The sequence below is a fragment of the Rhipicephalus microplus genome, chromosome 2 (genome assembly GCF_043290135.1).
Source record: "Rhipicephalus microplus isolate Deutch F79 chromosome 2, USDA_Rmic, whole genome shotgun sequence".
Taxonomy (NCBI): Eukaryota; Metazoa; Arthropoda; class Arachnida; order Ixodida; family Ixodidae; genus Rhipicephalus; species Rhipicephalus microplus.
Window position 1 is genome coordinate 281,003,828 of NC_134701.1, and position 72,089 is coordinate 281,075,916.

The 72,089-nt window shown below is 46.1% G+C and overlaps 1 protein-coding gene across 1 annotated transcript; it reads right to left on the reverse strand.

Moving 5' to 3' along the window:
- Positions 1-356: 356 nt before the first annotated feature.
- LOC119179780 (putative fatty acyl-CoA reductase CG5065) lies at positions 357-35,722 on the reverse strand. Its single transcript, XM_037430902.2, has 12 exons — positions 35,490-35,722; positions 17,926-18,042; positions 13,942-14,117; positions 8,268-8,340; positions 7,997-8,103; positions 5,560-5,737; positions 5,077-5,121; positions 4,866-4,984; positions 4,514-4,753; positions 4,169-4,298; positions 1,979-2,106; positions 357-930 (listed from the first exon to the last, which is right to left on the reverse strand). The coding sequence occupies exons 1-12, from the start codon at positions 35,568-35,570 to the stop codon at positions 792-794; spliced, it is 1,533 nt and encodes a 510-aa protein (XP_037286799.2). The 5' UTR covers positions 35,571-35,722; the 3' UTR covers positions 357-791.
- Between the last annotated feature and the right edge of the window lie 36,367 nt (positions 35,723-72,089).

The following is a 72,089-nucleotide window of genomic DNA, read 5'->3' on the forward strand; positions in this document are numbered from 1 at the left end:
TGCGAAGCCTGTTTTCTTTAGATTTCGACCAACCAAGACACGAGGCGGGGGGGGGGGGGGGGGGTGAGACCTTACGCTCTTTCTCTGACGGGGCATCCTACGCACGCCCATGACTACATTATTTTGACGCAACACGGGCAGTAAAGAGGCCATGACACGCAATGTTCGATTATTATCTGTGCTATGGCGGTTGATGCCGTGCGTTTGTAATATTTTGGTGCACTTGGTCAAGCACTCTAGCTTTCTTTTTTAGCTTGGCACCGAGATCGAACTATTTTCAGTGGCTGAAGTCATACATGGTAAAAGAAGATGACTGCTCTATGCAGCACATGACGTCACACAAGCCATGGCAAAATGGCGGGGATGTAGCAAGCGACTTCTATCGCTCGTTTTGCACTGAAATACCATTTTACTGTGCAATTCTGCTATGTATATATATAGGCATAACAGACCCCATACTTCTATTTTTTTGCTGAAAGCCGCAAATTGTCGGGTGACCGTGTCATGGCCCCTTTGCGAAATTTCCTTTTCAGAACTACAGCTGCAGAGCTAAAACAACACACGGGTCTGACGACGGAACAGCGCGACCACCGGAATCACAACGGCGGTTACCTTGATTGTCACACAATCGAGCAGCGCCCTTATTCTTGCTGCTTGTTCTCCGAACGCTAAAAGGCTGTTCTCCATAGAGTATAGCGTGTGTGTAAAATAGTGAATCTGATCTGATCTGTCTCACGCCAAGCAACAAGGAATAAAATCGAGTCATTGGAGAAGTATGTCGAGGCCGTGACTCAGAAGGCATCCACGAGCTCTTGTAAGTAGCCGCTGAAAGTGTAGACCATGTCGACGGGATCCAGGGAGATCATCTTGAGCACTCTCCAGGCGCCCAACATGATAAGCAGGTTGCTCACTTTGCTCACGACGTACAGCCTGCGGAAGGGAAAAGACGCAACGGAGTCACAATCTGAGAAACGTTAAAATGCAGTCAATCCCACAATCGTCAGCTAGGACACGTGCGAGGTTCCATGCGGGATCTAAGCTCCTCTAGTCTGAATGCTTTGCAGTAGCTGTCACTTGCGTAAATCTTGCGGGGAAGGGTATAGAAGGGGTTCTGAGACTTCTTGTGTTAAGGCTGGGGGGACACGTCTTGCAAGTGTCTGCCTTGAAATTTCTCGCTCAAACGAAATATAATAGCCTAGCTGAGAGTTAAGTATAGCACTATCGACATTTTTGTTAATGCCTGCTTATATAGTGGTGAATAGGTTTGTGTTATATTCCCTGCAGCTGTGCGAAACTATTGAAATCGCAAGTCCGCTCGACCGCTTTTGGAGAAGACTAAATAAATGCAATTACACGGGCTATAATCCCATCTCATTTTTCTTTCAGAGCATTAGTGTAATTTTTCTATAAGCAAATAAACAAACTGCATGGTTGCCATAGCAAGATGTGGGTTCCTCCCTTGTGATTGTTTTTTTTTATTTACGCTGCTCTTCGGCGCTTTGAGTATCACGACTGAATTTATTTTGGTTATATAGCAGCACGAAAAAAAATTCAGGGTCATTATATTTAGTCTACGCCGAGTTTTAACTCTGCGTGAACGTGTTACTTCTGGTTTTTCTTGCTTCAGTGTGGCTGGAGTGGCACATAACTTTTCTTCTAGTTGAATGGAAAAATGTTGAATAAAATAAAAGTAGAATAAAATAGATAAGAGTTGAATGGAAAAATGTTGGTGCAGCCACGACAGGCCCGTAACCAGAAATTCTTTTTGATTGGAGGGGGGGGGGGGGTCTTTGAAGCCTCACTCCTAAAGGCTTTGAAAAACGCCTATTTTTTTATTACAGTCCTCCGTAAAACGCACACCTCCGTCCAAATTTCGGTGCAAGGTGGGGGGGGGGGGGGGGGGCATATTCGTGGCTATGGGCCTGATCCACGAGCGGCTCTTGTAGGTGAATCAGCCTGACAAAAAAAAAAAGTGTACCTTGCCAGCTGTCGCTTTCCTTCCTTTATTGTGGAGATGTCCTCCTTGAGCACGTATTCCCGGATTCCAAAGCAGTAGGACAGAAGATAAGGCTTCCATTCGATCGTTTTCACATCAAAGTTGAAAACCTGCAACGGCAGATCGTTTTTGAGAGCTTCGTAAGCAGTTGAAACATAAATGTGGCTTGGTCTAAACGCCAATTCGGCGATGAAATATTTTGCGACAGGACGTGGCAAATAACGAAGGATGGAACTCCTCCCGAAAGAGCTTATCGTTATCGTTCAATAAGAATAGTTCTTTGAGCATGAGATGCGGAGCTCAACGGTGACACATCGATGAAAAACGGTGTCTTGCTTTTAGAAGTGTTGCTACTTATAGGGTGCAGGATAGCCCAGCGCACACCGTGGTCCCGCGTCGGCGTAGTAACCATTGCTAATACTGAGAGCGCTCACTAGATGGCAATGTGGCGCTCGCACCACTAGTACTTGAACTGCTCACTAGATAGTGCTGCAGCACTCGCACCTCTCCGATGTTTTGCTCTTGCGTTAAAGGGACATTGAAGGCAGCTAATAAGTCGACGTTGATTGTTGAAGTTGCGGTTCAGAAACATCGTAGTGTTACTTTTCGGCCAAGGAAGGGCCTATTTTGAAATAAAATCACATTTTAGTGGTCCGCATCAGGTTAGCGCACTTCATATTACCCGCTCTCAAACAGCACGTCTCACGTCACTGTTGCCGTGCACAACGTTGCCCGGCGTTACTGTGCGGCCCCTGACACTAGTAGCAGCAGAACGAAACCACTGGGAGCCACAGCAGCAACAATGGTCATTCAACTATTTTCTGCCGTTGGCTCCGAGATTGCAGACGTGCTTGGTTCAACTGAGCCCGCTAGATAGCACGACCTTTCCAGTTTGACTAGGCGAAAATTGAACTTCTGAAGCACTCGTGCCACTCCCCATAGTAACGTCAGGCGGTTCTTTTTTTCCATAAATTAAACAGAAACGAACAAGCAGCATGTTATTACGTCTTTTGATGCACGGAATGTTTTTTTATTTGGTGCAGCTAGTTCGACTAGTAGTTATCAATTGTAGGTGGTAATTGGGTGATTAATCTCATGTCATCGAGGTTACTTTGCGAATGTCCTACTGTGGCTCATGTGTTCTCGTGCATTTACCTTAGTTTATCGGTAAGTAGGGCCCTGCTGTTGATAATGTTGTCATTTTAGACGTTGTCATACATTGAGCCTTCACTCTCACGTAAATTTTTACTTGACTTTAGTGCCCACTTGAAATGCATTCGGTCTGTACATGCTTCCTCTTTCACTGGCAGTCTGTGTGTTTCGAGTAAGAACGACGAAGACAAGGCGGTGTACCGGAGGGTTTGGAAAACGGCTGCAGCAGGTGCTCGCCGTCTTTACAAGATGATAGACTGGGCCAGATTTACGGAGGACTGACAGTTTACTGATGTACCTCCGGAGCCCCGCCCACTCATCATCATTCACTCCGTGGATATGCTGTGAATTTTTTCATCCCTCCTGCTTTTTTCTATTGTGTACTTCTGCCACAATCGAGTGGCAAGTGACCAGGTCTCCTAGTCTGCCCTCCTGACGGGGAAAGGCTTGATAGATAGGTGGGATATAACGTCCCAAACAACCATATGATTATGAGAGACGCCGTAGTGGAGGGCTCCGGAAAGTCAGACTACTTGGAGACGTGCACCCAAATCTGAGTACACGGGCCTACAGCATTTTTGCCTCTGACGGGGAAAGGATGTCGCCACCTCACTAATACATAAGTACGTAATACATGTGAAGCACGATCCAAATCATGTCCAAAGTTATGTAGATTCATGCCACAAACGGGTGGTTCGTTTCGTAGCAACTGCTATACAGTCAAAGTTTCTTATAATCAAACTTCGACACGAATATAAGAAATTGATTAACACGAACTGAGTGAATAACGGTCATACCATGGGCACAGTGTTACGGATATGGGTTAATGACTAATTTCCGGATATAACGACACCACTTTCGTGTCAGATGCGCCTTCTTAATATTAAGGTTTGAGTGAATCAATGGGGGCGAAATGCATAAAAAAGGCGAAGTTTTGCGAGTAATATTCACGTCCTCAGATTAAATAACATATTGACTCTCTACGAAAATGAGAACGATACCGATAAGCATTGTACTTACGTCCTTGTCTGTTGCGTTGAGTTCACTGTAGAGGGACCTGACGTTATCGTTGTAGAAGTACCACTCTTTGGTGCTGAAGAACTCCAGCATGTCGAGGTGATTCTCAACCTTCTCGTATAGCCTCGATAACCTGCATGAAACAGTGCAATGACGTGAGCATTACGCATTAATATATGCGAGGTATGGAAGAGCGCCGCATGCCACTACGCACCCGATCAAGCTCACGCGAATATGTTTTTTTACAGAAGGTTTTAGTTTCGAAGACTACGATCTGATTACGGTTGGCTATATTGTGCCAACCAAAGGAACTCCACTGCCCAAGCAAGAAAACTAACGGACACTTACATGGGCTTCTTGCCGACGACCCACAGGGCCACGTCTCCGGCCTGGGCGAGGAGGTAGTGCTGGAAGAACATGCGAATCCTATGCAGCGTCTTGCTGTTAGTGTGGCGAGGCTGCGGATAGCGGAAGGTCACTTTGGATGGGATTTTGTAAGGCATCTTCTGCACGCACTCCAAGAAGTAATGCCACGTCAGCGGATTGTCGGCACCGGAGCTCATGTTGTACACTGTCATCTTTTGGCTCCTGCAACGCAGGGATGGCACACATGTTGTATGCACTGCCGAGTTCCTTTCCTCGTAACAAGGGCAAACTAGGCTGCGACATAGAACTTGATTTGCTAGACGAGGGTTCCTACCGTCCAGAGCCTCTGCGCCATGCAGCTGCGATGACGCAGTTGGCGACCATGTCCACGGGAATAAAGTCGGTGACCTTGTTGATGTCCCCGTACACAGATGTTAGCACACCCTTGGCCATCTGCACAAAACAACAGGCAATGTTAGCTTCACGTTGCCACTGCCAGAATGGTGATCAAGCAGGCGATGACTGCGTAGTCATCATGTACCTACAGCGATCAGAAGCCCCGTGGGACCATTGTAGTTGTCTATCCATCCCTGCAGGAAAAGAGAGAACACGTAGAGTAGAAAAATGTTTAGATTTTCGAACGTGAAATAGTTAAGCTAAGTCTTTGGATTGAGAACGAATGAAGACAGTGAATGAAGACTGCCAACATGAGCAATCATTTAGCCAACATTATACCACCTTAACGAGAGCTGGTAGCATGGAAGAAAACAGTTGTAGCAATCTTTGGCACACCATGTTACGGACGTCGGGATCAGCTAATGCTTTTCGCAGAAATCATACGCATGCGGTTGAAAGAGGCTAAGGAAGGGCATCATCTTCATTAATAACCACTATACACATCCAGGCAGGAAACATTTCATCATGAGTGAAGTGCCCACCGACTACCATTTCGAACGTAATGACCATTCAAACATTATGGCAACATTTGGTATCCAGACGCAAAGATGCCCACGGCTCGAAACACTCACCGCGAATGGTTCTTTGGCCGTGCCTGTGATGATGGAGGGCCTGACGATGACGGCCGGCAGCGCACCAGCGTGCTCTTGAACGAGCATCTCGGCCACCGCTTTGGTGAATGTGTACGAGTTTGGGCGACCCTCGTACAGCTTAGGCTCTAGCGCTTCCAGCATGGAGTCGTCCATCCACCTGCGGGAAATAAAAGACACCTATCGCAATGTCGCCTCTTGCTCGTGACAGTGACGATTTTCATGTTCACCGAATAATTCTTTTCGGCCTTGATATATAGGGGCATTGCACGTGGCGACAGCTACTATTGGTGAACAAAAACTGTGCAGAAGTGAAAAGGGCGGTCTGGGTCTAGCAAAGGGGCTTGATAATAAGAAGCATTTAGAATCGTCCTGAGGATATCAACCTCCCTTCGGAAGTGCCGAGAGTCAGAAAGTTCCTTGTTTTTGTGGGTAGGTTCGCCTGTAGTCCCGGAGAGACCCCTCCCAAATGACCGAAGCACAGCAGCCGAACGCCCCCGCAGCTAGAAACTCGGAGTGGCGTCACGCTGCGACCTGTATCGATACATATGTTTATTACCGTAAAATAAATAAAAAAAATATCCATAGAATGACTTCATTCGTTGGAGAGTGATCAGGGGAGAATAACGCCACCGGCTCTGGGTTTGTGAGCCATTGCGAAAATAGTTATTTTCTATATTGTGTAACATGTTTTATTACTGTCCTAGAATCCTGAATACTGTCTTAGAATCCTGAGTACTCGCTGAATACTGGGGAACGCCTTATACGTGTTCACGTCCTAGTGACTTCCATGCATGTCATGCGAGTACTGTTGTCACATGAGGTGCCTGAATCGTCCGATTCTTGCCGATAAAGCTCGAGCAACGCGGCGATAGCGAACGACAGAGAGAGCAAGAGGCAGGAAACGTCAGCTGCAGTTTACAAACGGGTTTCTGTCTCGGGGATCATGCGGCGCTTTGTGTCTGGGAAATAATCTGTGTCGAAGTCGAGTTTGAAGCCATGGATACGCGCGCTTATTTATTGTGGCCTCCGGACCCCACCTAAAAGCTCAGTAGATGCATCTGGCGACATATCGGGCAACTTCTCGTACCAACACGAGTATGTATTTTTACTGGCTGTTTATATACTTGTGTACATTGCTATCGGAACCTGACAAGTGTTACGGCTGGAAAATGTCCCTTAGAGCACAATTGAGTTGCATGTGGTTGGTCGTCCGGGCGGAATATTGATAGAATTTAACGCTCGAAGTCTATTCGTAGCGTACCAGTGATGCCGCAATGGAAGACAGGGCTCGTAGAGGGCACTGTACAAGAGATTTCCTCTTTTTTTTTCTGTCTGTTTCCGTATACACATGCACCGATCTCCACGGTCGGACATAAAACTTCCGACCACATGGCGCACTATAGGACATTATGGCGAGTGAAACACCGTAGTGGGTTCCAGAATATGAGTCAAGCGACTGCCATTCGTGGAAGGTAACCTACATTCAGTCTCTCAGCTGTTGGCAGGCGCATTTGACTGGAGTTCACCGTTCTGAAAGATTGTACCCTCGAATCGGCCACCCCGGGTCCCGTGAGGGAGCGCACCGAATTTGTGGCAGGGGATTATCGTTTATTAAGATCAAGAGTCAAATTGGGGACACGGCCGCTTTGTGTCGGCCTCACTCGTGTAGTAGGCGCAAGGTAAGGAAGGACGACGCGGAAGGTCGTGCTCCAAGACCTCGAAAATACGGAGTGGCCCTGCCCGGCTCTTTCCACTCATCTCGTGCAAGGCTTACATTCACGCTCGCGTGTGAACTAGCGGGCTCCTTCTCGAAGCGAACGCCCCGCTTGGCGTTCGGGCTCCGCGTGTCCGTCTCGCTATACATGTCGAAATTAAGCGAAGTGTTGTCATACTAGGAGATGGGACAGTATCAGTGGTATTGCGAGAGTGGAATGATCACACGACTTAATGCCGAAGCAGGAGACTCAAGCCTCATATAGGCACTTTCGGTTCGTCGACTACACGCGTCTGAAATTGTCTCTGCCAGTGCTTTACGACAGTGATCTAAATATATATAGGGTGTTCTGTGCTCCCGCCTTCCATTACCCCATTCGGTTATCACAGGACGTAAAGCGCAGTATATCTATCTATCTATCTATCTATCTATCTATCTATCTATCTATCTATCTATCTATCTATCTATCTATCTATCTATCTATCTATCTATCTATCTATCTATCTATCTATCTATCTATCTATCTATCTATCTATCTATCTATCTATCTATCTATCTATCTATCTATCTATCTATCTATAACACTGCGACATCATAGAGGTGTCACTGCCAACGCCACGGGTATAATATCTGTCGCTTCTAACACCACGCGAACAAGGAATACTGCTTGCAAAACTCGATAGGTAGGCCTCGGTCGCTTACTCTGAGATGTTCAGCAGGTTCGACGGGCTGATTAGTGCGGGCGAGACAGTTTCCTTGAGCTCCCTTTGATGGCAGTGGCAGTAGGTTGTCGACACGTGGACGTATACCTGAAGGAGGCAGACAGCAAATACTGACACATTACAGAATTAGGTTGCACATTATGCGTAAGTTCGAGCCCATTGAAGAAAATAGGGCTAACGTGACCACCAGAAACTGCCGAATCATTAAGGTATTACCCATTTTATATCAAAGTATGGCAAGCTTTTCTTACCTTCAGATTTTGGAGCTCGTAGCAAAGGTCGATGACCCGCTTGGTGGCTCTAACGTTCGCATTCACAGCAACCCTGCAATACAGTGCACACGAGGACTTCAGTGAGCAACGAATCCGCTCAGTATTTAGCGAGTCGTAGCTGTACATTTTACTATAATGAAGAAAAGCCTGGCTGCAGCTTGTCTCGATGTTATGCGCGTCAACCAAAACACGTACCTGTGAAATTATACAACAGTTCGGCCATTTGTTCATGACATCACTTCGAAATAAATAAATAAATAAATAATATAATCAATCAATCAATCCGCCAACCTTATTAGAACAGGCGCAGTAAGAATACACATATAATAGCGTCACATTTTCAGCAGTATATATAGAGCGGACAGAACTCTATCCCTAGGCTGCATTTACGCATTGGCTAATTTTTAATCGGTACTGCATCTCTACTTTGGACCCAAAACATTTGCAGCCGGTTGTGTATATGTGCTAATCCGTCCAGATACATTTAGCGTGGCGAGCAACAGGTTGTAATTCCTTGCTGTTATAGAACTGGCAGTGACATTCAGCCACCACGTCTACGGCACTTTATTAAATTAAGCGAAACTGTGAACACAAACGCAAAGGAGGGGAAACAAAAATGTTCTAATCCGGAAAGCCGGGGACCAAATGCACAGTGTTGTGAGAGGCCCGTAATTACTCCATCTTGATGCTTGTGTCGATTGCGAAGTTTGTTCACTTTCGGGCTCGTCTAATCCTAGAAGATGTTTGGGAGGAGGGCCCTTTGGTAAAGTTGTGATCTTCTGCCCCCTAGCCCCTCCCCCCCTTTTTTTCTAGGCGCGTAATTACTGGAGAAACGCTTGAAACATGAAGAAAGGACTGAGAAATAATAGAAGTAGGGGCACCGTATCTGTCCTTTAATCGAGATTTAAGCGTTGTGCAAGCAGTATTTAGCACACGTACACGGGCATCAACTCGTCTACGAACAAATTCTGCCCCCCCCTCCCCACCCCGATGGAGAATACTCATCGATATCGATCACGGGGAGGGCGTCGAGGCGCCAAAGGGTTACCAGGTTCAGTTCGGTAACTTGCTCGGCGTAATATCACTGTATATATCATATACACTGTATTTGACCGTATATATCATAGTCATCCCCCGGCACCTGGAGTAGCCTGTCAGGTGAAAAACCAGGCAAGCCGCTCCGGCACTCCATTAAAACGTATCTCCCTCCTTCTCTCTCTCAGCACAATGCAAAGCAAAGTTTGGCGAGAGTGTGCAGAACGCTGCCCCCCCCCCCCCCCCCCCCAACCGTGGTGGTGGCCCGCCAGCTGTAGGGACGGCTGTAGGGGTCAACCGTGCGTGGTCGACGGGACGAGGTTGCAAAACACGCTACACACCAAATGAAGAGGAGTGACCTTGCCGCATACCACGCGAGGTGGAAGGTTGAAGGAACTTGCGTACCACGACAGCACCATGCGGTGAAGTTCCAGCCTGAACCAAATAAACCGAAGGACCTCAAACTGGCCGAGGCGAACAATATACGGATCGCGGTGCCGTAATAATATAGTCATCTAGAAGTGAAAGCCATTCATGTTACTAATTAATAAGTCTAGGAATAGGAATATGTAAGAAGTCTGGGGCCGCATGCGTGTTTCTTTTTGTATTGTCGCTTTCCGCTGCCAGTAACTTTTGTATTTTTGTAAATTTGTAGTTTAGATTTTTTTTCTGGGTGCAGGGGCCCGTCAAGCTGTGAAATGCAGCTTTTTTCCCCCTTCGCACCAAACCACGTATACAGTGTACTTTCACGTACTTGTCACGTGGTTAAATAAACTCAAACTCAATTCGTTGGCGGCTGAAATAGAACCTCATAGGATCGACGCAAAAAAAAAGAAGAAAATCCGTGTCACGACAGCGGTTAGTTGCGTCATTTTTACACTGAGCAGTTGTCGTTGAGGTCACTTCGTTTAGGGGCAGAGAAAACGCAGGGAAAATCCTGTGTGGGCCTACACTCTAAAAAAAGGGGGAGCGAGAATGGAGAAACGGGCTCCGTTCCTCCTTCGGCGCAGCGACTTCCTCCCTTTCGGGCGCTTTACCCGTCGCGCCCTCTCGCGGCAAGGACCAAAGGAGCAACGTTCCTCCTTCAGCGTTCAAGTTTCTCCTCAATCACGGGGGTCTATACTATAGTAGTCTCACGTAGACATCGCGAAGCCGAGCTTGACGGCCCGATCGTGGTAGCAGCAGACCTTAAGTTAAGGGCTCCAAGGCCTCGAATCGCGCCATGCGAACACTCACGACCTATAGACGCCGAAAATAGGTCAAAAGTGCGCTTCGGGACGAACTCGCGTTGCCCATGAGCGGAGCGAACTGGGGCGTCAATTGCACACAGCGCACTCGGAAAGTTCGCAATCCCCCCGTGCTCCATTGAGGCACTCGCTCGCTGGATTCCGTGACGATCGGTTGTGCCCTCGCGATCTCCGACGTCAGCGTAGCTCTGGCTGACCGGCGGCTCGCCCTACGTCATCTCCCGACGCCGATCTCCGACGACAGCACAGCTCTGACCTATTGGACTTGCCCTACGCCATCTCCTGACGCCGACAAAGAGCTCTCGCAAGTGGTGCCCCGTCCTCGGACTCCTGTGACCGTGTTTCCATCTTTCCTATCTTCTCGATATCTCCTCGCTCGCTGGCCTGGCGCATCTCTCTTTCTCTATACCATTACTTCTATCATTTTAATCCCTCCTCACCCCCATCCACTGTAAGCTACTGTTGAGGTGTCGCACCATGATGCAGACAGTTACGGGGCTCACTTTTCTCTTCTTTTCCCTCTCTTAGAATCACTCAGTAGCTCCATTGAACGAGACCTTGACGGGGGCGACACGCGAGGCGCCCAAAAGACAGGTTCAAAAGACAGGGTATTTTTTATTGTGTCAATCGGAACACAATACACAAAAGCAAAAACTCGCGAAAAAAAAAAACACTACGGTCGCTTTTGCGAGCGGCCGGACTGCGATCTTCTCCGAGGAAGAAAGTCGAGCAGCTATACGAAGGGTTGCGCCAAGCTGGCGGATTACGCCATAAGCGACGGCACGTGTCCAACCGCACGCGCTCGAAACGAGGCATCGACTGATCACATCCGCCGTGACGCGTGCCAGGGCATGCGAACGCATCAGTTATACATACCTGGCTCCGGGCCAGGGATGAGCTACGGCTCGGACGCAATAACGACGGCGGCGGGTGATAAGCGCGCTTGAAAGTTCCTCAATTAACTAGTTGCGTATGCTGCACAAATGCACCCCTAAAGGGGCTCGTCTGCACGGGCAAATTATGTATTTGATTTCGCTTGCTTTGTCTTTTCGTATGAGAGTGAGCGAGAAGGTTCTTTTGTGACGCCTGTGGTATAGAGGAGACTTTGCAGGCCAGCTTGTTCAACTGTCTTTGCTGCGCTGTGCAGAGACGATCACTCGCAATCGCTCGCTTTTACCATAGAAAAATGACGCGAGCCCATATACATTGTTGTCGAAGCGTGGACAATCGAGAAAGCTTCAAGTTCTATCGGACCTCTCCCGCCAGGATGCAACTTTACTGTGCCGCCTGTGGTTAGGAGTAGCTTTTACAAAGGCGTACTCCTTTCGCATAGGAATGGCGGATAGCTCCCGATGTGAATCGTGCGACACTGACGAGACAATAGAACATCTACTGTGTTCATGTGAGCGCTTTGCGAGCGAACGCAACTTGCTACGCGAAACGTTAGAGACACTAGACAGTAGACGTTTTTCCGAAGAGAAAATACTTGGTTCATGGCTCTACGCGTCGCTGGCCAGCAAAGCGATGCGGGCATTGCTAAGTTTTCTAAAGATGACCGGACTACGCGACCGCTTATAAGCGTGCAATGGACAAGGTCACATCTACACACGCATTGCCCTTCATTTCTCTCTATCTTCTTCTTTAATCCCCTCACCCCTTCCCCCAGTGCAGGGTAGCAAACCGGACGTGCGTCTGGTTGACCTCCCTGCTTTTCATTTCTTGCCTTCCTCCTCCTCCCCCTCCTCCTCCTCCTCGTGGACAATGCTTATATGCGAACAATCTTTTTGTAAGTGGAATTTTTTCTGTGCACGAATTTTATACTTTATTGCTGTTCATACCTTCGTGATTCAAATTACAACGTGAGTAAAGTAGAGCAGCTGGAGCGAGGACCCAGCTCTCCCTAAACACATTTAATAATAATAAAAAGGAACTATCCTCGAATGTCATCCTGAAATGCCAGCGACAATGAAAGAAAGCGAAACATTGTTAAAGTTTCTCAAGAGTACAGACTTGCAAGGGCGGCTGTAGACTGATAGTCATGCCGTATATGCCACACTTATATTTAGCGGGCTATGACTTCATGTGTTTGTTTCTCCTAATTTTTCATTTTTATTTACTCTTCTTTCGACCCCCCCCCCACCTATCCCCTGCATAGGGTGGCACACCAGTTAGATCTATTAACATCACGGAATGAGTTCCTGTGTTCACCTATGTAGGTCGTAAAGCAGTGCCGAGGTTTACATTCTCAATTTATGCATTTCCGGGTCGACTGAAACGACAGAGCGTATGTAACCAGGTAGGAACCCACTATTCAATGTTTCTCCCTTCTACTACAACAAAGACTGATAGATAAGCGAGGCGAAAATAAAGACACCCGTGTCTTCTGACATACAAGAAAAAAGCGACATAAGAAAACGAGTCACACTGTCGCCACAAGGGCCAAACAGTTAGTCTACATCCTTCAAAATTCAACCTGGTACAGACTAAACGCTATCATTTTACTGGTGTATGTAAACAGGCCCACTGCAGTGAGCGAAGCGACCTTCGTTTCATAGCCTGCCCAAAGGGAGGGACATGATGACAGGACGAGCGGCCTTAAGCTCTTCTCTCTAAACATAGTGCACGCACATGATGCAGGAGTGATTTGACAATTAGATCGAGTGATTTGAAGTTGCGAGCTTCCATGACTCGTCATTGACTGCAGTCTCTGAAGCACTTTTACGGAAGGCAAAGGAAAAATGTACGAGAGCCGCTACAGGGGATCATGAAGATACTGGAGCCGTACGTATAAGGCTTCCCATGATTCCTTATATTCCCATAACCTGAAAAAGGCTACAGACTGGTGTGGAGTACTCATTGCCTTATCCAGGTCCGTTAAGCTGCCTCAGTTGTGCTCAAGAGCTACTCGGGAGGAGGCTATAGTCGGCAGGGATGTGTCAAAGGCATGACTGGTGGATGAAGTTTCCATTTCTTGTGACACCGGGCAGACTGGACGCTGTATATACAAGCCAGGTAGCATCAGCTAAAGCTAACCAGAGATGGCTTGCCATTTTTCAGTGCATTGTAAAACCTGCAAATGTCAGTCACGTTTTAAAGAAGTAAATATTTTAGATGTATCAGGAATACGTCTGTTACATTGTACGTACCGCAAAAGAGATTGTTCGATCACTGGATAGCCTACAGGTTTGAATGTAATTGTGCATGCATGTTGTTGCCTTTCCAACGATTCAGTTGGAAGTGCCGCTAGTCCTGTCATCGTGTTCCTCCTTTTGTGTCTGATCAAAATACCATTTATTTTAGCTGATTTCAGCTTGATCAGCTTCCTATATCCCGGAAACAGAGATAATACGATCAGAAAAAGAGAAACTGACCTTAGTGGCTCGTCAAAGCGCACCGAGGCGGCACCGTGTATGACGACGGACACGTCACGGATGATGCGTTCTCGATCCTCATTGGAGATTCCCATGTCCGGCTCGTCCAGATCACCAGGCACCACCACTATTTTGCCAAAAATGTCGGGCCGTTCGCATTGTAACTTGGAGAACAGCTGCGTCACCACAATGTGGGAATCTCAGAATAAACACGAAAAAGTTTGTCGCGTTAAAAACATTGTTTTAGGCGAGAAATATTCTGCACAACTATAATTCTCACGGCAATTCATCTGACCATAGAAGGAGATGGTAAAGAATGACAAAACTGTACAGACAATTTCATGCAATGCGTGAAAATTTCCTGTGCAATAGATAAGTTGGTTTTGTTTTAAAATATTATCTTAGGATGTGTTGTACAATCTCCTCTGCTCTGTGTTGATTATGCACTCCATTATTTCAATGTATAGATGATGAAAGAACAAAGTTTCTTTTTCTTGCCTGGATTAGTGTGTAAGACATGCTGGCTGTTATACGTAAGCGAAATTTAGCAAGGAAGAATGCAGAAACCTCACTCTGCACCATCGTAAAAAAAGAAGGGGTAAGCAGTTTCACGTGATCGCAAGACATGAAGAGGCGAGCAAAGGCTGTGTGGTCAAAGCGGTAGCAAAGCCGGGGAGGAACGAAGCCTGCAGTGTGGCGAGAGAGAATCGCGTGATGAGGCACTGGTGTTGTCAAGCCTGAAACTGGGCATGATGGGAAGGGTGTTTTCGCTTCACTGACGCCGGAAAGCTGCGTGGGAATGCAGCTTATACGCTAAGGTGCTTCTTCCCTATTCCGTTCTTGTTCTCCTTATTCTTCCCTACATGCCCGGTTACAGCTCCCTAGGGCATGTAAGGAAGTGCATTTCAACCGCTTAAGTCGTGGGCTATTTTTAGGCTTACTATTGACGTTATATTTAGTGGACCGGTGGCAAGGTGACAAGTAGTGGGATCGACCAAATTTTCGGGGCGAATGCCTGTTTTACGATGGACCATGACTACATGACACTCCGCGACTCCATGACACGCCAAGCGGAGGCCCTAAAGTACTTCACACATACAGAAAGCCGTACTCTTCCTCTAAAGGCCTGGCCACGAATCTGACGCAGCGCGTCGGCGCGTGTCTTATGACGCAGCGGCAAGTCCTCTCCCATGTGCAGAGAAAGAGAGAGAGAGAGAGAGAGAGAGAGAGAACGGCTTCGCGTAGCCACTAACCACGCACCCACGTCAAAAAGCCTCGCGCTGACGCCCTGCGACGGAAACGTGGGGTAAGGCCTTAACTCCCTCGAGAGCGTCAGCGACACGGCGAGCATGCGTAGCCTCCTGCGTAACACACAGCGTTGACTGGTGCGTTTGCGGTTGACGTCGGCACCGCTAGAAAGGGCGGTTTAAAACGCGAAACGAAAAGGACAGCGCCCGCCTTGACGGCCCAACTGAGGCTCAGTTCTGTTTCGGTCACGCGAGGACCGGTTTAAAGATTACAAACAACGGTGGCGGCTTTTTATACTTTCAAACACAGTCTGGAAGCATTTCGAATAAGAAACCACGTCCACAGCTTAGGACCAAGAGCCAATTTTTGCTCGAATCGTCTTCTAGTTATAAATGTCCCTTTCGGGCGCCAATACAGTGAGATTTATTGAAAGGTGATTAGTGATAAAAACATTTATTTTTTTAGAACTTAGAACGCACGTCTTCAAACGGTTCTTGTTGGAGCTTCACCTCATGTTTGAGTGAGGCGTAACGAGTCTTGGCAAAATGTCTTGAAGGTTAGACTATTGGGATTTCGCTCTCGGTGCCAGCATGCTGTAAGATGATAACTTCCCTCCTTTGATCGTTAATCACGACGTTTTAAATCGGACATAGCTGCGGTGTACGTTTTCCCAGTACGCATCTCACATTTCATTTCCAATTATCTTTATCCTCGTCCTTCTCTTACACCTTTTACCGTTTGGCAGCGTGACCAACCAAACGGCTTTAATCTGGCAAACCTTTTTTTATATGTTTCTTCTCTGCGTTTATTTTTCTCGCTACCGACAAGGCTGGGCATAAATTAACCAGTAACCTGATGCCTGTAAACTTTACGAAAATAATTGAGATTTTTCAAACTCCTAATGCTTATTTTCGATCATAGTGAAGGTTCAAGTAAAGTGGAGCAGGAGATTACGGAATTGAACACTGAAGTTTTAAACGTGTTAGCAAGCGGGTGGAGAGGAAGCGGTGGCACGACATCTACTAGCTCTGTGAGAATGTTGCTGATTTTAGCTGAAATTAGGATGCACTGTTCTTGGCAAGTTATTTAGCATAATAGTAATTGCTGCATCGCAAAACAGAATGATAGAATGACAATGAAGATGATTGTCTTCATAGTCTTGTGGTCATCTCCCCGCCCCGCAGTGCCTAATATTAGTATAATTAATCAGACAAGATCAAAAGGCTAAGCATTCTAGATGACGGTCAAACAAATGGCGGCCATAACGCGCCTTCCAATTTCCCACTTTCACTTCCAGCCCTCGCTGTGTATAAAACTGTGGCCTTCGAGATTGGCTCTTGTACTACGACCACAGCCCATCGCTGGGTATTGACAGTTGAGCAATATTCATAGGATGAATACAGGGCAAATACAAGACAACCTGGAGCGAAATATGATATCCTAACAACCTCAATATTGAAAAGCTAAGTCCAGTAAGAGTTAGAGCTACGGCGTGGGAGAACTTCGAAACAAGAAAACTGGCTCAGAATCGATCGTAGTATCTCAAGGCAGAGCGAAGGCGGAAATTCTATGTGCCAGCTTTGCGCAGAGGCAGTGTCGCATCCAATGAAGCACCGTGCAATTCTCTGGCACCTCTCCCAGCACGCATTCATCCGTGAAATAACGACTGCTTTTCGGCTCAAAAACTTGTTCTCTGTCCAAACCGCTGGTCGACTGGCTTAACGCCTTGAAATATTACACGAATGCGTGGCTTCGCTCTCGTGTGTTTACGCATTCAAGTAGCGCCACCTATGTACTTCTTACAGAAACACCGACCGTGTACATAGCGATGAAACCGTCTTCCTACAATGCTCAAAAGATTGCGCCCAACAAAGTATTTAGCAGGCAATGTAGAATTTCCGGTGAGCGTTCAGAAGAATACGGCAGTTATACTGGTATACCAATTTGGCAAGAGTTGTAGACAATTCTAGATCATTCGACAGTTCCCGCGGGTAAGCGCAATAGTGAAAATCAAAATAGTATTGATTGGGGGGGGGGGGGGGGGGGAGGTTGCTCCATTGGTCGTTTTTAGTGCGCATAAAACGAAGTAATGACAGCGGTCCCTCGCTTTCATTTAGAATCACGGCGTCCATGGCAACCACCACCGTAAAGTTCTATCTCTCGCCGAACTTAACTCCAATACCACATAGACACTGCCGTGAATGTGTGCGAATGGGCTACGCGGCTAGGAAGTAATGAAACAACAATCATCACGGTGGCCTTTTACAACACAGCGAGTGACTTGTGTCAAAATACGGTTCTTTCATTACTCGCCTTGAACCATGCCGCTGGTAGGTTAAACAGCAGGGGCGTAGCCAGAAACGTTTTCGGCGGAGGGCAGGGGGGGGGGGGGGGGGTTCACCATGTTGTATTTAAATTCACGCGTGCGTTTGTATGCGTGCGTGTATATGTAACGCCAGAAAAACTGAGTTTCGTCAAGAGAGGCAAAACCCTCCCCCTCTGCCTACGCCCCTGTTAAACAGTGCACGAGAATGTAGTGACGTTTCTGTTATGGCAATAATTCTTGAATTGAAAAGAAAACAGTATATAAAATAAGCTACGACTAACAAAAAGTAATTGTCCTTTCTACTTAACCGGACTGGGAGCATGTGAGAAAGGTTGCTGAAGAGAATAGACACAATATCCGTAGAAGCAACGCAGTTTAAAAAACTCCGATGAACAACGCGAATGACTCACCTTCTCATTGAGGATCTGGTTGAGGCGGTCCTTGCTTTTGAGGCCCTTCTTCTCGCGCACCAGAACGTAGATATTGCCGATGTCTGGGCATGACCGCAGCAGCTTCTCCAGCACCACCTGAGCACGAACGAGGTTCAGTTAGAGAAACACCAAGATCAGCACTGCGCCCGACAGAGCATTAATACGCAGCGCATGCCGTCAACTGATGTGGTGTTAGAAGCGTCTTTGTTCACGCTAATGCCAACTGAAATGTCGCCAGAATGTTCCACAGCGTCACTTACTATTAGCAAAGGGCGGATATTCTTCGAATATCCTGGGCTATTAGATACAAGCATTCATAATACGTAGACAGTGAGGTAGTACGTTTGTCTCGTATCAAACATAGTCAAAACTGCAGTCATTGGACTCTCGGTGGACAAGGATCTACACAAGGCGCGCTCAAATTCACAATGACATACGCCCATGGGCCTTTATCTGACTGGCAGGAGCGTTCCCACGGGAATCAACGTTGCGAGGAAGCACTGTGCCCGACATTTTCCTGGAAGATGCTTATACACCTTTGGACGATTGACCCTGGCGGCGAGTATATATTCGCGGGAAAGCACACAAGCCCGACGGGGAAGTCGGGAACAGCCCAACTGAGAGGCATCATCGGACATGAGACGGAACTAAAGGCTGTCATCGCTAAGGACCCGCCTTCACCAGAACAGAAACCTCTTCAGCTGCTCGAGACAGTGGCCGTCATCAAAGATCTCCCCAGACTTCAACGAGCGACCTTCCGGGCTCAATCTCGTCGCCTCTCGTAATCAAGTCGCCGAAGCATAGGACATAATTATACACTGTCTTAGTGTGGTGCATTTGTGGCACCCATTGGGCATTTCGTCACTGCTCAGAGTTGCCGTTAGGAGGACCAGAAAAGGCGCCAGAACTCAAGCCAAAAATAGCCGAAGTAGTCATGTCCTTTATTTTATTGTCGGCAAGTATGTAGCCCAATATCACAAAAATAGTATTATGAACAGAATATGTAGTATTGATTAATAAACAAAACCATTTTGAATAACCAAAACCATAAGTATACATGTAGCTATATAAAATAGGTGCGGTACCAACTGGAAATTTTCGTCGTCAAACGGAGTCGAAAAGTAGCCAACTTGACGCAAAGCAGCCAACGCCAACGTAGTCCATGCTCACCGTTGGATGTATCCGCGGCCCATTTCATATTTTCTGGTAGGTGGAGCGCTGGGATGTAGAGTTGGTAGGTGGAGCGCTAGGATGTAGAGTCCCTGGCAGAGTTGGCGGAGGTGGGGGAACATCAAGGCATGCCCCTTGTGTAATTCATGCCTCTGATTAATTCATTTTGAAATGGTGTATTAACTACGCTTATATGTGAATAGGAGATAGTATTAACGTTAACTCAGGTGAAGCTAATAGTAATGCCGAATCTCAGTACAGGTCGTCAAAATAAAGTGGTCCTCACTTAGACTCACTCAAAAAATATATCTTGCGCTTTGGACTCACTCGGGCTCAGACTTACCAAACTGTTTCTGGGCCGAACTTACACGGACTCAGACTCGCCAAACGTTACTCACCCACACTCACCCAGGCTCACGGCTTGATCTGAGTCTGAGTGAGCTCGCCGGCCTTTGCGCAGTCACTCGAGCGTGAACGCACACCGCATACGTTCTTTTAGGGTCGCCCTGGCGGATATGCTCATCTCCTGCCCCACCGCGGTGGCCTAGTGGCTAAGGTACTCGGCTGCTGACCCGCAGGTCGCGGGATCAAATCCCGGCTGCGGCAGCTGCATTTCCGATGGAGGCGGAAATGTTGCAGGCCCGTGTGCTCAGATTTCGGTGGACGTTAAAGAACCCCAGGTGGTGGAAATTTCCGCAGCCCTCCACTACGGCGTCTCTCATAATCATGTGGTGGCTTTGGGACGTTAAACCCCACATATCAATCAATCAGCTTCGCAGTGCTCGGCTGCTCACCCGAAAGCGTTTGATGCGTCACTGCCACGGCGGTCGCTATTCGGTGTAGGCGAAATCCTAAACACACCTGTGCTTAAATTTAAGGGGGCTCGTTAGAGAACGTCATATGATGAAAATCTTCGGAGCCCTAAAGAACGCGACGCCACATATCGCGGTTTCGGCGCATACAACCCTAGACGATATTGTCGACTGAGGCCGAATGTCAGAGGTATATGCACTGTGCGATGTCAGCGCGTGTTGCGGAATATCGCGGTGGTTGAAATTATTCGGAGTCCTCCACTGTAGCATCTCCCATAGCCCGATTCACGCCGGGGGGCGTTAGATCCTCATAAACTGACCAAACTTTTCTTGGGAAAGATTCTTTTCGAGGACTTATTTACCATGCGATGGTCACTTACAGAAAGCAGGTGGAAATGCAATCGTATGTTTCTGGTGTCCGAGACGACCATCTGCCTTCCCGATAGAAATGACGTATGCGTTTGCTTCGGCATTTTCCACCATGCCAAGAGGAACAAGCGTGATTCGCGCGAGTAATCGTCAATATTGCGTGTAGCACTCGCGCTTTCACGTAAACAATTGATGCCGCGGGTTTCCGGATCAGCTTTCAATAAAGGGCCGTCGGCGCTTAGCGATAGCTGCAGGCCTCTCGCCAACAGAGAGGAAGGAATGAAGACGCGGCCTCGACTCGCTGCGGTGGAGGAAAAAGAAGCAGCTCGGGGTTTCGTACGAGGAAGAAAGAGAGAAATATGACCATATTTTGTGCGCAATCGATAACGCGAGAGTGGAATCGGGCGCCTTCGATAGAAACGGTGACCAAACGCGCATCGACGCACACGAGTCATCGCGATGACGCCGATGTGACAACCTTTACGTAACTCTCTTTACGACACTTTGTAGCATTAAAGAACCCCAGGTGGTCAAAATTTCCGGAGCCCTCCACTACGGCGTCTCTCATAATCAAATGGTGGTTTTGGGACGTTAAACCCCACAAATCAATCAATCAACACTTTGTAGCAGGTAACAACTTGGGGTGCAGTATGGAAGAGTACTACGTAGTATTTTCTGTTATCACGTGGTAGAAACTGTCCCAACGGCAGAGAGCGGTAACCAAGGTATTTCACATTATACGTTGACACGCATAACCAACAATAGGTCTGGACACTTGCGTACCCCGTGCGTGTCTAAAATCAGTGAGCCCATCTGACCTGACGCGAGCGATTTATTGCATCTGCTACGAGCGAATCGATTTGCGTCGCGTTTTGTGGCGGCGCCGGCAATAAGCACGTTGCATGCAAAGTCCTTAGCCTGCCCCACCCGCCATTGTTTTCTTTAGAGGACCATTGCGCAAAGATGCGTGTGAGAACGTGCCAAACACTTTTTAGGCAACACCTGTCGATAGAGGAAAGCACATGAAATGCCAAATTGTGTACGTCTTTATTTCAGTTATAATTTCCGAATATCGGCTCCGCGACATGGCCAATCGCGGAATCAGTACAGTATACTCCCTGCGGAATCAATCTTGCAATTGATTCCGCAGGGAGTATACTGTATACGCCGTAACCACCCTTGATTTAGAATCACAGTGACAGTTGTTTGACCTTATACTGTTGTTGGCAACAGCTTCGCAATTGACTGCAACGCACGAGGATAAAATATGTAGTTCCTGACAGCGACATCACTCGTGCATTAAACATCGGGATTCCCAAGTTGTGATGCTGGGCACGGAAACACCGCTTCTGTTCTTGGCTTTTTTTTTTATTGATATGGTATATAAGAGACGTTGGTGCGCAAGTAAGGTGCCGGCTACTCCTTAGCCCTTGAGTGAACGTTAAAACATACATTTTAAGGGAAAAAAACAAAGACCAGTTTATTTTTTCCAAGTGTCCTCAATTGACGGGGGTATGGAAATACAGCATGTGGGTCGGCCACGGAGACGGCGCAATGCAAAAACACTAACGCACTTACGTAACAAGGTTATATAACAGCTCGCTTTTGCACGGGCTCCAGCATAGTGTTTACTCGCAAGACACTGGCATCATTGCAGCAACCTTCGCACTCCCAAGTTGCGTGCAATAACGGGCGTCGCCTCCTCAACACTGCTTTCATCAAAGCACGTTGCATTGCCTCCCCGGAGGCCCAGATGGCTATATACCGGCTTGTCGTCGCTCGGCATTGCTGAGTAACTCAGGGGACGAATTGCAACTCATGATTACGGAGTTAGACAAGGAGAGCAGGAAGGTGGGTCTTAAAATTAATCTGCAGAAAACGAAAGTAATGTACAACAACCTCGGAAAGGAGCAGCGCTTCGAGATAGGTAATAGTGCACTTGAAGTTGTAAAAGACTATGTCTACTTAGGGCAGGTAATAACCGCAGAGCCTAACCACGAGATTGAAGTAACTAGAAGAATAAGAATGGGGTGGAGCACATTCGGCAAGCACTCTCAAATTATGACAGGTAGATTGCCACTATCCCTATAGAGGAAGGTATATAACAGCTGTATCTTTCCGGTACTTAGCTACGGAGCTGAAACCTGGAGACTTACAAAGAGGGTTCAGCTTAAATTGAGGACGACGCAGCGAGCAATGGAAAGAAAAATGGTAGGTGTAAGCTTAAGAGACAAGAAGAGAGCAGAGTGGATTAGGGGACAAACGGGGGTTAAGGATATCATAGTTGAAATAAAGAAGAGGAAATGGACATGGGCCGGGCATGTAGCGCGTAGAGAGGATAACCGCTGGTCATTAAGGGTAACTAACTGGATTCCCAGAGAAGGGAAGCGGGTTAGGGGGAGACAGAAGGTTAGGTGGGCAGATGAGGTTAAGAAGTTTGCGGGTATAAATTGGCAGCAGCAAGCACAGGACCGGGTTAACTGGCGGAACATGGGAGAGGCCTTTGTCCTGCAGTGGACGTAGTCAGGCTGATGATGATGATGATGATGATGATGATGATGATGATGATGATGATGATGATGATGATGATGATGATGTCGCTCGGCGTCCGAAACTAATCGGAGGTCAATCTCAGGTATTTAGGTTGTGCGCATCACAAATAATACGAGTTGTCATCTTCAAATGATGCCGGTTACGGCATTTACCTTCACCTATAGTCAAATCTTCGCGTTCGGGACGCGTTACAGCATCGCATACGTGATGGTGTAGTCCATTCCTGTAGCAGTGTTTTTTTTTTTTTGTTAGTTATTGCATAACGTCGTCTGATCAGAAAAGTGGTGGCACGATATTTAAGGAGGACAAGGAGAAAGTGGCGGACCTTGAGTTGGCGGAGGGTTAGGTACGTTAGTTGAGCAGTGAAAGGGATAGCCGATGCAGAGATAGAGCTCCTGACGTAACTCCACACCTCTGGTCGACCCAGTTTGAACGTATGGCCTTGTTGGGAACAAATAAACTAGGTGATCGAACTGACATCTAGGCAACGTAGCCCACCAATTCATTCGGAAAGTAAAAGTGCGAGCTTGTAGTGAGCCGTGTGGTCGTATCTTTATCTATCTGGCACAGACTACGCGTTTTTTTTTTTTGCTTAAGTAACAGAAAGCACGCTTTTCTTACAAGGCGAGAGTCACCTTACCTCGAAGCGTCAACCAACCAAGCCGTTCAGAGTCTTCAGCCTAAATATGCATCGCGCTTAGCATGCACCTTCAGGCTAAGTACCACATAGGCACCAGCGTACCTTTTGCTTTTCGGCATTTCCGAGCACGTCATTCATCTCGCCTGTCAAAAACGCTGCACTGCATTCGTGTAGACGCTCACGTTAAATAAAGAAGTGGGTGTACGTTGAACATAAACGTGCGCACGCTCACGTTGCTTCAGTTAGTTGCGACACTAGCATGTGCACACGCTACAATAAAGAAAAGAAAACAAAGAAAGGCCGCCATGCATGCATGATAAGACTAAAGTAGAGGCGTAACAAGATTTTTTTTTTTTTTTTTAGAAACTGCTTACAAAGGGGAGGTCCCTGTAACGGAATTCGGCATACATAAAACAGGTGATATACTTAGAGACGAAGCTAGAGGCGTATTGATGGTTCACTGCAGAACAAGCACAGCATGAAATAAAAGCAAGAAAAAGGACCAGGCTGAAGGCAACGAAACGCACACTACCAGATGTTCGTCATCCCCTCTCCCTTCTTTTTTTTTTTTGAGCCCATTACCGAGAATAAGGTTACGAAGTCGTTCTCCTAGTTATTCAGTCACAGATTATGCGTGAAATAAACAAGATACAGATTCGTCCGGTAAACATGTAATGGAAGAGATTTTTGCCCCGTTTACACACATCTTTAACTTACGCAGACAATTCGTGACATTTTCATCTGCAATGCAAACAGCAAGAGCTATTGTACTTAATAAAAAAAAGTCTACAAAAACAAATTTGTTAACTTCAGACCAATAAAACTCCTCATCTTATTCTCCAAATGACAGGAAACAGTTATGTCTAATGAACAGAAAGCTTTTTACATATTCACAACATACATTCTGACCCTCAGTATGGATTTACAAAGAACCGGCCGACAGAAATTGCTTTACTTAATCACAAAGAATGCATATTAGATAATTATGAACAAATTATTTGTGCTAGAAATTTTTATAGACTTCACGAAAGCATTCGACTGCAGAGTGCATAGTGTTTTATACAAGAAACAAAACTTCTTTGGCAAGTGGTCACTCTTTAGAGTTAATGAAGGCGTATCTATCACGCCGAAAACAGTATTCGTTAAAACTCACTAAAAAACGCGTGACAACAGTACCAGACCACTTCGAAGTAGAAGAAGGGGCCCCTTCTTTTTAGCATTTACACCAACGATAGAAATATTGATAGCGATTTTATGAGTACAGTTTGCAAGGACAATACCACGATACTTTTGTCGGCTGACACTCACCAGGAGTTATCTTTGCATGTTAACAGTGTTTTGAGAAAGTTCGAACTGTCAATATATAGAAAAAATTTGAAAATGCATTGTTGGTCAATGTAAGCTAAATTGAAGCTATTTTTTAAACTACAAGAATAATAAATTGGACACTCCAGTAAACCACGAATATAAATCATAGTCGGCTGAAGTCATGAGATCTATGAAACGCAAAGCATGCACAAAGCACGAAACACAAAGCATGCAATGGAATGACCATGTCCATGGTGTCTTCCTTAAGACCTCTAGACCTGTTGGCATACTTTTGCGTCTTAGATCACTGCTACCAGTAAAAGCAAAGCTTGCAATATATCATACTTTATTCAATTCACATTTAAATTACTTTACATTAGTGCGGGCCATGATGACACAGAGTAATCTAAACAAGATTTCTGTATTACATAAGAAAATTATTCGATTAATTTATAACCTACCTCACAGGCATAGAACACATTTATTCTTTATTAAACATAGCATCATCAATGCTTTCAGTTTGTACAATTATAGACTGTTACGGCACTATAAGGTACAACAAGAAAGACGCTTGTCTACATTATCATAGTTACCTGGTATTCAATATTAAAAGTCATATTACTGTCATATTTATCAGCCATGTTTGGTACTTCCTCACACAAGAACAAATTATGGACAGCAAAGAATTTCTTATTAGTTACTGTCACAATTAGATAACCTTCATTTTGCGGGCATTGAAATCACAAATATTACACGTACGCAGCTCGATACGTTTCTCATTACATCTTCAAACAGCTAAAAGTACATTATTGGCCATATCCGCACATGTTTATCAATTTATGTGCTGCCACGTTCTGTTATCTTTTTTTTTTCGGTGTCACTATTTTCTTTTTTTATATTTCTACACTAGCGTTCATAAACATGCTTTATATGTTTCTATTTCAAAAGTGCTTATAATCTGTACTGCCTACATTAAAATTACTCAAACGTATGTATATACTTGTATTTGGTGTAACCAGGGCGAGTTATTGCTACCATTTTATTTGTTCTGTCACTACCACTACATGTTCCTGATTTAGCAGGGGGGGAGGGGGGAACTTAGTCAAATGGCAGTCGCTTTACTTCTCATTCCCTCCATCAAGCCGGTATTGGAGGGAATAAAAAGTATTATTATTATTATTATTATTATTATTATTATTATTACTATTATTATTATTATTATTATTATTATTATTATTATTATTATTATTATTATTATTATTATTATTATTATTATTATTATTATTATTATTATTAACTATCCTAAATAGTGTCTTCTACATTTATATAATTTTAGGACATTCAACACATTTCCTGCAACACCACGTATATTTTTTTACTGGAAAGTGGTCAATACTTCTTGTTCGTAAAATCGCCATTCCTGCACCAGCGCATCCTTGTTACCGAACCGCGTGCGTCAAGTTTCACCACATAGTGTTAACGCCCCCTCCCCCTACCACAAACAGACTTGTCTAGAAAGAGAAAGGACGATAGCTTCTCCGTCCAGCAAGATCCACCACCTATTCGAATCACGCAATGCCCGTATTTTGCGAAGTCGCCGCACAAAACAGGAATGCCTGTTTCGGGTATTCGTTGTGACCTCGGGCTGCAATGTTTTCCGCGTTAGGTAATGAGGGGCGTTTCAGATCAACCTTGTTCACTTTCTCTCGACAAATACGATGCATATCGGCCTAATAGTATACACCAATGTCAGCATGGGGGTTGTTTCCAACGAAATATAAAAAAAAGGCCATTTAATGGGTGGAAACGAGAGACACAGTCGTCAGTAAAAGCGGAGTAAAGCTGCCCAGTCCAATGTGATGTAAATAAATTATCTGCTCAAGTACACAACTCGCGGAAATATCCACGCACGCATCTTTGTCGCTAGTGGTTTTACAGTTCCGCCGGTTCCGGTGGCGTCACCAGTCTCGTGACCAAGGCCGGTCCGTATCGGCTGCCATCGGAATAATTCGCCCCGGTTTAACCTCCCCGTTCAAGGTCCACGCGATGGAAACGGAGAGAACCACTTTCTCCGCGGGCGCCCTTGCTGGGCGCGGACGGAATTGCCCGAACGAACTTTCTCGAGCTGCGCCCGGTCTATATTTGCACCGCGCTGCTGGAAACAGAAAGCCAGTCCTCGCGGGCTTGAGTGACTGTCGAAAGCAGGCACAAATAGTGGGCGTGGGCCCTTATTCATGCAATATCCACTAGAAAGACCTCTGGTGCTGCGAATAGCTATTACGGGAATAATGGTATAGTCCGCGGATTCGCCTTAATCTTCGTGCTTGCGGATTCGAACGCACTCGTGATTTCGTTTATTGTTGTGTTTTGGCGTTTGTTTTGAATAGAAGAATTAATCATTGTGAGCATCGTGAGCAGATTTTAACTGATTAGCCCGAAAAGGTGGAGAAGTGGAACTGCTGCAGCGTCTTCCAAACTTCGTCATGCGACAAAGCGGCTCCTGGCCACACGTAGCCAAACGTAGCCGACAGAATTAAGTTTGAACAAATCCGTGGACTGCCCGTGCTGGCCATGCCCCGCCACGGTGGTCTAGTGGCTAAGGTACTCAGCTGCTGACCCGAAGGTCGCGGGATCGAATACCGGCTGCGGCGGCTGCATTTCCGATGGAGGCGGAAATGTTGTAGGCCCGTGTGCTCAGATTTGGGTGCACGTTAAAGAACCCCAGGTGGTCAAAATTTTCGGAGCCCTCCACTACGGCGTCTCTCATAATCGAATAGTGGTTTTGAGACGTTAAACCCCACAAATCAATCAATCAATCAATCAATCAATCAATCAATGCCCGTGCTGACCGAAGCGTCATGCGTTTCACAGCTGTTACACACTACTAGCGCCAGAGTTCCTTCTATTTTATTTGTGGGAAACTCTATGCATTGCATCGTGTTCTACCGTGTGATGTGCATGCGCACGCATTCGAATAGCTTTCACGTGATCTCGTGAACGCAGCTTCAGAATGTATGCTGCGGCACTCCGCGATGGTAGCTTTATAATGGCAAAACGAATTGAGGTTAGCCCGCTTCATTGTGATAACGACGTGGCGGGAACGTCTTTGCGCGCGAACAACGAAAAAACCTGCGCGTGATGTCTTGTTGCTATTAATGTTACGTGGATAACGTGAAGTCACTCCATACTGCGATTTAAGTGGCATCAATTAACGCTATCTATTTTTCTACACATAAGCGAGGAGGTCAGTTCAGTACACGAGTCTTTACCATTGCGCCTGCGCCTAAAGGTGACCGCTGCAGGGATTTAATGCTTCGTGTCAGCAGCTGACAATCGTGAGCACTGCACCACCCAGGCTGACAGTGAGGGGTTCACTGTGTCGAAGAGGAATCAAGAGCGTCCTCATTATGCAGGCAACTTGATGAGACAGTCTGTTTTGTCAATTAGAGCCTTCTTACAATAGAGATGTTATTTTCGGGGCTTCTGGGTTCGGTTTTTTTTAAAGTCCTACCTATCGATTGTTCGACAATTGCGCCCAAAAAGAGCACAAACCACCTTGGTGGCCCCGGCACTGAAACTCTGTTATTGTCGCAGTCACTAAATTTCAATAAAAGCCTGGTGTAAAACTAATGCGTTTCTCTCAAGCCACCATCTTGAAAGTGTCACCATCTAGCCGAGCTGCCTTCATGACGAGGAATGTCGGACTCCTGCAGGCGACAACGAACCTTGAGCAGTCTATATAGTTTATGGATTCCATGCGAGCTGACCTCAGCCGGGAGCGCCATCGGATACAATCGATACGTTCTGAGTGAGAGTCGTGTTGCGCTTTTCGCTCGGCGACTCGGAGCCAATAAAGGAGCGGCGATAAGACACCAAAGTGATTCACATACGCGATTAAGGAAACGACGCGAATAAAAATTCCGTAGCGGAAAAAGGCACCCGAAGCTTGATGAACGCTCGCAGCGGCGGAATGCTGCGCACGTGGTGAATTCGATTGCGTGACGCGGGCCACATCTTGTTGCTTCACACAGGGGAAAAAACGAGGTTCGTGAAAACGACTCCCGGGGGCCCTCAACAATAAGCATTGTCGTGACAGTAATCAAGGTGCAATATCGGCTCTCCGGGAAGAAGAAAAAAAAAAAAAACACCCACTTACTGTAAGGCATTACACAACGTGACCGCGTCTTGCCGCGATGTGGTATGCGTTTGTATCCGCAATAATGTATCTGTGATAATGTAAGAACAGTTGTTGGGGTTTGACGTCACAAAGCCTTGTTTGGTATGAATACGAGCGACGCCTACGGGAGGCTCCCGGTACTGACTCTGTTATTAACGTCACAGATATTTTTTTAGACGATCTCGTGTCCTTTAACGTGCACACTGACGTGGCACACCGAAATGCGAGCCCCACGGCCGAGATTGAATACGCGATCTTTAGGTCATCATACGAACACTGTAACCACTGATCTGCCGTGGCGGCACGTGCCTCTCTGCAAGTACAAGCTGCTTAGCATGCCCGCTTGTCCAGAAAGAAAAAAAAAGTGTGTGTGTGCAGACTATAGTGTTGTTCTAGTAATGTGAAGTATATTACGGTATTTTTACAAAGACGTCTAACCTATCCAACCAACCTGTCGTCCACTCTTTAGGTGCACAGTTGCCAACTGATTGATATGTCGGGTGAACGTCCCAAAACCACCATATGATTATGAGAGACGCCGTATGGTGGAGGGCTCCGGAAATTTTGACCACCTGGGGTTCTTTAACGTGCGCACATGTCTGAGCACACGGGCCTACAACATTTTAGCCTCCATCGGAGATGAAGCCGCTGCAGCCGGGATTCGAACCCGCGACCTGGGGGTAAGCAGCCGAGTACCTTAGCCACTAGACCACCGCGGCAGGGCTGCACAGTTGCTAGAGCAGCGTTTTATTCTTTTCTTGGGGGGGGGGGGAGGGGGGGAGGCTAAGTTTCTATTTAATTATCGGTCTTGTTACGACTTCTGCTGTATTGTTCGTCAGCGCCCGTGGCGCTTTCTTCGTCTTTGGACTACCACTATCTGTACAGACCATTGTTAGACCTTGACAGAATAAAGTTTGAGAAATGCAAAACGTATTTCAACACCACCGATGTGATTTTCCCCCTTCGTTTCGCACGAGCAGGATCACAACAAAACATGTTCGGATTGTTCGTTCGCACTGTACAAAAGGTAAAGACGCAATGCCGTGCGATGAAAACAATAGTAATAGAAAGACGCTCCCTCGTGTACTTATTGCTTTCTTACCCTACAGCTGAGTCATTATACTTTGCTCAGTATCACAACGCACACAAGCTATAGGTGGCACACGTGAGCATCCATCACCCCTAATTAGAGAGTTTTTCTGTAACGTACATATGTCCGTGTGGCGTGTTCTTGCTCAGTTCTTACGGAACGTCACTAGAAAGAGCCTCAGCATTAGCGCAATCAAGAATACGCTGCAAGTCGCAGTGGTTTTCTATAGTGGTAGAGGGTCCCCCTCCGATTCGGAAGGTACTGGGTTCGATTGTACGATTGCAGGAATGTGATGCAAACGACTACGTACACGTCACGAGTTGTTGTCCACTGAGCAGTCGACACCAACTCCCGTGCAAGTACAGCATACCACAGTGCGCGCTACTTGCGTGCGCTCTCTTTTGCTGTGGAAATGCAGTGTCACGCCTGCGCAAGAACTCTGTGCGCACGAACACACACACACACACACACACACACACACACACACACACACACACACACACACACACACACACACACACACACACACACACACACGCACACCTCGGATCTTTTGAAGACCAAAAGTGCGACTGGGTGCCATAAATACCTCATAAAATTGACAGCTTGTCTAGCCTGAAGCTAGGAGAAAGGCCACGCCCTCATACTTTGTTTATTGTGGAGTTCAGCACTTGAGTCACCACTAAATGACTTTAATTCACATTGAATTTGTTTTAATTCACCTTCATTCACACTTTATTTAGCTTAGGCATTCAACTGCCTCTTTTGATTAATTGATGTATACGCGCCACACTAATTCACACCTCATTCACCTTTAATCAACTTCAATTTTTCATCCAGGGAACGGGTGTACGCTCGAGGCGCGATTTTTAGCACCATTCGTGCTGACAAAGCCCAATAGTACTTCCCTCCTTAGCTATATGAGATATTCCTTTCGCCTTGATGATTAACCGTCGCGTCCTTGTAAGATAAATGCAAGATGCAAAACAAGTGGGCTGGTAATCCTTTAATTCGAAAGAGCGTAGAAGTGATCGTCAGAAGTGATACCCCTCGCTAACGTTTCGCGGACAAGTGGAGTGACCTTTCTGCACTCTACTTTCACTACGCCCCCCTCCCGATATTTATGTACATTTAAACTCGACTGTCGAACCGTGCAGGGTAGGCACATGTGCGAGACGACGTCTAGGGACCCTGGTATACTCAAGGTCATACTCAGTAATCTTGTTATCAGAAGCATTTAATTAGGGAACAAGGAAGTACAGATGCAGAGAAGAGATAACTAAGAACCTTCGTGCTTCCGTGGAGGAGTCTTTCTGTTGCTGCCTGTTCTCTGTTGACCATGACGGGCTCCGTGTCGGTGCGCTCTATTCCGTGCTCGGATCTGCCATCGTCGTCTATGCGCACATCCACCGGATGATTGCACTGGCTTCTGGTCAAAAGGTCCACTACTGCTCGGGCAGTCGCAGTTTCTTCGCGACCTCACCACTGGATGCCGTTTATACATTCCAGCCACCCTCGGAAGAAGTCACACTTTGTTGGGCTCAGACTTTGGGGTCAAGGACGTAACAACGGGCCGGCCAACAAAAAGTGAATGGAAAAACCAGGTGTGAACTTTTGGGGACGGCACAAAAGAAGGTCCCTTACTCCTATTTCACAATGAGGAACTTTACGGCTGTTAGCTTACTTCTCAACACCCCCTCCAGCCCCTCCAGCATTTTTCTAGTTCTACGATAGCGTCGCCATTGAGATTGAGCCGCCAAGTTGTTTACCAATTCGTTGCCGAAAGACTGAACGGGATAAGAAAGGACGAATGGACTGTGTGCGACTGCACAAAACCTGTCCTAAGAACTCACTCATAAACAAAAAAAATTCGGGCACTGCCATGCTTGGTGCTTTCAATTGTCGACATTGTGAAGAAGCGGCACCGTCCTCTTGAAAATCGAGAAGGGTCGTCTGTAGTGGACTCGCTAAACTTTTGCGAGGCGACCTCCCTCGTATTTCATGCAACAGCTCGCAAAAGTATAGAAAAGTCGACTGCAGAAGCAGAATGTAAAGTGGTCCACACACAACGTCTCCGTCGTCGTTCTTTCACTTTTGCGCGCTGGTGCGTCAGTTAAAACCAAACAACTAGCCAGGCAAGCATCAAAGATTTTAAACAAGCATTCGAAGGGCACTGTAGCGTAATGAATGAGCATAGTTATAGCACGAGAACAGAACGATGACAAAGAGACAAGAAGGCGGAAATGTTGTAGGCCCGTGCACTCAGATTTGGGTGCACGTTAAAGAACCCCAGGTGGTCAAAATTTCCGGAGCCCTCCACTACGGCGTCTCTCATAATCAAATAGTGGTTTTGGGATGTTAAACCCCACAAATCAAAGAGACAAGAAGGACACGAGCGCTCTAACTATCGTCATGTCATACCAACTAGCCCAAACTGCCACACTTCTAACGAATCAGCTATATGCCAAAGCTATTACTCTAAAAAGTGTTCACCATTTCGTCTGAATACCCACAACTGCTTTCTCTCCCGGCTCCCTGCCACCGTGTTCTTCCCAGCTTGGATGATTTACAAAGCCACGTGCGTCGAAGTACATTAGCCACGCATCTTTTGAGCGGACAATGCGCGAACGCGAATTTCTCGCCACACAAATCCCCTGTTATCACTGAGTGGCGAACGCGTTTAACCAGCTGCTGGAAAATGGTTAGGAAGACCATGGCGACCGAAAATGAGCTTTAGGGCCGTTACACGGGCTATCCGCCAAGCCGCAACACAGGTGCCGGCACACCTGCCGCAGCCAAGCGGGAGGTGATTGATTTGGTGGGGTTTAACGTCCCAAAACCACCATATGATTATGAGAGACGCCGTAGTGGAGGGCTCCGGAAATTTCGACCACCTGGGGTTCTGTAACGTGCACCCAAATCTGAGCACACGGGCCTACAACACTTCTGCCTCCATCGGAAATGCAGCCGGGATTTGAACCCGCGACCTGCGGGTCAGCAGCCGAGTACCTTAGCCACTAGACCACCGCGGCGGGGCAAGCGGGAGGTGAAAGAGCGTCGCCACAAAACACCTATATGTCATGACGATAGTTATAGCGCGAGAACAAAACGACGACACAGAGACAAGAAGGACACGAAGTACACGAGCGCTCGTGTCTTTCGTGTCCTTCTTGTCTCTGTGTCGTCGTTTTGTTCTCGCGCTATAACTATCGTCATGCCGTACCAACTAGCCCAAGCTGCCACACTTCTAACCTATATGTCGCTCGCTCATTTGCACCCTGCTTGCGTTCGGCAGCTGTCCCAACAAGTTCGGTGCGGATAGCACGTGTACAGGTCACTTAGATTCGGTGGTACCGCTTTGTTGTTTGCCCGGTGCTTAGCCAGGAATAGAAAACAACCGAGAGACTTTAATAGCCTGTACTGTTAAGCACTCATCCTGTTACCTACAATTTTTTTTCTTTGCTACTATCTCGTTTCTTCCCGCTCATACATGAACGCTATATTACTCACATTTCCCGAAGACTGTCAGGCGCAAATTGAAGCAAGAGCACAAATTAATACAAAACTATTAGAGCTCCGCAACATGGTTTCGGCCTTCGCTGCCCGGTAACGCATCGGGAATCGCTGTCCCACGCATATAGGAACAAAACACGTAAAGGGTAGAAATCAGGGCAAAGAGCTCGTTGACACAGCTGCTACCTCTCGTCATACTTTCCCCCTGCACAATGCTATTCAAGGTCGCTTTAACCACGACCGCTAAATAACGAAAAGAGATGTCTTAACAATGGCAACCGTTCCGAGCAGCACACGTGCGCAGGGGACCCCCGGGCGAAATACTTTCCGCACTCCTTTTTTGTTCCGAAGCCCTGTCTGTGATCCTTTACAGCGTGTGCAGATAAAGACTGCTGGTACTGGGAACAGGAAGAACAACAACCGAGGGTCCCACGCTGAAGATCACGGAGAGGGGGAAGATTAAGTGGCTTTGTGTGTATAAGCACGAGACTGGTAAACAAGGGGAGACGTGGCACTGTTCCCAGAAGCCTGGATGAGATATGCTCGAGTCTGGCACAAAGCACAGCGCCTGCACCCTTGCGGGCGCCGAAAAAGACAATCGGCCTGGGAGTCCACTTTGCGGCTCAAATGTCAGCAGAAGTCGTGCAGTGGGCGCGCGTCAGCTGCAGACGAGAGAACGGGTCAGGGGTGTAGCCAGTTTTTTTTTTTTAATTTTCGGGGCGGGAGTTTAACCATACTTTATGCATGTTCGTGCGTTTGTATTTGTCAGTGTATATATACGCAAGCAAAAGAAAAAAACATTTTGGGGACAGTAAGAGATAGAGATCTGTAAAACTCGGTGATAGGATTGGTGGCGGAAGAGTCGGGGGAAGACTGTTCTTTCTTAATGGAAGAATGCAACTCAGGGGCAAGATTAATGAGGACGAACTATAAAAAGAACACCTTTAGAATAAACTGCACAACAGTATGAGACCTAAAGAAAGAAATGGCCTAAACTACCGCCGAGATCCGCTCCGGAAGAGCTCATGGTATACGCCATCTCCGCCGTAAGCATATTGAAGGGAGAGCTTGAAAACGTGACGGTAGGAGACGAGGGAAAGATTATAATTAACGCCGGTATTCAAATGACGCGCGAACTACTACTCGCGGGAACATAAATTAGCGAGCGGTATCTACACCGTGTCTGAGAAGTTTTTGTTGTTTTCTTTTATTGAACAGTTCGTGAGTCGTAACACATGTATCGGAAACTGGGAAATTACGCCTGTGACCTTTATAAGAACGCACGACTTCTCTCTAAAAAAAATTTTGAAAAATAGTACTTGTAATTTTCAAAAATAAACCGTGGCGAAAGGGCAACGCTAACGACGTGTCATCGTGGTCAAACGTGGCACACTTTGACGTGAGAATTTAGCAGCAGCTCGTTGCTAACACGTGGCCATCCCTGGGGACACGTTCAACAATTGCCCCAGTGAGCTTATGCTTACGGTTTGTCCGTAATCTATGCACTGGCTTGAACAAGTTGAAATAGATACGCGAAACGAAACAAAAATATTGCGATAATATGTTCACGCGTTGGGCATACAGATGCAGAATCGTCATGATAGAATTATCTGTTGAGTGACATCTAGTCGCTTGTTTACAGTCGGAAGTTTCGGAGAGGCATTAGACGTAGATAAGAGCATCTACATAAGCCACACACACAAAAATAAATGCGAGCTAATGTTTAAATCAAATAAAAAGTGACTAATCAGTGAGCAGCTTCGCTACCTAGAGGAATCAGGAACGCGAGACGTTTCCAGACACTAAGAAACTATCACCCCTAATTAGTGGACTCTCGATTCTATGAGCTGAAGTGATAACGGATGCGTAAGAGCCGGAATTATATGTATACGCATTACAAATCTAACTCACCTTCCCGAGAAATCCAGTGATCCCAGTGAGGAAGACGCACTTGTCTGCGAAAAACTCCGCGATCTCCGAGTTTCCTTCCATGCTTACAGGCACTGATGTAACGCGCCGTCGACTTGATCCAGCGCGCCGATCGAGTGCACGATTGTCCCACCCAACGTCCGTCCCACACGAGAAAAGTTTCTCAAAAAAAAAAAAATCCGCACCGCCTGCACTCACAATCTCTTGCGAGACGCGGTCACTGGCAGCTTTCTCTTACGCGGGTCTCCGGTTCAGGCATATACCCCGCCACGGGCGCACGTCATCTCGAGCGAACCAATCGGAAGCGAGAGCGCGACCTCACCCTTTCTCTTTCAGCTTACACTGGGCACCCGTTTCCGCACATGCTACCTCGGTTCAGCGTACGTCCGTCGTCTCCACCGCGTTTGTCTCTTCTCGCCATTACCCTCACCTGCACACAAGCGCATGCCTTTCCTAGAAGGACGTGCTTTCCCCCCTGGCGGTCCCCCTCTCCGCCGGAGATCGTGGCACTTCGCGTCGTCCCCTCTTAAAACGAATTCCTTAGGATGGGAGATGCTTTATTACTCCTCGTCTCCTCCAAAGCGAGTCAGGAATAAATGCTTTGTATAGTAGCATCTAAAAGGTTAGGTTGCAGGAGTGGGGATAAAATGGTAACTACGTATTTAATCATTTCCGTCCGCACAGCACGGCTTTCCCCGTTGTATCGAATTGTTGTCATTTAAACAGATCTACAACGAAGGAGCTTGTGACGTCGGTATCGCACTAAGCAGCCCCAGTCACACCTCTTGTTCCAGATCCCACTGCAACAAAATCATAATAAAAAAAAAAACAGACGAGCGAACCGTACGCAGGGATCTTATGCGCGTTCTATACAGACATCCGAGATGAAGTTGGAAACCGCTTATCGTTGTGTATCCACAGTATGGTCTTTTTTTTTTTTCGTAGTATTTCCATTCAAGCTTGGGCGTCATTTGAGTGACCCAGTTTGATAACCCGAGTGTGTCAACGTCTGCGCACGCAGACGAAAGCTGTAAGGTTCTCTTTTCTGAGTGTATCGGAGGGGAGGAGGGGTTTCTTTAGCTTTAGTGGCATTAAGCAGTCACCGTCGCGCCCAGTGCGTCATAGTTCGCTCATGAAGCGAGTGCCGCCTCACAGTGTTTCTGTCTGATCACAAGTGGGCGGCTTCAACGAGGCCGAATGTTCCCTTCTCTTAATTGGATATGTCTTTTCTTTCTTCACAGTTACGTAACTATTCGGTGTAATAACTTCCCCTATACTTTCGTTCGTATCATTGTGTAATGAATGTAATATATATATATATATATATATATATATATATATATATATATATATATATATATATATATATATATATATATATATATATATATATATATATATATATATATATATATATATATATATATATATATATATATATATATATATATATATATATATGCATGTATGTGTGTGTGTGTGTGTGTGTGTGTGTGTGTGTGTGTGCACGAAAGGGCTGCAAAGATGAAACATTATAAAAACGAGTATGACACAATGACACATACTTTAGATAGTCACGCTAGTGTGCTAATACTCTAAAATATCATGTGCCCTGCTTTACGGATACACGACATTATACCTATAGTTGTACAGTTTACATTGGTATATCACTCTGCGCCAGATATTGCAGTTGGATTTGCACGTCTGTGAGTCCCGTAGCCCAGCTGAATTCCGAAAGGATAATTTGCTGTCCTGTCAGACATCTATCTGCTTGTGCAAGTGATCCATTCAGGGATTTGTGACGGCTGAATGGCAGCTTGTAGTGTAAGCGACAAAACCATGGCTTCTACTCTCTTCGGTTAGGGCTTCCTACAGACAGATGCTCCTTTTGCGAAACGAACTATATAGTATAGCAATGTACCATGTACCTTGCGTTCCAAGGAAGGCGATACATCTCACCTTGAAACGAAATGAGAACTGTATCGACCATAACACGTTCTCATGGCAGCCACGTGCGCATACATGTTGTTTATGGTCAGCCATAACAAAAAAAAAAACAAAAAAACTCGCTAACGTATTAGTTGAGAATTGCGTACACACAAGCTGCCGCATTAACGGCCTGTTTAACCTGAAATTGCGGTATTTTGGATGCGTGCAGATAGGCAACAAAGTATACTGCGATAGCCGTCATACCAGAAGTGACTGAAAATTGCGCGACTATATGAAAAAAAAAAGGACGTCATTTTTTTTTATTTAGTTACACAGCATACCTTAACCTATTTGACACACGTACCGCACATTTCTGACAACGCGTTTGAGTTTCTTCCGGTTCGTTTTCACATTTTAAGTGTTCGCTCCAGCAAGAACTCATTCTGACGTTACTGTCTTATAATTATTGGCATTTTCAGAACGCTCTCCCCGCATTTCTGCGCTTAATGTGCTTAGTAATTTTGTTCCCCGTCAAAATTTATGCCACTTTTTTTTCGTCCCCTAGTTTCCTCTCATAAAATTCACACGTACCCAGTTGCAGACAATATTTTATCGAAATGCGGTGAAAAACGCGGAGGTCGTGGGTTCAATTCCAACGGGGGTGGTCGCATTTTCATGGAGGCCAAATGCTAGAGGCTTATGTAATCGTATCATAATGTAAGCGTCTCTCATAATCGTATCATGGTTTTGGTAGGTAGAACCCCATATATTATTATTATTATTATTATTATTATTATTATTATTATTATTATTAGTAGTAGTAGTAGTAGTAGTAGTAGTAGTAGTAGTAGTAGTAGTGGTAGTAGTAGTAGTAGTAGTAGTATGAAATTTTTGTTCTCTTGTATACCATACTTCAGTTGGTAGAAGCTCTAAACGAACACTTCTCTTTTTCACTTGCAAGTGGCGATACGAGTTGTGAAGGCATTTAAACCGTGAGTCATTTCCCGGAGCGAAGACCCCGCGAGTCGCTGCAGTGTCATGGAATCGGCGTCTATTGTCCTGCGCAGGAGAAGCTGAGGGGGGAGGGGGAAGGTGCGTTCAAGCATGTCGAGTGACTCATTCACTATTCACTAACAAATGTTGTAGTCGCGATAGCGGGTACACTGCTTCACGCATTTAACTGGCGATAATGCTGATTGATATGTGGGGTTTAACGTCCCAAAACCACTATATGATTATGAGAGACGCCGTAGTGGAGGGCTCCGGAAATTTAGACCACCTGGGGTTCTTTAACGTGCACCCAAATCTGAGCACACGGGCCTACAACATTTCCGCCTCCATCGGAAATGCAGCCGCCACAGCCGGGATTCGAACCCGCGCCCTGCGGGTCAGCAGCCGAGTACCTTAGCCACTAGACCACCGCGGCGGGGCCGCGATAATGCTGAGACTTTCATAAAGGAGGACTCTTAGCATTATCGCCAAGAATCTCTGGGTCCGGACAGGCCGCCATTGGAATCTAAACTTGGCTACCTTCAACGCTGAAGCGCCATCTACTGAGGCTAGTCTGGCTGTGCTATTCGAGAAATCAGAGGGTGGCAAATGGGATCTAATAGGGCTCAGCGAATTTATAATAGGAAGACAAGTGAGGCGTATGCGGTGCTGAAGAACGGACGCGCCCTATGCTATACCATGAATTAGTTGACTGAAAAAGAACTATAGGGGTGAAGTTTGTTATACACAAGAATATCATTGACAACATAGAGGAATATTACAGTATCAGTGAGAGGGTGACAAGTATCATAAATAAGTTTAACAAAAGGTACAAGACCAATGTGGTACTGCTCTACGCGCTTACATTGAGCCATGATAATCATTTGGTTGAACACTTCCATAAAGGTCTAGAGTCCTCCATTAATAAAGTGAAGGCACAGTATTCGTTTTAATTTTTTTACTGAAATAGAGAAAAAAACATAGGAGTTGTTGTCACTGCTACTTGGTGACGGTTATTCCTTTCCGCTTTATTGTTACAATTACTAGCCTGATGGGCTACTTTATAGCCAAAGTGAGCAAGAAAAAGGCTGGAGCCTCATGCAGTGGAGGACTGTGGCATCGGCTCTAGAAATGCCAGAGGGAGTTCGCAGGACATAATAATTTACGAATCTTGAATGCCTTCTTCAGAAAACGGGAAACCATGAGTGGACGTGGCGAAACTAGTCCTAATGGCGAAACTAAAAGTGAAATAGACTTCATTCTGTGTGCACACCCAGGCATATTACATGATGTAGAAGTAGTTGGCAAGATCCGATGCAGTGACCCTAGAATGGTAAGAGCTTTTTTATTTTTTATTTTTCTTCTTTTTCTTTTCGTCTTGTTTTTTTTTCTTTTTTTTCTTTCTTTCTTTTTTTAGTTCTCTCTCATTCTCGCAAACATCTTTCAAGGCGTGAGGGACGCGGCAGCAACGAAATTTGGAAGTTCATGTTAGTATAACTCATCCCCTGATGAAGGGAGGACCTCTCCCGAAACTGTTGGGAAATAAATATATTTATCCTTGTTGACAACGCTCCCGTTGTGCCATATCCCATACCTTTACGAAGACTGTCTCATTAAATTATTACTCCCAATATATATATATATATATATATATATATATATATATATATATATATATATATATATATATATATATATATATATATATATATATATATATATATATATATATATAAAGTGCATAAACTCATACACAAGAAGGCAATTAATGAACAAGCAGTGAGAAGGAAAGTACAGAAATTCAGAGTTCCTCTTCAGGATTAATTTCAGGCTCTAAACAAAGTAACCGATGTTAGCGTCCATAAAATGAACGATAATCTTACTATCACCAAAGAGTGTCCAATTGAAGTCGGAGGCACAGTCTCTAGACAGGACACCGGCAAGCTATCTCGGGAGACGAAAAATCTCATTAAGAGACGACAAACCATGAAAGCCTCAAATGTAACGGACAAGATATAGCTATTGAAGCTTTCGAACTTAATCAATGGGCGCAAAGTAGCCTCCATCAGAAGGTATAACATGGAGAGACTTGGGCTTGCCGTAAAAAACGACAGAAGCCAAGAAGTTGCGAAGGCGAACTTGTGCACAGGCAGAAATCTGGTATATGCATTGAGGAACAGGGAATGCGATGTCCTAACCAGTATGAATAGTTGAGGTGGCGGAGGAGTTCTCATGATTACCGAACTGGACACGGAAAGCAAAAGGGTGGGTCTGAAAGTTAAAATACATAAAACTAAAGTAATGTGAAACAGTCTCGGCAGAAAACTTCAAGAACAAGGATGGGGTGGATCACATTCGGCCAGCATTCTCAAATCATGAATATTAATCTGCCATTAACCTCCAAGAGGAAGGCATATAATAGCTGCATCTTTCCAGTACTTCGTATGCGGAACAGAAACCTGAAGGCTTACAAAGAGGGTTCAGTTTAAATTGACGACGACGCAGTGAGCGATGGAAATAAAATGATCGGTGTAACCTTAAGAGACAACAACAGAGCAGTGTGGGTCAGGGAACGAACCGGGGTTAAGGATATCGTAGCTGAAATCAAGAAGAAATAGGTATGGGCCGGGTACCTATAGCGCGTAGGCAGGATAACCACTGGCGATTAAGGGTATACTGCTTGGATTTACAGATAAGGCAAACGCATGCATGAAGGGGAGACAGGAAGTTAGGTGGGTCGATGAGCCTTCAAAAAGTTCGCAAGTATAACGTGGCAGCAGAACACACAAGACTGGGTTGATTGGCGGATCATGGGAGAGGCCTTTGCCTTGCAGTGGGCGTAGTCAGGATGATGATGATGATTAGGAGGAGGAGGAGGAATGAATGAACGCTGAGATGGATCTTGCTTTTTCTCTTCCTCAGCGGTGTATAAAATTCAGTGAGCACTATGGATGCCTCCATTCACGCGCCTGAGAGCGGTCGCTGAGGCAAAAAGAGGGAGAGGGAAAAGTTGCTGGGTGTGACACCCGATTTTTTACAATACATTGTATTTGTTATCCAGCAAACCCCTGCTCATGTTTTTCGGCACGGTGAATTTATTTTACCATGCCTCCAAATTCACCCCAGCTTCCGTGCTTCCTTACATTATAATAAGCAGCCTTATCGACCTGCAGAAACACTCATTTCACAGAGCTCTTTCTGTGGCATACGATATGACATAAGCGATGGCATCTATGCATGCTTTCTATTGATTTCCTCATCCTGGCGCTTAAGGACTTCTGCAAATGAGTATATATACAAAAAATATGCTGATCTTGTACTCCTGTGCCTCTGCTGTACTCGTGTACAAATACGTGTGACGTCACAAGCAGTGCTCGCATCCATCATTCCATTATCACGAAGACTCGGAGGGATGATCATTTTCCTGTCCTCCACAGGTGTTATTTTTCTTTTTAATATATTCTAACTGGTAGGAGCATATACCCCATGCATATGCTAGCGTTTTTTTACGACGGAGGATCCACAGGATTCGGTCATTCCAGCGACGCAGGCGGCGCCGAGTAGCCGTGCTTCGGAGCTGTCACACGGCGATAAAACTGCGTTGCTGCGATGCAGTTCGGTCTCTCAGTAGTCATTAACCAATGAACGCGTCTCCACGCTCTGCGACGCTGACGTAAACGCTCGCGACATCAAAGTCTCGTCCGCCCTTTCGACCTCCCGCTGCGCCGCCTATAGTGGCTGGAATGATCGAATACCCGACAAACGAGAAACCTTTGTACTATAGGGGCGTCCCCAGCATTCTTTAGAGGTGTTCAACCACTGTTTGTGCGTGTTATTCGTTTGTCTGGTTGTATGTTTGCTTGTATATATCGACATGCAAAATTGAAAATTGAGGGAAGAGGGTTTAGCTGAGCCACCTTCCTCGTCCCCTTCCCCGCCGTCCGGTTTCGCCACTGTTTTGTAGCGTCGACATCTTGCATGGCTCGTCGAACCTGCGCAATACGCCCGAGCGTTCATTACGGAGCGAGACAGCTATGTAGTAGCTGCAGTCTCCGACCTGCTCATACTGTTACGGGGAGAATAACTTTACTGGACGAACACACGGAATAAACTCGGTGGCGGGCAAGATGGCGCCCAGCTGGCTCGCAGAGTCCGTCCACATCGTCTTCCTCCCTGACCTCTTCGTCATTCTCGACGGCCCATTACATGATTTCCACGACGACTGGAGCTTCGACCCGGTGCTAATCAAGAGGCACCCGAAGTATGTGGCTTGAGTCGCGTAACATGTACTATGTCATTGTGAGGGTGAATGATGGCGGGGTCCGTGGAGGGATTTTGTAGGTGACGTCAGTTACTTGGCGCGGAATGTGGTAGGGACCTAAATAGCGTGGGAGTAACTTCTCCGAAAGTTCTCCACGGTGCGAGGGGGACCAAAGCAGAACGAGATAGCCGGGTGTGAAGTGGACGTTACGATAACGAACGTCATATATGCTCTTCTGATTGTCCTGGGAGTCCAGCAGTCGTCGTCGAGCAACTTGGCGCGCCGCCGGGCCTTCGCTATAGCATCCCGAGCGTACTGAGACGTGTCATTTAGTCCGGTCGGCAGAAACTTGTCAAAAGGTAACGCAGGGTGACGGCCTAACAACAGAAAAAAAAGAGGATAGAACCCAGCGGTGTCGCGTCTAGTGGAATTGTACGCGAATGTTACAAACAGTAATGTAGTGTCTCAGTCATGGTGATCGGTGGATACATGCATGGAGAGCATGTCGGAGAGAGTGCGATTGAGACGCTTCGTTAGACCATTTGTTAGTGGATGGCGAGCAGTCGAAAGCTTGTGTTTAGTTGCGCAGGAGCGGAGGAGGTCATCAACCACTTTGGAAAGGAAGTAGCTGCCTCGGTTGGTAAAGGCTGGTGCACACCGGTGACTAACAGCGGTCACGCGACCATTTGCGACTGGCGACCAAGAAGCGACTGATGGTCACACCGGCAGAGGCTGCGTGCGAGCGACCGGAAGTCGCAAACTCGGAGGGTCACATCCGGATCTCGTTATCAGCGAAAACTCTGGAGACCGGCGCCGATCAGCTGATCGCCGCTAGCTGAGTGAGCCGTAGAGTTCCCTAAAATTAACTAGAAAGGACTCTGTCACTGCGATCGTTCAGCGACCATGTAAATGATGGGTAGTACACACATTTTTCTAGTCTTCGTACCTGCGGGCAGCGAAACGTACTTGCGGCTTTGTTTATTGCTGTGTTTCGGTTATGTTTTGAAAAGAAAAAACATTCAACTCTTATACTTCGCGACCCGATTTGGAAAGGTAAGTCTAAGAAAATGAGATGGTGAAGCGCAACCGCTGAACATTTGCTAATATTTGTTTCTTAAGAAAACAGCTCCAAGCCACACGGACACACATAAAGCCAAAAACAGGGCAGACGTACGAATATTCGACAAATGTGTACTACCCATCATTCCCATGCTCACTGAAGCGCCGTGCGTTGCAGCTCCTATAGACACTAGCGTCAGAGTTCTAAGTGATTCTATATATAAGAGAGGGAAAAGAAGAGAAAAGTGAGCCCCCTAACTGTCTCCATCACGGTGCGACACCTCAACAGTAGCTCACAGGGGATGGGGGTGAGGAGGGATTAAAAGGATAGAAGTAAAGGTATAGAGAAAGAGAGATGCGCTAGGCCAGCGAGAGAGGGCATAGCGAGGGGACAGGAGATATAGGAAAGATGGAAACACGGTCACAGGAGTCCTAGAACGGGGCACCACTTGCGAGAGCTTTTCTCGGCGTCAGGAGATAACGTAGGGCAAGTCCAGTAGGCCAGAGCTGCACTGTCGTAGGAGATCGGCGTCAGGAGATGACGTAGGGCCAGCCCAGTCGGCCAGAGCTACGCTGACGTCGGAGATCGCGAGGGCACAACCGGTCGGCACGGAATCCAGCGAGCGAGTTCCGCGTCAGAGTTCCCTCTAGTGCATATTAGGAAACTCTGTGGAGTGAGCGGAGCGAAATGAGAGCGCCAAATTTATTGTTTTCATCCTTACTCGCACAGCGTTCCCGGCAGCATCAAGGAGTTCAATTAATTGAAGAACAAAAGAGATTCATGGCGATGATGCGCTATGCCATATAGTGTCAGCGCTGGCAGCACAGAAGCCTCCAAAGAAAAGAAGCAGGTGGTGGGTGTGACCGTCCCTTCACTCGAGAGAGCTGGCCGGCCATGCAAGCCACCTACTTCCCGAGCTGCGCTGAGACGACGAGCAGTATTTCTGAGAGTGTTACGTACTCAGAAACGACTTTTGAATTTAACTTGACTTGCCAAAGCCACGGCCGGACTCGACTCCTTCTCCGGCGCTCCCGGAAGGAGCGTCGAGTCCGGCCGTGCCACAGCATACAATGCAGCACAAACGCGTCTCGAACGCGGTGTTTTTAGTCGGTGCCAAGGCATGAGGCACAAACGCGTTCCAAACGTGCTGCATCGAAGGCGGTGACAAGTCAAGTTGAAGACAAAAAACGATTCTGAATACGGGAGAAAGATAGTGCCCTATCCACTTTCTCTTTATTTTGACGGTGTTTAACTTCTTGCGAATGCTGCAACATAAATTCGACACTTTGATCTAGCTGCTGCGCCCCGCCATATCTCCTAGCCAAGTGCTCCATGGTGGCCATAGATGGTGCAACAGACCCAGTAGAACACACTCGTTTGTATCTGGTGGCAGGAGGCATGAAATGAGAAAACAAAGAACTTGACATCGCTGATTGGTTTCGGCAGCTTTGCGGCTGCAATCGCACGACTGAAAACTCGGCCAGGAAGCGACTAGCCAAAGCAGTTTGCGACAGCTTGCGACCTTTCGCAACTGTTTGCGACCAGTCGCAAATGGTCGCGCGACCACTGCTACTCGCCGGTGTGCACGAACCTTAAGGAGTTGCCGAGGAGCGCCTTCGTGTAGGATGACGTCCTCCAAAAGACAATCGGCCACATCAGTGGCACAGCTGGTTGGAAAGGCCCGTGTGATCGCGTAACGAGTAGCATAATCGGTTGCTACTGCAATCCATTGATTACCCGCAGCTGACATAGGAAAAGGGCCAAGCAGGTCCATGACAACACGGTAGAATGTGTCTCGTGGGATGTGCAGTGGCTGAAGGCGTCCGGAAGGAGGAGTACTTAGCTTGCTCCCATCGTTGACAAGGCTCGCAAGCTGCAACAGACGTCGCGGTACATGCCAGGCCAGAAGAAACGCTGGCGAACTCTGTCGTATAGGTCCGTAACACGCCGAGGTGACCGGCTATCGGTGCATCATGAAGCTGGGCGAGAACAGTCTGATGCAGTTGAAGGGGAAGGACGAGTAGCCTTTCAGGACGCATATGGCAGCGGTAATATACACCACCATGTAACTCAAACATTCGAAGAGAAGGGTCGGGTGTCACCGATGTTAGCCTTCAGATAATACAGCCCAAGAAGGTACACCGTCACTGCTCAATTCCAATGTCATGAAAAGTGGATTGAAAGAGAACGTCGGCATAAAGGGTGGTTGTGGAAGGAGTCGCCGTCTGGAGGGTCGACAGGATGTCAGGACAAGCAGTCAGCGTCTTGATGCAAGCGGCTGGCTTTGTAAAGGACTGAGTAGTCAAATTCTCGAAGGCGCAGTGCCCAACGGCCAAGACGGCGTGGAGGGTCTTTCAGGGACGAAAGTCAGCACAAGGCGGGGTGATGAGTGATGACTGTGAATGGCCGACCGTACAAATAAGGACGAAATTTTCTCGACTGCCCAAACAAGTTCCACCCTTTACAATATTAGCAAATTTACCACTCATGTCATGTGACTCTACTGGGGTCATTTTTCTTTTTTAAGGGGCCCTGCAACATTGCCAGAAAACGCTGCTCGACTCTCTTCAGAGCACGCGAGCCAAACATTAGGAAGGAGCACGTCGACTGACATTTACAATTAAGTTTCAAAAGCGGTCAGCTAGAAATCGTTCCACCTCCTTTCTAGCAGATGGTGCCATATACCCAAATGACCAGGTCATAAACTGAAATTCACAACATTGTGAGCTACATAGTATTGAGGCCACCACATGCGCGCTAAGAGAGTGCCGGGCCTCACTTTGAGAAGGTTGTAGTGGACAGGGTGGGTTGCCGGAACGTCAGGGTTACGTCGAACCCGGTCTCTTGTGGTAGCGTGGCGTAACTTCGAGTGGAGGAAACGAACGCTGACAACATGGGGATACGAAAAACAAACAGGTTTATGGCACTATTTAAACTTATTTACAGCATAGAGAGGTTGGGAGTTTCACAAACCACGAGCGTGGTGGTTGAACTGTTACATGATTCAAAGCTTTCGAATCTTGCGTTCCTCTAAATGGCGCTCTCTAGAGTAGGCCGGGTGGCTCATTATAAATAGTATGCTCTCCCCAGATCCCTAGATCAGGGAACACGTGCAGATGCTGCTGTCCAATCACAGATCACACACAACTGGCGAGGGGGACGAGCATGCACGGCCCACGTGAACGTCGAATATGCACGTCCACGTGAACGTCCACGTGAACGTCCACCGCAGTTTACCGAAGACATGGCCTTCCTGCAACCACCCTAGAGCACCTACTGTTCCCTTCTCGTCCCCATCTACCAGCACTCCGGAGCCTGGTGGAGTTCCTGGACGAGACGGGAATCGTGGCCTATCGCTGAGGATGGGGCCCTTGCCACCCCTTCCCTTGCTTCTGGACTGCTGCTTCTGTTGATGACGACCGTTCCACTGCTCAATTAATCTTTCCTCTTCTTTCCACTTTTCTCCCTTTTCCCTTCCCCGCAGGCACTGCGCCGTGCTCCCGACCGGGTTACAGAAATTAGGTGCCTTTTCTCATCTTCTAACCACTACCACCAATATTGAGGCATGATCAGTGCACTGCAAGGTGGCGCCAGCGGGGCTCTTCCTCGTCGTGTGCGTGACGCTGGCCGAGGGGTCCCAAGTTCATGACAGCATACATCAAAGGGTCCGCCGATCTGTTCGCTCAATTAGCGGGGCGATTTGCTGCGGCCGCCGTGGTCTCTTCCAAGGAAGATGCTGTATTTGTTGTCCTCTCTCGAACGGCTTACGGCGTCGTGGCGACACGACGTCTCACCCTCCGGCTAGCAGGGACAATACCTGGCGGGCATAGGCAGCCGGCCGGTCGGCTACTTGTTTGAGGATTAAAAGAGCGCCGCTCCCTCGTCAGCTCTGGCGTCGGTCACAACAAGGTATATTGTTGTCCCATATTTTCAACTCACTTTTCCAGAGTAAATCACCTCTTTTTGAAGAAGCGTATATATAAAGTAGTGCCCAGAGAAAGGGATAGGGTGCTCCACCTGAACAGAGTAACAACTCTGGCCGAAACAGATTAGCAGGACCCTTTTGAAGGGAGTAGTCCTACACATCAATAAAAAATAGCAGAACTGTGGGCCAAATTACTTTTGGAAATTTTCATCATGCGCAGATTGTTGTGGTGACTAGTTAACGCGCACTATGACAACAAAAAAAAAGCTAAAGCTGGGAAAAAATGATGGTTGAGTGATACCGAAACTATAGGCGTGCGCAGGGTTTTCTTTCAAGAGAGGGAGAGAGGGGGAGGGTAACGAGGGGTTCAAAAGAGTGCACCCTCTGCGTATTATGTCGATGTGTCGGGCAGATTTTGCACCCCACCGATGATGATGATGATGATTTGATGATGTTCCCTTTTTAGCGGGCGAATGTAGTTGCACCCTAGCATATAAATCAGAGACAAAAAAAAAACCACACACAAAATCACGCTCTTCTCGAGCTCGTAACCGCTGCTACACTGTCACTGCACTGCGCCACCAAGTGCTTTCGCTCGCTGCGAGGCAACCACTGCCCTGCAGCACTCGAGACGCCGCATGGTCTCCTTAACTGCTTGCGGATTATTCACACCACCCTCACCCGCAAAGCCCAGCGCTGTGTGCAATGGCTCCGTCCCCGGGAGGCCTGTTTGACCGCACTCGAGCACAATGTGCGCGATTGTTTCCTCCGCACTGCCACCCTTCTAGTTACGACGCCCCCTCTATGGGTGACTAAGAAAACGGACCCCCTCTCCCCCTCCGTCAGCACGCCTACGCTCAAAACACGACGACCTCGTCACGCACCTCAGAATGGGAGTTTGACACGCTGCCGCATCATCACACTTTCAAACGTCATGTGCACTTGTTTTCGTTTTCTTTTATTTCATGTTTTGGGTTAGTGATCTGTTATAATTTTCTTGTTCTTATTTTAGTCTCTTTAAAAACGCGAAAGTCAAATAGAGTGTAATTGATTTGTTTCGTCCTTCGCGAGATAAGAACGTCAATGCCACACGTGTTGCAATGCAGTAAACGAAGTTAGCGTGACCTAAATTATGTGCGACATTGGCATTTAGTTCGCTAAGTGGTTAGTCATTTCCGCGCAGAAAACGCCGCACTCGTGAAGTGCACGCTGAACAATTCAATTGTCTTTGTCATCCCCTTGGAACTGTTTGTTCATTCTTGATCACGTTTGGCGACTGGGTATACAACGGTAATACTTCACTGTAGCCGTACACTCTTAAAAATAAAGGTCGGCATATTCACTAACTAAATACTGACCATTCACTTGTCACATAAAGCACTAGCCTCTTAGTAAGGGAAGGTAGTAAAATGCAGGTTAGCGAAAACTACTACCTAGTTAGTAAGTGAACAGTGCTGACTCGAGTGGTTTGTCCATTACCAAGTTGTTACAAACCCCCGCAAATAGAAGTTGAAGCTCATTCTGTTAAAGGTCCATGTGCGTTGCCATATTCAAACGTTGCTATTATTATGGTATAGGACAAAAAACGAATTGACATGACCCTTGTAGAATAATTAATGGGTTCTAACTACGTGTGTAACTTTACTGTGGCAAGTGCAAATCACAGCAACATAAGAATTGACCACATGATCATATGACCAAATCAGATTCACATACGATCATACATACGTGAATCACATATGCTCATGTGGACTCATATGATCATACGATATGCTCATATGAGTTCTCATACTCTCATGATTATATGCAAGTATCAGTATATGAGTTCATGTGAACGGATCACGAGAACACGCATGCATGCACAAGTAAATCTTTAAAAGCATTGGATATAGCAGATTTCTACTGTAGCAGTAGCTTGAAGGCTATATATACCCTGTTTTGGAAACGCACACCGCGTACTGGTTAGCAGTCACATAATTTATAAGATCACTGTTGTTTTCTGCGCATCACCATGTTCCTTTCTATTTGGTGATGTGTGTGCCATTACGTTGCACGAAACTTCGATTCCAAGGTAGTCAATAAAACAATAGCTTGCCTAAATTTTGCTTATGATGTTACCATTACGACAAAATGTACTGAGGTATTTACGAAAGATCTCGCAACGTAGGTGGCTTAGTAGTTGCTCAATTAATAACATTAAGAAAGGTTCCCTGGTTAGTAAGGGATAAAGTTACTAGCTGTACTAGCTGGTGGCTAGAAAAAAATGCCGTGAACGTAGTAAAATACTCCGGAAACTATTTAACACACGTGTTTACTAACTGATTACTAACTTTATTTTTATGAGTGTACCGTGCATAAGGCTTCAGGGCAGCATGCACCGTGAGTGACGTTTGTAGAGAGAAACTATATTAATTGGTGTAGAATTCAATCACGATTTGAATGTAGGCTAGTTTCGATCATGGTCGAATATATGAGGTCTTTACCTATTTAAGTACAAAATTCCGGAGCTAAAAACACGGACAATAAACGTTCTAAGTGCCTTACAGTGCGCTGAAACTCACTGAGAGGTGTTGGAAACGCAGATCTTCATTACAGCGAAAGCTGTTATGAGATCACTTTTCGGGTCACGCGCAGTTGCATGTTGTCCGCCGCCGCCGCCGCCAGTGTCCGTAACCACATCGCGTGAAATTAGAAAAAAAAACCCTTGCACAAATGACGCAGTAGGGCTTGAACCTAGGTCCGCTAGGTACCAGCCTAATATTCTACCACTGAGTTACGCCGGTACATGCCTGTCAAACCAGTCAAAGAGAGAAACAAGAAAAAAGGAAGGCAGGGAGGTTAACCAGATGCTAGTATCCGGTATGTTACCCTACACTGGGGTTGGAGAATAGGGGGCTGAAAGAGAAAGAGAGAGTTAAAAAACAACTAAGAGAAAAACACCGACACACACGCACACACAAATTCAGTCCATTCAGAGGCGTTCCGACAGGCCAGTAGTTCGCAAGAAGCCCAGTATTGCTTGCAGTAACCTGTCAACTTGCCTTAGGCAGGCATGACCTAGCACCAATGGCACAGAGGGGCTCAAACCCGGGTCCGCTGGGTGACAGCCCAGTATTCTACCACTGAGCTACACCGCTTTTTTTTGCTTTATTGCCTGCTCATAGGCGCGTACATCAAACGACAAGCACAACAAAAACAAGCAGTAACAGTTCGGCACAAACTCAAATTGCCAAGGGCTCTAAACCTCGACAGCCACTCAGGTACGATCTCCTGAGTTTTCTGCAGTTCAACAAACTTGGTCATTCGTTCACGGAAGTACATTAGTGCAGGCCGTGCATACTGATCGCAATAAAAACCCGCCGTACTGATGTGGGCTTTACCTGGATATGTGGTAAGCACGAATGACATGACCGGTGCTGAACGCGGGTATCTTAAGGAGGTCATTCTAAGCGTACGGTTTTTATCTGTTAGATTTTCCAATGAACATTTGTTTTCAGCGATTCGCACAAAGTTGTACAAAGATGTGCGTGGTGTTGTTTTACCTGAAACCATGTACCATGCCAAGTACACTGGAGGTCAAGGGCAAGATGTGCTTAAACGAGTGAAGAGAATGCAAGTGGCTCCTGCCGTGAAGTCCTTTTTTATTAAGCTTCACACAGGTACTTTATCCATCAGGACATTTGAAGCACACTGCGGTTTTTACTGACCCGGTTGGGGGACAAATTACTTTATCTGTGAAAAACCGGAAACTATATTTAGGCAATGTTTCCTTACATTGCTGGGAAGGGGTATATTTTTGGGATGTACTTCAAATGCATGACGTTAAAATAAAATTATCTTTAAATTCATATGGTATAAGATTTCTGCCAATTGTGGACGAAGAAGGCCTTTTGATTTGATTATTCTATGTGGTTTTCATTGAGCTACACCGGTGCTTCTGAGTTGATGTCAAACTTGCCTTAGGCAGGCTTGATGTCGGGAAAGCAATCGCGTTAATACGACTAATAAAGCGTTTTACAACAGCCAAAGAACAACCAGTCGTCGCACAATGCGAATAGCGTAACGAGTGGGCCGTCCAATGCTCCAACCCATTACAAAATCTTGTTCTTGTTTCCCTATTAACTGTGGCGCATACCCACTTCAGCCTTAATTCCTCATAATCGTCAGCCACTGCATGGACAATTGGCACAAAATTCTTTGCAACTGTTTAGCGGATATACCACGCTTCTCAGAAGAATGACGAAACATAGCATAGCGAATGCCAGCCTACTACCCAAAAGCTTATTATTAATGCCCAAGTCGGTGCTAAGCAAATTTGCTTGCAGTAGTTACCCAATGAGTGTTTTGAAAAGGCTCTGAAAGGCCACTCTTCTAGCTTTCCCTGCGACTGTGCTGTGCCTATATACCGCGCATGCCTGGCAAATTATACTAATCATCTCCAACGCCACAACTGACAAATGCACTACCCTCTATTGCATATACGTGTGGTTATTAATGAGTTGTCATAACTCACGATATGCCTACTCATCGATATTTATATTCAGAACAGGAGTACGATTGCATTTTACTTTCCCATGCCAGAAAAGTACATGGACACTCCACTCTCTCCGATAGTTGGAGCATTAAGCATGATTCACTCTGTTTTCATACAGAGAGAACGATGCATTTCACTCCATCTGGTGGGTTCGAAGAAAAAGTGTTTGAGGTCATTGCACACTCGTGACGTAAATGATTTCTCCCTGCCGTGCCTCTTTACTTATCTTTCAGAACACTCGTCAAGAGGAGAAAACTGAGAAAGCGGTTACAGCATGCGACAGATCTATGTGACTCAGCTCATACTTGACGGATTCTATAAAACCCTTTACGGTGGATTCGTGAGGCAACAAGTTCCTTTAATGAAGCCATTTGGTAGTTTTGTTGAATAGTGTGGCTGGGTCCCTTTAATTCTAGAAGCCACTTTGACGACAGCATGGCCGACAGGCTCACGTCTCATTGGTTATAGTTGAAGGTGGGTCTGCAGGCCGGAAGTTGGAAGAACGGCCCAGTGTCTGTAAGGGGAGAAGTGAACGGGGGTTCTCAAGAACTTTGTGGTCACGGCTGACGCGCTTCTCACCCTCTTAGTTTTTCACGGCTGGCCGCACGTTTTACGCAACATTTATATAACCAACCTAGAGCGAAACAGATATACGCTTTCATCTACAGCGAATTAGATGCGCTGAGACAGCCTGCAAAAAGAAGCTACGAGTTTTGGTGATGAGCGGGCGTCTATGGGAGACGCATCTTCAGTTTCGGCTTTTCTGAAGACCTCTCTGCATCATATCGGTTCGCTCTCTCTCTCTCTTCCTCACTCTCCCTATAACGTGCCCTCAGCTTTGTCCGTTTGGCCGCCGAGTAAGTGAAGCCTTTCCCGCCGATTCGGCAACTCCGTGCATTGTTATTAGTGGCACAAAATGGGAGCTCATGTGCATCACGCACTTTGCAGTGAACTTTCTGCATAACCGTTTCCAACCGGTTCCTCTTGCTTCGTCACCGCGAAAAGCAGAGTCAGCCCGATTGAATCGTGTTTGTGCCTTTCACCTGACCTTGCTCCGATATGCGCATGTTCTGCAGTGCTCCGCGGCTCGCTTTGCAGCACTATAAGATGCACCGCGTCAATGCAGCGTTGCTATACCGTGCCGCCTATTTTCGGAGAAGGGATTCGCGCGGTTGGGCTCGCTCTAACAACTCGCCGATTGCTTCACGATGTGCCGCTGTCGCGTTTCTTTCTTTTTCGTCTCGTCTTTACCCATTCGCTAGTACTGCATGCATTGCGGGTGCATTGCATTGTGACTCGGCATCATACAGAAGGCGTGGCGCGCGCCCCCTTTCGACGGGACACCAACGTGCTGCTGGCGCGCCTGAGCATCCGTCGTCGACGTCTATACCAAATAAGCAGTGCGTTTATACACCAATACCTTGTGGTGCGGCACTTGCATGCGATTCCGGTCATGCGTGTTTTTTTTTTCATTTTTTTTCGCTTTACGTCACGTAATGTGCCAAATCACGGAACAGCAAAAGACACAAACTTCCGCAAGGGGGTGTAGAGATTTTAATTATCAAAACATGATCTATATTTATTTATTTATTTATTTTATTTACAAGATACTGCAGGCATGGAGCCCAAGCAGGAATGGTACAGGCAGTAAGGCAATCAAGCCAAGCATCACACAGCATACAATAATCCAATCATCACACACATACAACAATAATGCAACCAAGCTTATCATAACAGCAATGAATTAAGTGGGATTGCGAGAATCGCATTTTTTTTTTCAAAAGAAACATTAGTGAGTGCTCTATCGTTCTCTGAAATGCGAGGTTATGGCGACACAGGCTGAGAAATCCGGCGCTAGAAGAAATCTACCTGCACTCCCAGAAAGCTGGGCACCTATCCCGACTGCGGCGGCTGCATTTCCAATGGAGGCGGAAATGTTGTAGGCCCGTGAGCTCAGATTTGGGCGTACGTTAAAGAACCCCAGGTGGTCGAAATTTCCGGAGCCCTCCACTACGGCGTCTCTCATAATCATATGATGGTTTCGGGACGTTAAACCCCACATATCAATTAATCAAAGCTCGGCACCGAAGGTAGGCCGTTTCGAGAATCACGGCATCGCTTCATTTTGATTTTGACGCATATTGCGAGTACACACTCCATCAGCTTTGTCCAAATAATGTGGCTTTGCATTGCCTACAGGATAGGACGCACCTCACCTATAGTTTTGAATGCAAATAACCGGGCTCAGAACTGAGGGACTATAGGGAATTGAATGGAATGTATTGATGTAAAATAATTTACAAATGTATAATATTGTCAAAAATTTATTTGAATCCGTAGAAGAAAAGAATGACACAACCGTATTATTTGCATTTAAAATCAATTGTTACGAACCAGCCCAAATGACCCGGTTTTCCTACATTCACTATAGTTATGTGCTGCCTGTGAGATCAGCCCACCGTTTACCACGTTAAGATGCACTTGATGACTCAGTCATGTGATGTCACTATAACACCATACACTCTAAAAAAAAAAAAGAGCGAGTAAAAAGGGTGTCTTTTTGTCCCACTACAATAATCGTCATCTATATTGCGTTCTATCCTTGCGCTATCGCACCGCGCCCGGTACATTCAAGTCACGATCGACATGCCCATTATCAGGGTTACACTGCATTCTCGGTAGGAGAGTGGCCAGCGCCGAGTTTTCAAGAAAGGAAGCGCACGCAAGCCTGATGACGATTATTGTTGTGGGACAAAAAGACACCCTTGTTACTCGATATTTTTTTAGAGTGTCGTCGTCATCGTGATGTCACATACTATATGGCGATCTGTGACATGATTGATTGATATGTGAGGTTTAACGTCCCATAACCACCATATGATTATGAGAGATGCTGTGACGTGTTGATAACGTCTTGTGGTAAAGCCATCACATTTTTTCGCCTCGCTCGTGTGGTTGCTGACGCGATACGGCAGTCAATTCGCGTTTATTGAGGCCTCTCAGTCTTCCGTCTTGATAAGCAGGTCGTGAACGCTGTCTATATAGCATGAACGGCCAATAATAAACGCGCAAATTGTGGTCGTGCTAGGAGAAAAAAAGTATATTTGAGGCGGCGATGACCTTACGATAAGTGCTGGCCAACGATGCTCACCTGTTGCCTCGAAATGCGTTTACGTAATCTCATAAGAAGGATGCGTGCCGCGCAGTTCTCCGAGAAATGGCGCATTGCATGAACACATTCGGGACACTGCTTGTGCGTTAGCACCGCCGTCGATCGCGATCTGAGTGGTCTGTGGCGTGCGCCACGTGCTCGCGGGTACGTTGGAAAACCAGATGCGTGACGAAAATGTTGTCATCTTCTCGCGAAACGCCATGTCGATGATGACAAGCTTTGTTTTTGTTTTTTTTTGTTTTTTTTATGCGAAGCACGTCAAATTTTTACGATGGCGCACTGTCTCGACGACTGCAACACCGTCTCAATTTGGCAGTTACAACAAAACGAAGCCCACAACCACGCATGACTGCGCATGTTCCAAACAACACCTCGCGGCACGCAATCGCGTAGCTCGGACCACATGCACTCGGACGGCGATAGTTAAAATCCAGTTTCGAGGCTGTTAAATTTTCCCGGGGCTGAAGTGGAACAAGATAAAGGTATCGTACGCAAAAATAAGTCTGAATGATAATGTGGCAGCGTGAACTTGATTGACTATACAAGAAAAAAAAGTTGATGTACACACACCTGTTTTCGTGGGATCAAACATAGCTTGCGAGCGTTTTTTGTTTAAAAAAAAAAACGCACGAAGAAGGGTATACACGCTAGGACAAGCGCTATAATACTTGTACGCTCTGGTGTGCTTGTTCTTGCGTCTCTTCATTCCTGACATCTGCACTGTTTGTGCGGCATACTATATATAACACGTCATGATGCAACCATAACTATCGTCAATCTAGACATAATGATTACAGATGAGTTATGAGTGTAAGCGGGCCTCGCATTGCAATGGGGATCACCGAGACCGATATTCAAACTCGATACCTCACAGTTTCCAACAGCAAGCCTAAACAGATATTTGCTGAACCACTGTCGTGCATATATCGCTCCGACCGGATTTTTTCAGCCGAAGTTTATGACTCGCGATATACACTGTTCACAGGACCAACCGACCGACAGATTGACTGAAAGATACGCAGAAGGAGTGACTGATTTTGGACAAGGCATCAATTTATGATGTTATAATAGAAACGGAAAGGGCTGAAATTTTAGCTGCTGAATTTAAAGACGTGGTTTCGAATCCCGGCGGCGGCTGCTAAAGTTCACTGGGGGCGAAATGCAAGAACATTTTCGTAGTTAGATTTGAGTCCATCTAAACGTCAGGCCCATGTACTTCGATTCAGGTACCCGTTAATGAACACCAGATGGTCAAAATATACAAAACCTATCATTAGCTGCTCCCCCCCCCCCCGTAATCATATCGACATTTTGGAACGTGAAACCCTCACAGTTATTATTATCAAGCGCATTTTAAGGAGCCCGGCTGGGGGTCGGAATCCGTCTATCAGTACGTAACAACCCACCAAAAGTAATGCCCTGAAATGCATTTAGACAAACCTCGGTTCTTTAAACAAGTGACCTGAGTTGTCACACATGAACCTTTCTGCGTTCCACCCTGATCAAAATGCGGCCGTTAAGGTCACCGCACTCGGCCTATGCACTGCACCAAAATAACTATGGCTCGATACTATCAGCACGCCGCATGGGCCTTTCTACAGGCACAACACCTCGCATTAAGGTGTTACGTCTATAGATACGAAACACCGTGGTGTCCTTGAGGCATGCTGGGAACACGTGGTTTTAATTGGTCACTCAGGAGAGAACGTATGCGTTTGCTCGTAAAAGCGAAAGTGCGATTATGATCGCCAGACGAACGACTGACAACAAATAGCTTATCGCGTTATCTCATCGGGAATTTCATCTTGGCTTCGTGGCTGACGGTATTCTGAGTGAGGTTCCTTTAAAAATTTATTATCTGCATTCTCACACGGGTGTTTCACTGAGAACAGTGCCAGGTAGCACGCGAAAAGTTATTTTTTTTACTACCAGACACAAATACAAAATGACTCGTTAAGACAGAACAGCCACCTAGAGGGGCACCACGTTTACACACACACACACACACACACACACACACACACACACACACACACACACACACACACACACACACACACACACATACGCATATATATATATATATATATATATATATATATATATATATATATATATATATATATATATATATATATATATATATATATATATATATATATATATATATATATATATATATATATATATATATATATATATATATAATCTATCGGGAGTAGGGTGAATAGAGGAAAGAAAGAGGAAAGAAGATAGCAAAAAAGCGGCGAAGCCTTGGACAAAAATAAATACACACACACACACACGTGAACAAACCATATATAAACGCTGGAGCCGAAATCTGTTTGGTCCATAAATGTCAGGGTTCAATGGGCCTGGTCGCGTCGACAAGCACAACCTCTTGAAAAGACGAAATCCATGGTCGTGCACCTAAATCCAAAATATTTATATTCCTTCATCAGGAAATCGCGAGCAGGAAAAACTAATGTTTATAAGGTCTAACCGGGGCTAACCACTCCGTAAGCGGCAGTAATAATCAGTTGACAAGATATGAATAAAAGGGTAAAGTGTACCACTGTCCATTTGTATTATGTGCGTCCAACTGCGGCGGCTCTTTATATGACGTAAAAGTTACGATGGACCTATTACGAATTCAGATGGCCGTTCGCGAAGAGAGGCGATGTGCCGCTGCAACGAGACATGCAGGCGTCAATTAGGTTTTCCTGTGATGTTTTCTTTGTCAAGAAGAATCTATTGCCGACTGTTGTGCACTCGCACTCAGCATCATTCTCGCCGGCCGTCTTTCGACGCTGGCGTTTGATTTCGTGCACAGAAGCGGCATATCTCCATCACGTTCCTTCGTTTCGGCAGCGAAGTAGCAACGAGGCGTCCATGCGTCGCTCGGATGCACCAAGCAAGTATACCCTGAGCGTGACCCCTTTTGACGATTGATGTCGCGGTCATTCGCGTGCAGTACAGGTGAAGGTGAAGTATGAATGTGCGCGTCTGTGTGTTGTGGAATGCGCGCGTCCGTGGAGTCATTGTTGCCACATGTGCGTGTGTGAGTGTGTGTCGCAACGTTGGAATCTTGGTGATCTCTTGCTATATGCGTTGTGCTGCTACACGCACGGACGATGCGCGGGAAAAATTCGAACTTTGTTACGGTGCCTCAGATATGCGCAATAATTGCTTTTTAATTGACAATCGCACACTTATGAACGCTAAACCTTGAGCAATATTGGTGGGCGCTGCGAATGGGGTTGGCCGTTTGGTGCCATTTGAGTTATCGTTAGGATGAACAAACAGACGAACGTACAGACAGACATACCAAACTTTTTTCATCGGAGGTCCCCCCCACCCCAAAAAAACTACCATCTTAAAAAAGCGTCCACAGAACCTGCTAGCACGACACAGCACGAAAAAAACTGGGTGGGGAAAATGTGCAGTGGCGTAGGCATTATAAAGCGAATTTTGGTCATCCGGTGTGTGTGTTCGTTTGTGTGTGTGATTAATTTGACGCACCCCGCCGCGGTGGTCTAGTGGCTAAGGTACTCGGCTGCTGACCCGCAGGTCGCGGGTTCAAATCCCGGCTGCGGCGGCTGCATTTCCGATGGAGGCGGAAATGTTGTAGGCCCGTGTGCTCAGGTTTGGGCGCACGTTAAAGAACCCCAGGTGGTCAAAATTTCCGGAGCCCTCCACTACGGCGTCTCTCATAATCATATGGTGGTTTTGGAACGTTAAACCCCACAAATCAATCAATCAGTAATTTGACGCGTGTCAATTGGCGCAGCTGTGTAATCTTAACAGAATCGATTTGCACCCGCTCGGAATTATGTGCCAGGTTGAAGTACCCGATGCGTAAGCGCTCGTCTCAAGTGACCGGGGTGTCTCGCTCAAGCTCTATGCACGAACGCCTTGAACGAGAAACACCGTGCGAGGTTTTTCACATTACGAAATGACACGTTCTGTGCTGATCTTGATCAATGCAACAATCACGGTCAATCCCGATCGATCGCATCTGTCGTGATCGTTACTGAAGTGACGCCGCTAAACACACCATTGAGCGAAAAAGAAAAATATTTTGTTTTTTAAAACGTAATATTATGCTTAAGAATATCTTATTAGATATTTTTACCTTGGTCTTGTATCAGATCTGTGACGAGTGGAAGCCAGTAAAGAAAGACCGTTTATTCAAACAAGGAACGCGTATATATAGTATTCAGCATGATAACCACGTGTGGTCATTATCTAAGATTAGTTTCGTTGACGGTGGTGCATGCATGCGCATGGCTTACAAACATTGCTCGATAGATACAGGTCTAACGTGTTAATTTTCATTTCGCTTGTATTGCGAGCAGTATTACATAAACATAATTTGTTTATGTTACATTGCAGTAGAGTGCCGTGAGAGAAAACGTGAAGGATGCATTGCACCTGTGAAAGCGAAGTCTGTCACACAATTCACTGGGCACGCCTTCGAACAGACACATTCATAGATTCAAGTGACCCTGTTTCAGCAAAACTAGATCTCGCTTTGCTTTGGAAACGTTGAATATTGAAGAGCTGACAACATCATGGCAACACTACTGAGTGCGAAAAACGAATTCCCCTACAGCTGTTAGTCGCCGCCACTTTAGCCAAGTATACATCGCCTTAGCATTTATTTAACGACAGGGTATGCATTGACCCCCACTGTTATACACAATGTGCAGTATGTAATTTTATTTCGTTAATAAAATGAACATTGGCGTTTACCTCAAACACGCTTACAAACACGGTGACGCGAGACGCACATTCAGTATTTACGGCAGCGTAAGAATTAAAATTCACGAATACAATCTCAGATCACTTCTCCATTCTTCGCTTTGAGTCATAGTTGTCATTACAGCAGATAGTGAAAAAACCTGGTTGTTAAAGTTTTGTAAAACAGCATACAAATTGCAAAGGACCTTACGAAATGTGATTAAGGCCCTGTTTTGTTTTGTGAAACCGTAAAAGAACGATTAATTTGTTAAACTTTATCTTAAACGTGCCATTGTTTGTTTTAGTACCACTATAAGTACCACACAGAAACATTGCTTTTGAGCAGAGAGTTTCATACAATAATATAAAACTCTATGGGTGCAATTTAAACACATCTATTGCTAAGATTTGATTTATATGTGGGGTTTAACGTCCCAATACCACCAAATGACAGACGCCATAGTGGAGGGCTCCGGAAATTTCGACCACGTGGGGTTCTTTAACATGCACCAAAATCTGAGTACAAGGGCCTACAGCATTTTCTCCTGGACCGAAAATGCATCCACCGAAGCCGGGATCTGCGAGTCAGCAGCCCAGTATACCTTAGCGACTAGACCACGCCGACTCGCTCGCTGGATTCCGTGCCGACCGGTTGTGCCCTCGCGATCTCCGACGTCAGCGTAGCTCAGGCCAACTGGGCTGGCCCTACGTCATCTCCTGGCGCTGAACTCCGACGACCGCGTAGCTCTGACCTACTGGACTTGCCCTACGTTATCTCCTGACGCCGACAAGAGCTCTCGCAAGTGATGCCCCGTCCTCGGACTCCTGTGATCGTGTTTCCATCTTTCCTATCTCTCTTATACCTCACATGTCCTCACTCGCTGTCCCAGCACATTTTTTCTCCCTATATATACCTTTGCTCCTATCCTTTCAATGCCTCCTCACCCCCATCTCTTGTGAGCTACTGTTGAGGTGTCGGACCCTGATGCAGACAGTTACGGGGCTCACTTTTCTCTTCTTTTCCCTCTTATAACCACTTCCCCTCAACTGCGTGCCGTCACAAGTTTTTTAATCGAGATCTGGTTTCCTTGCCTCTATATCAATGAAGTATTGCAAGATAAGGGTTGTATGCGTGAAAGCTATTGTCATTGTTTAGAAACTACTTCCTTTTTAGCGCGGAGGGATAGAAAATAAGGAAGTGCGGCCTCGTGAGTGGAACTTATATTTATTCTTATGTTGTCATCGACTATAAGCATCCGGTGTTGCATTCATTATGTAACAAGTGCCCTAATTAGCCTCTGAAGCTATTTACTATTTCATTCAGATACGATAGAAAATATGCTAATCCTTCATTCACAGTGTGAGAGCCAATGGCTGAGCAAATCGACCACACGAAAGGTAGGAAGGCTAAGCAGTCGACAATAGCATTTGCTCTCCTGCAAGAGACGTTATAAGATATAAGTCAGAGATGATATCTCGAGTAAGCCTATTCAAATTACCACTCTTTTCTGTTTGTTTCACCCTCCTGATGGCTACCGCGAATAGTCGCGCATCTAGCTCGTTGTCTAGCTCTTTGCATAGGTGGGTGACTTCCCAGTTCCGGGTATAGCCATGGCTCGAAGCCAACGCCTGTACCAGCCGGAGCTAGTCCTTGATACAAGAATATTTAAAATTATGTCGATACAGGCGTTAGGCAGTCACATGATCACGTGTATGCGGATACGCTGCGTCTTCTCGCTTGTATTTGGTCTATGTGTTTGCACTCAATATTATTATGAATATATTCCAACCAGTGGTTCCAACTCGGCCAACTAGCAAACATTTGTAAGCAGAGCTTTGAAGGCGTGAACTTTTTTTTTTCTGCCGCTTCGTTTTGATGCTTGGAAATGATATCGAATGCCGTAAGATTAACGATAGGTTATCGATTCTCTGCGCATTTTGATTAGCTTTAAGATAGTGACTGAAATACAGACGAGCTTTTCGAAAGAGGAGAAAGTAAATCTTGCTTCCTATATGCTGACGTGTGTTGAAGTTTCAGCGCGAAATTTAAAATGAAATCTTGAGTCTTCGTTTTCTTTTCTCATAATCAACTTGTCATGACGAAATAAATACATCATATTTCTCAAGTAACATTCTATCAACCTTCAGTATTTCACATAAGTACCCTGTTGAAACATCACTTTGCGGGGCATTCTCAAAATTACGCTAGCAGTTGTCTTCCGCGTTCTCAAGCGACGAACCTTGGGCACTGAGCGACACAAATGAATTACCGCCCAGAAGATATTCTGCGAATCCAGTAACCATTCGTTATTTCAAACGGTGCCTTGCGTCCAGTTGAAACGGTATGCAACACACAGTCATGCACCTTGCTGCAGTTTGTATGGTCTAATAGGTTTAACCGTTAGTGCGACGACGTCGGCTCTTCACTGTACCTCGTGTATTTGCTTGTAATTTGTCGACCTTGTTGCGCAAGCACTCCTTGCACAGAATGAATTGCGTCTCGCGGTTTATGCTTATCCCTTCCGGCAAGTAGCTGAAAGACCTGATTATGCTTTAACTAACTGCATGCACTTAGTAAACGACCGGAACTGTTCTTTGATTATTTCAAATTAAAATGCGACGCACAGCCACGGAAGTAACGAAGGTTAAAAAATATTCGCGAGCCGTTATTCGTCGATACTGGTCACGTAATGGAGACGTACGTTCTCACAACGACGTACCTGTTCTGTCCTCCACCATGACTGTTTTTTTTTTTTTTGCATTTCCGGCTCGTACGTGCTACGACAACGTCGAACGATTGGTTAGGATACAAAGAGTAAAAAAAAAGCATAATTCTAGGAACGCAATCAATCCAGGTGCGAAGGTTATGCAGACACCGTGTTGCCATCGATTCAAACAAGTGCTTGGCTTATCCCATGATGTTCATGAATTCAAATATCCAGAACAGCTCTCTGACCGTTTGCGTCTTCACGCGTGAACTGCATACCCAGTTTTTCTCACTGGTCTCCTTGATAGATCAGAACCAGAACAGGCTTAACGTTAATCGAACCTGATCAGTACGTCGTCAACGCGAGCAGAACTTGTGGCGAGCATGACTGGACAGGGTATTATTCAAACACAAATTAAAAACGAGAACTTTTCTGTAGACTTCTGAGAAATCACTAACCTGTCTTTTATTTCCTTCTCTTGTAGGACAAGCTGATTTTCTGTTTCGATTGTGATCGTAAATTGTCAACTCTTTCTTTACGCAGACTTTCAATATTGTAAGGATGCTTAGGGCGCAGCCTACATTAGGTTATTCGGCAAAGTTATAGTTGCCGGAAAGGTGTTCATTTCAATAGAATTCAGCGTGGGCGCATGAAAATCTGCATACAGTAAGAGTCTTCCCCCGCCACGGTGGTCTAGTGGCTAAGGTACTCGGCTGCTGACCCGCTAGTCGCGGGTTCGAATCCCGGCTGTGGCGGCTGCATTTCCGATGGAGGCGGAAATGTTGTAGGCCCGTGTACTCAGATTTGGGTGCACGTTAAAGAACCCCGGGTGGTCAAAATTTCCGGAGCCCTCCACTACGGCGTCTCTCATAATCATATGGTGGTTTTGGGACGTTAAACCCCACAAATCAATCACAGTAAGAGTCTTGAAGGCCATCGATGATTTCGCAAGGCTGCTGCGAGTAATGTTCGGCTCGTTTGAAGGACGTTGAAGACATCGTTTTTTAGCAATATATCTGTGAATTAATCGTGTAGGCAATGAATAAGAAGGGTAAACTCTGATGTACGAGCGAAAAGCGTGGCATGGTCAGACGGTAATACCTGTGTGAGAATTAGACAATCCCAGTCGTGTGCTCTCAAACAACATCAAGACAGTCCATGAAAAACCCTCTTCTTCAGTTCTGTTTTTGCGTCATTGTTTAGAAGCTCACCTACCGCGTTATTGAATATATATATATATATATATATATATATATATATATATATATATATATATATATATATATATATATATATATATATATATATATATGTATATATATATATATATATATATATATATATATATATATATATATATATATCCGGGCTTTATACACCCTGGATAGGCATCAGGATCAATACATCGGGAAACAAAACAAGGCGCCTTTAGCCTTCAAGTCGTTTTAGATGAATGCACAAAGGTCTGTGTATGTTATTTATATATTTCATAAATTAAATAATTATCTACAATTAAATAATTACTAATATTTATTGATTAATTATAATGTAAAACTATATACCTTACATACCATATAGAATGCTTGCGTATGGAGGAGGTAATGCCAAAAAATAATACTGTTGTCAACGTGTACAGTGTACAAAAAGAACTATATAAAATAAATACATAAAATTTCAACTGCCAAAAAATGTTATTGTAACATATGCGGCAACGTAGTGAACATTGCATTAGGCAAATACAACTGAGGCAGAAAAAAAAAGCCAGATCCCACGTACAGTGGGAATCAATGATATGCGAAGAACGAATGAGGAAGGTTGATATGTCACTTTAAAATCAGCACAACGTTACGAGGCGGACGAAAATTATGTCGTACATGGCTTCCATGTATTGATATCATGATTGCGCCTGGAATTTGTGTTTGTCGTTCATTCACGTCACGTAATACCAAACTTGGTATATGTGAAGCTAACGAAACGGACGCGAGCACGCTATGAGCGTAGCATGTAGTCATGTTTTACGTGACATGCATGTCATGATTATCATGTTCGGGCGTGCAATTTACCTTCGTCATTCATTCACGTCCCGTCATACCAAATTTGGCATATATGAAGCTAGTGAAATGGTCGCGAGCGCATCATGAGCGTGGTATGCTGTCACGTTCTTACATGACACGCATGTCATGATTATCATGCTTGCACCAGTCATATACTTTGGTCATCCATTCACGTCGTGTAACACCAAATTTGGTATATATATGTGAAGCCAGCGAAACGACCGCGAGCGCACCATGAGCGTGGTGTGTAGTCATGACTTACATGACAAGCATGTGATGATTTCTACGTAAGGGTGTGTCACTTATTTCCGCCTTGCAATTATGTCTTACCCAGTTTTGCAATATGTCATGTGAACAAAACCACTGCAAGAGCAGCAAGACCATGACAGGGGAATCACAACATTGATGCCATACATGTCATGATTTTCATCTTATGACTATAGTCACTTGCTCGGCATACAGTCATATTATGCCAAACCTTTTTTGTATAGATACTATTATCGAAACGGCCAGGAGAATGAAAAGTCGTAGACAGCTAGATAGAGATAGATAGACAGATAGGGTCAAAGTCGCCGAAGTTTGCTATGAAACGCTTCGCATTTAATACACTTCGAATCCCAACAGTCCATTTACAAAATAAAATTTGGCATACAATACAATACGAATAACATAATAACAAAATGAACCTGACACAACTTGGCTATTACATGAAAAGTAGCTAACTTAAAGTTCCACGCAAATAAAAATAAACGCACTAAAAAATTCGTTTATAGGTTATTTAGCAATTATGTAACAAATATGTGGTTTTGAGATGCTAGAAATTTTATCGATTCTGGTATTAACGAAGGGCGCGATGAGAAGGCTCTTCATATTTCCGCGCCAATTTATCGATGTGCTACGCATGCTCGAACTGCACGACTGTCGTGAGAGATAACACTGCAGCATGCATGCGCCACACAACCAACTGCTACAGAGTCTGATGGATCCCGGCAGAGGCGGTAGCATATCAATGGAGGTGAAGTGATAAAAGGCCAATATACTAATGTGCGTTATCACCGCACGTTAGAGAGTCCCAAATGGTACAAGTCATTCCTAAATTACGCTCTCTCTAGAAGCCTGAGGAGTCGCTTTGGGACGTTAAACCCCATAAACCGGCTGTTACACAAACCACATTCTATCCATACTCTACCGTTTCAAACACAGACGAAACATCGATATGCGAAGAAGTGCGCTCAGCCAGTGATGAAATTGAAGTGTTCCGTAAGAAAACGTGGTACGCTTTGCGAATAATGCGGTAATATATTCATAGCCCCCGGGGGTAGCCCGAATTCGCGGCACTGCATCTCGGATTTGCGCGCTTGAGAACACAGAAGGGCTTTTCCCGGAAAATTTATGTAAATGGTGTTTCGGCTGTAACTACTTTAATTGCTTCCTTGTGCTAAATCACTGCATTATTTCCCACAAATCTGCCTGTTCACGCCATCTTTTTGCAACGCCTATTTTTCATGTCCTTTAAGGACATCACATGGGAATAAGAAAAACGAAATAATGGATCAATTTGGCTTTACAAAAAAAAAGAGAAAGAAAAGAAAAAACCACCAGATTTGTGTGAAACGCACGTCTCAGTCAGAGAGAAGGCTGAAAGAGCGGCCTTTCAGAACCTCTTCTAAACATTCTTTGAGTAACTGCTAGAAGCACACTTTTAGGGTATCCACTGCGCCATAAATAATAATTTTTATGCTGTAGGCTGGCATTCTGCTATACTTCGTCATTCTTCGGAGAAGCGTGGTATCCGCTACACACTTGCAAATAGTTTTGTGCAACTTTTCATGCACTGACTGACGACAATTAACAATTATGGCTGAAGTGGGTATGCACCACAGTTAATAGGGGAACAGAAACAAGCTAATGTAATGGATTGGAGCATTGGACGACACACTCGTTACGCTATTCGCTTTGTGTGACGCCTGGTTGTTCCTTTGCTGTTCTAAAGCGCTTTATTACTCATACTAACGCGATGCCTTTCTGGATATTGCAAACCTTCCTAAAGCAAGTTTGCAACTAACTTTCGAGCACTAGCGTGGCTCTACATTCTTCTTCCGGCCACGATACTGAATGAACGCATGATCATGTGCTCCGATGGAGTGGTGATAGCGCCCCGTGCTGGCCGTGGGAACAGGGTGGCTGCCAATGGCGACAGTGATTACGAGATTGCTCTGTCTATACACTGCCGACTGGCCGTGTTCCTAACACGTTGTTCGTGCACAGAGATGTGCACGAGTGGCCGTACAAGGTAGAGGACTTCAGAGACAACCTCGCGACGGCTGCATGGTATACGCTGCCCGACGTTGTCGCGTTAAGGCGTGTTTACACTAGAGAGACACGACACCGATTTTGGTCCGCGGGATGTCTTTAGGGGTGTCTTCGATTTTGTCGTCTGCCTGTGTACACTGCAAAGACACAAACAGTCCCCGGGTGGTCTCTCGAGTACCCCGCTCGCGCCTTATCGTGCTCATAGTATTTCGTCGGCCAATTCTGTAATCGCACTCTAGTGTAAACTCGCCTTCAGGGGCGTACCAGATTAACCACGTCTGGGCCGTGCACCAGCAGGTGAAACTTCCCTTCGTCTGTACTGTATGCTTCACGGCGTCCAAGACGAGGTCATCCGGACCGCTTTGGCAGTGTTCGGGATAACCGAGGTGACGCGGGAGCGCTGGCGAGTGCATGGCATGCGTGAAAAGAGCTCAACCACGAGGACCGTGCTGCTGAAATTGAAGCCAGGAGTCAAGGTGAACGACCTGCCCCAGGTTCGAGTTTACGGTGAGCTGGCTCCCGTGGTGGTGCCTAGTCGGGCAATCCTGCACTGCCATAGCACGGGACACGTTCTCCGAAAATGTAAAGTTCCGCGGTGTTCGAAGTGCCGACGTTATGGGCACACGGATGCAGACTGCGTCCGTACCTACGTGTCGACGACCTTACTTCCAAGGGGGGCGGGGTGACAAGGGAAAACTGATGGATGTTGCTGAGGCTGAGGAGGCAGCACGAAGCAAAAATGCAGGTGGGGCCCCCGGACGCGCTGGCAGACACCCCGAAAAGAAATGCTCCGGCTGACCTTCATTCTGCAGGCGACTGGTCTGGGACGAAAGACAAGCAGATGGTAGCGCAAGCCCTACCTTTGGCTTCGGGAGGTGACACCCGCAAGGGAGTCTCACCAACGTTTGGTGGCAGCTGACCCAACTAGGCCATCCGAGGCGACAATGAGCTTAAATGCCTTAATGAGCGCCCCCCGCCCCTTAAAAGACTGGAGTCCCCACACCGACCAGTGCCGGCACGACTTCGAAGCAACCTCACCCCCAGGCGAGCAATGACGGCGCTGAAGCATCAGATCCGGATGTCGAGGAACCACCCACCAAAGCTGCTTTTAGGGCGGCGGCCGTCTCTTCAGCCGCATTCAAACCTAACGGTTGACAAACGTGTCGGCCCGCGGAGGCTGAACGGCAAGCCCTAACAGTTCCGCCGGACGGCACCGCCAGCGATGGCGCAGTTTAGCCATGTGCTAGACGCGAGAGGTTAGCGCCATGCTGCTGGCCCTTTTTTGCTTTCGTTAAAATGGCGTCTGTGCGTCCGCTGAACATCATGAGACACTACGATAACATCGCAATCATATCATACATGGTAATAAGGGTTGCAGCGCGAGCACGAAGGTGCTAGAAGAAACGTGAAACGAAAGGCGAGGCAAGGAAAGTAAAGAGGACGTGGAACGAAAGGCGAGGCAAGGAAAGCTAAGAGGACGTGGTCCTCTTTGCTTTCCTTGCCTCGCCTTTCGTTTCACGTTTCTTCTAGCACCTTCGTGCTTGCGCTGCAACAATTATTACCATGGAATTTAACCAACTAGCCCAAATAGCCGTTCTTCTTCATATCATACATATCTGCGATCTGTGACGTCACAATATCACACTATTGGAGACGTAAGTCACGTACGTTTGTTTGTCACTTCATGACTGTCTGCGCAACACACACACAATGACAAGGAAGAAATGGACAACACGTGTGCAACATTACGACTGCTTTATTGGAAACGATAACATGCATTTCTATCTTAAAAAAAAAACACAGATGCTTCTTGGTGCTGGGCTCGAATAACTACGAGAAAAAGCCGATATTAACCAATTCAGCAGTCCTGTGTCGTGTAAAGAAAACAAACTACAATGTGGTAGCCAACTTGAGGTTGACGTCCCACATCTGCAACGGGACCATCACGTGCTCCGCAAGAAGCGAATTCCTTATTTGGCTTCATAAACTCCTGACTCGCACATCTCTCCCATGTTTCCAATAAGGAAGGTTTAAATTAATTCATGGTTTGTCTTTCGCCTGTCTGTAACAAGAACTTTCGTGTCCGTGAACAATACATTGTGCATCCGCATGAACTACAACGCGTGCGCGCGGAACTCCACAATGTGGAGTCGTGCTTTCTCAGCCTGGTGTATACGGACCTTCCGAATTGCCCAACATCTGCCGAAAGTGCATTCCATCTTTTTTAAATAAAAACAGTCGTGAGGCTGCGCCCGTGGCATCCATTGCTGATTTGTCCGTGTGTTTGTTTCGCTTCTAGTCATGAATCAGTATACCAACTCGGCTAACTGCCAGTGCTGCTGCACCACTGCATGCACGTGTTGTGTTTCGCTCAAGGGACTGTATAGAACGAGAGCGTTTGGGCTTTAGTCCTTAAAGAAAATGAAAACAAGATTCGCCATGTACGTTGGCATGGCGGTTCAAATTAGAGCTTGTGGGTGCACGATCTTCGCAGCGAATAGCGCAGGACCAATAGTGACGCGCAATGAGCAACACAACGGCACAATGGACGTTGTGTCACTCGTTCTTCTGTCCCGGTCAGCTACGCATTGCGCACTACAAATAGAAATGATGACAATATGTGCACACTGGGCTATGTATGACGACCATGCGAATACGTAGTTCGAAGTTTATCTTGCGCGCAACAGCCACACCATTTTACGCGACGCTTACGCAGTACCTAAGACGTAATCTGCTGGTCCACCTTGCAAAGCATGTTCAATCTATAGAAGTCTTTTTTTTTCGTTCATATCTGTTGCGATTGCGCGCTCTGTTCCTGCGCGAAAGAGCACTCCTTCCGTATCTCTGTAAGCGGATCAGTCTAGAGTGAACACGGAAGACAAAACTAGCGATAAAGGTCACTGCAATTAAGCAAACGGCAGATAGCTGCTGCACTCAAGTCTGGCGACAAAACCGGCATGCCATAGGGCTTCCACGCGATTTGGGAAGCAAACTGGAAATCTTTATCACTCCCCTCCCCCTCCCCCCCCCCCGCCTTCCTTCGCGACTGTAGTCGTCCTTCCTTCTTCACAAGAATCACTGGCTTCTTTACCATCGCTATCGCAGTTGCGTAAACAAATGTCATCGGACTGCGCTGAAGAAGAGGCAGTTTTGAGGGTCCGGGAGAGCGCCTTTTACGTTGTTGCTACGCACTGGCAGTGGTGGAAGGGGGTTCGAATACCACCGGCGCTGTGGATGACGTAAACGCTGACGTCAGTGAATTTCCATTTCGGGTCAGCACGGCGTGCGCGGAATGGGAGGCTCTTGAGGGGGCAGAGAAAACAAAGTATATATACGCACTACAATTCGCGCCGAAAAGGCACGGAATAAATTTTTGCGGCCATTCAACCGTGGAGGGAGAAATAGCCTTGAACCCCCTACGGCGAGCAATCGAGGCGGCTTGAAGGGGTGCGTTTATTTATGCGTGTTTTCATTATTGTTGACCATTGCTGCGGCTTTATATAGCCTGCAAAAAGAGGAATGGCACACACACACACACACACACACACACACACACACACACACACACACACACACACACACACACATATATATATATATATATATATATATATATATATATATGCGACGTTCGAGTCAGAAGTCTTGCACTCAAACAACATTAGGCCCCCACGGCTGGCTCTTCTGGCTCACTTCATTTGCTTATATACTACGTCCCCATTAAGGCAATTACAGGGGTGTTATTTCACTGTTGCTTTGATGTCTCGCGCGAAGACATTATCGATTAGCGTAAATTCGGCGAAGGCGCTTCAAGAGCTCTCACATTTGCGAAGTACAAAAAGAAGTCTATAGTGCACGATGGAGAAGCTGCTTTGGTGCGAAAGACATCTGGCTTTTGATCACTGCTTCTCAAATGCCGCGCGGTGAGGTTACAACCCTGAAGAAGCGTTTCCTTATGAGAAGACGAAGTGGGAATGTTGACCAAACATAAGGATAACTTGTAATAGGTTGTTTCAAAGAAGCTTTCTCACTGGTAATCACTCTCGAATGTATTGCGACAGCATAGTCTTAAAAATTACGAGCACGTTCGGAAGATTACAACGTCCCGTTTTGCTTTATCGTACACTTGACAACAAATATACACTTCACTGAAGCTTTGCTCTTACAAGTTACAACCGCTGTTCTCTTTCGTTGCTGAGCATTGCACAAGTACTTCAAAAAACTCTATCACTGCATTATTCAACATGGTTATTAGCACCTGTGAGCTGCCCAATAACTAAAGCTTGTGGACTTGTCAATCAAAAAGCGTACTTGAGAGTAGTGCAGCGGATATATCCCCGAGCGTATGACGCAGATTCGCATCTTTCACAACGTGCTACACCACAAGGCGGATGGCTGTAAGTTCATTGTTGGGGAGTTCCGGGCACGCGAATGAGCATATGAGGCTCCTATGTTCGTGCACGTACGTGTGTGCATGTATATATGGGTACATCCAGCCCTATACGGGGTTGATGTGTTCAATTCCTTAAATGTTAAAGTCGCTTCGAAGCAAGTGCGAACACTAAGCGACTGAGAAATGAGCTGTTCGTATGGTTACAGAGCTCCACTCGAGTAGGTACTTAAGTCGATAGTGAGTGAATATTTTAGGTTAATTATGTTGATGAGTTATGGGGTCACACGAAAAGGCGCAGTATGCTTACAATATTAAGCGCATTTGAATTCTACTCAAAGCATACTTAGAATGCATCGACATCGTGAATTACAAATGGCTAAACAACGACTTCAAAAAAAGTCGCAGTTTCACCGCAAGGGCGAAGCAATGAATGCGATAGCAACAACTTGGTATGTAGCGCTGAGAACGGCAAGCAGATCGAAACGTGCAACGCACAAATG

Bases quoted from the DNA above. Each gene is read 5' to 3' on its own strand.
- LOC119179780 (XM_037430902.2), bottom strand. From the start codon at position 35,570: ATGGAAGGAAACTCGGAGATCGCGGAGTTTTTCGCAGACAAGTGCGTC. The intron at 2,107-4,168 runs GTAAGTACAATG...CTGCCGTTGCAG, and splicing joins TCAACGCAACAGACAAGGAC to GTTTTCAACTTTGATGTGAA. The intron at 931-1,978 runs GTACACTTTTTT...TCCCTTCCGCAG, and splicing joins GGAAAGCGACAGCTGGCAAG to GCTGTACGTCGTGAGCAAAG.